We start from the raw sequence: 72,089 nt of genomic DNA on the forward strand, positions 1-72,089 counted from the left end.
ATACTGATTCAAGTTTTTCGAACCATCTGGTGAGACCAACTGGTCCCTCGGTGCCGCTAAAGTTATGCGGTTTGCAGCTCTGGAATTCCTTGTATGTACACCCATTTCGAACGGGTGGAATAACCGGTGGTGGTGGCGGTGGAGCTTCGAGATTTCTTTCTACTAGGGCTGCAGCGACCCGTTCGTTGATCATGTCCTCAATCTGGGCGGCAGTAGGTGTGGATCTTCCGTTAGCCATGATATTCTAAACAAAAATTTTGACTCAAGTCAAAATCCAGTATGCAAGTAGTAATAGTACAGTATATAGTGACCAACATGGAATCAAAACATCACATGTTATTAAATAATACATCTAGGTACAAATACCACAGAATCATCGTACATCAATGTAAATAGAACATCGTGCAAGAATTAAATAACGCAAAGTTCCATTCATTAATAATAATAAGTTTCATACATCTGAATAAGTTCGTACAATACATATGAAATACATGAAACTATATCTAGATTACATCATGAAATCTAAATACAAGGTCCTACGGTGAAGGCGGGTGAACTGCTCCTCGAGCCAACTGCTCCTCGAGCTCAGTGACTCGAGCTCGGAGAGTCTCAACCTCCCTCATCAGTTCATCATTAGAGGGAGCTGGTGGGGCAGGCGGTGCAGGTGGGGCGGGTGGTGCCGGTGGTGCCGGTAGTGCTGATGTAGATGGTTCGGCTCCGGATGTAGACAGTACGTCTCTAGATGTAAGTGGTCCGTATCTAAATCTAGGTGGTACGGTTCCAGGAATAGTCAATACGTAATGGGGAACCTTACATATCTGTGGGTCGGCAGGGTATGGCACAACTCGTTTACGAGCAGTAACCCTACGACGATGGCCAAATGCGTCAGTAAAAGAACGACCTCCATTCACCCCTGGAATGACGGTGCCGTCGGAACGGTACCGCTTCTTCGGCGGAGTGGAGGGTGCCTGAATAGGTCTATCAGAAGGATCCTCATCATCGCTGGAGTCGTCTGATGATGAAGAATCGGCGGATGATGAGTCATCCGAATCGTGTGGTGGTGACACTGGTGGCTGAGCTGGTAATCCGAAGCGGCCGAAGGCGGCCAACATCTGTCTATGTCTGCCTGGCGGAATCACGACTAAACGTCCGTCAGGAGTGCGTCGGCAAGGCGTGCGTATGTGGTTACGAAAAGACCCTTCCCCGAACTCTGCGGGGATCTCAATACCACCAATGCGGGGCTGTGACCTCGAGGGTCCGGGAGTAGAAACTGGGGCAGGTGCACTAGTACCATCTCCGGAAGTGGAAGCGCCGCGATCACTAGTGTGTGTCGGGGCCGGTGTATCGGCAGTAGCAGCAGCAGGTGTAGCAGTAGGTAGGGCGACGGGGTCTGAGTCTGTACTGCCCGAAATGCCAGCAGGTGGAACATCCGACATCTTAACAAGGAAAAATAAATTTTCCATGTCAGTATGTCATAAAGCAAGCAAATAATAGGCCAACAGTTTAAATCATGTATAACAATTTAGTAGCATGGCAATATCAGTAATCGTACGAAACTAGCATGCAATCGAAAGCAAGTAATAGCATGCAGCAGTGAAATCATGTAGTAGCATACGGCATATAGCAGTAACAGTAAGCATTAGCATGTAGTAAGCTCAGCGGAAACAAGTAAACTAGCAAGTTGTAGATTAGTCCTATTAGTGAATCCTACTCGGGTCGGTCTTAGACTCACTAATGCAACCTAATTACCTACAACCAATGCTCTGATACCAAATGTGATGCCCCGTACAAAACCATCGTGTACGGACCATCAACAACAGGATCATTACAAGGTTAAGTACTATATGCTGTAATTAAAGAAATTGCATTTGCGATAAAAAAGTGATGTCATAACCGACATCCAATGTTTTACATTTCAAAAGCATGCTTCACTAAGTAGAAGCAAATAATAAGTGTACGTGACCACAATGGTCGTTACAAGTCATAGTTCAAAAGTACGAATGTTTGAATGCAAAGTAAAGTAGTTCATGCGTGGACAACTCTAAGCAGCGGGTTCTACAGCACGACTAGTACACAGCGGAAGCAACCTCAAGCACCTAAGAAATACATGCTTAAAAACGTCAACACAAAGGTTGGTGAGCTATAGTTTAAGTAGGACAGTATGTAAGGTAGGCCACGAGATTTCAGTGCTACAAAGAGTGTTTCAAAACAGTATGATAAAGTATATGTTAACCGTGGGCACTTGGTAACTAACTTAACGTTTATACCCCCTGAAAGTACACTTGGCAAGTGCGTATGTCTACGAAGTATTAAACACTCGTTAAATGCTAGCGCGACTAGCCCGAGTGGGGATGTCAAACCCTATGGATCCATATCTAAGATTCGCGTTCACCGGTTCAAAAACCAATGACTAAACGTTACCGAGCTAAAGGGAATGTTTCTGCCGTTATATAACCCACACATATATAAGTTTAAGTAATCGTGCCTAGTATGTAAAACATAAAATCCGCATGTATTCTCAGTTCCCAAAATAAGTTAAAGTAAAAAGGGAATGCTATAACTCACAATGATATGTAGCGGTAAAGTAGTAGTCGGGAAAGGTGTGCAAGTAAATGGTCCGAAGTCCTCAACCTAAGCCAAATAGTACTAAGTCAGTAAATCATCTTAATAGGTTTAAAAGTATGTAATTAAGGTCTTAAGGGTCATCATCATTCATCATTAAACAAAAGGCGTAAAGTAGGTTTCGTTTATGAAAGTAGTTTAAAACAAAGTCTGACTTCAGTCAGTCACCACGGCCTCTACCCTTACTGAATTAAGGTGAGACCAGTGGCCATGGCTCCATCTATGAGTCCCTTAAGTGTGGTAAAATTTACAGAAGCAAACTTGTCTTGGTTTGACCGTGGCGACGGTCTAAGTGCGAGTAGGTCAGAAATTTCTGCACAACGTTAAAGGACATAGTAACAATCGGAGGGCAATAAATCCTAAACCGTAACTCGGATTAAGACGAGTCCTATATGAAAAGTTATCTACTCGAAAAGTTCTATCTAAAAATCAAGGTTAGAACAGCCCAGGTCTACTGGTCTGTTCCAGAAGAATCAGGTCAGTAGGTTTTGGACAGAACAGTGAGTTTAAAAGGGTTCCGGTGGTCTTGGTGCTTGATGTTCATCATGGTTCTCATCCTTGTTGCATATAGCTTCAAGTGTACAACTCATTGATGTATCTACATCATCTTAACCAAGTCTTGACCATCATAACCCTAGTACAAGTCTAAGACATGAAGCACAACTCACTTAAGAGTTGTATGAAGTTTGATGAACCAAAGTTACATCAAAGTCTTAGATCTAACACATACATGAACTATAAGACTAATAATAAGTTACAAACTTGAAAGTAAACTAACTAATCAAGATCATAAGTAGTAGAACATAGTTCTTAGTTTGATCTTGAAGATCCAAGACTCAAAAGTCTAGATCCAAAGTTATATTTAAAGAAAACTTATTTGTGTGTTCTTGAACTTCCAAGGTTAACTTAATTTGTTCAAGAGATATGAGATTAAGACTAACTTGTAGTACTTGACCATATAAACTAACTACATGAAATTAAAGTGCATAAATTGAAGAAGTAAACTTAAATAAACAAGAAAAGGTTCATGGTTGTTCATACTTTAAAGATTCAAACCAAAGTTTGATCTTTAGAAAGTAAACTTTAAGTTTACTTCAAGAACTACAAGTATGTCTTTCAACCATGAACTTTATAAACTTAGAACAAGTATTAAGTGAAGATCATAAACTAGAGAGTTTATGTCTTGTATGTTCTTGAAGGTTCAAGATAAAAGAAGAATTAAAACTAGAAAGTTAGATTCTTGAAAGTTAATAAAGAATAACAAGTAAGTAAGTAAACAACAATTAGTAAGTATCAAACAACAAATAATGAACAAAAGATGATGATGAATGTGTTCTTGAATTCGGTTTTATTCAAGAGAAAAGGAAGAGGATTAGTTCATAAAACTTACAAGGAAGTAGAGAAAAGTGAGAGAGAATGGTTGAGAGAAAATGAGAGATGAATGTGTGTTTGAATTGTGAAGTGAATACAAGTTAACTAGTAATGAATAATGAACACAAAAACACCCCTAAAGGGAGTCTTGGCTTCGGCATTCTGCAGCAGAAAAGGAAGGGGGAAGGCTAAGTTTAATGGTTATTAGCATGTAAAGTTCATAAAGGTGGTTAATGAATGGTCATGCATGGGGAAGGTGTGCAACTAGATTCTTCATGTCTTCCAAACTAACTAGTTAAGGTTCAAGTAATACTTACACTTTGAAAGAGTTGGCTAAAGGGTCCATTAACAATGTAGGGTGGGCTTGGAAGTCCACTAACATGAGTCCATTACACTAACAAAGCCCAAGTTCAAATAAATCACAAGTTAAACCAATTAAAGCCCAAGTAACTAACTAATAGCCTTAGTTAATTAAAATGATTAATAAATTTAATCATGAATGTAAATAATATCTAAAAATATTATTCGTGAAAGTTCCGGGTGTCACAAAGACGTTTCGGGCCCTTAAAAGTCAAGTACGGGCAATCATGGCAACATGTAAATGTAATAACGTACATTCGTTTAAACACGCGTATTAATAATAGTAATTATTAATAAATAAATGTTGGAAATTCCAGGGTCGTTACAATAAGTATATAAAGTGAAGCTTTATTGATGACTTATACATAGAAATTACTTGAATACATAAGTGTTTCTGCCGTCGGAGTGGGTGATCAGTCCTCACGGGTGCAGATAAGCTACACATGATATTTCTTTAAATAAAAGGCGTGCCAAGGGCGTTGTATCAAAACTCCATCCGGTGTTTCCAGGTGGTATGCACCATACTCAGCTATCCCGACAACCCTGTAGGGTCCTTCCCATCTGGGGCCTAACTTGCCGACATCTTGCTGTCGGCTGGCTTCGTTGTTGCGTAATACCAAATTGTTTAATTGAAAGTCCAATGGTTTGACTTTTTTGTCATAGTGGTTTGCGATTTGTTGTTTCTTTGCAGCTTGCCGGATGTACTCTATTGTTCGCCGCTCTTCCAGGGCATCCAAATTTTCTCACAATGCGTCGTCGTTTTGCTGTTCATCGAATTCTGTGATTCGATCAGTTGGAACTAGCACTTCAGCCGGTATGACCGCCTCGGTTCCTTATACCAGACTGAAGGGTGTTTCGTTCGTACTATCTTTCGGCGTTGTCCGATGTGCCCATAGTACATGTTGGAGTTCATCCACCCATCCTTGCCGATGTTTTCCTAATCTCGCTTTTATGCCGGCAACGATGTCTCTTAAGCCAATTAGTCAATTAGTGGTAGTAAAAACGGATTCCATGTATTAATACTAGTTACTAGAATTGAGTTACATCGGGTTTAAGAATTCAGTCTCATTTTGAGGGGTGACGTGGCACATGTCCCTTTCATGGTTGTAACAAACCTTGTCAATCCCGAGGGCTGACGTGGCACCTGTCCCTTTCGTGGGGAATAACATATTCTAACAAACTTCCCTAAATTTGCGGGCTGACTTGTCACGCGACTTGCCCGCGTGCTTGTTCCGTGATCAAGTGGTCATTCCGGGACGAGGTGCCTACTCCGTGGTGACGCACTCTTGTTTCGGGACAACGTGCTTGTCCCGGGAGTGTCCTTATGTCAGTTTAGTGGACCGAGACGATGGTGTCGGTGAGTTGGTTCCGGTTATAGCATTACGATGTTCTCAGTCCAGTCGGGTAGGTTTCGCCTAGACACGTTCTAAGTGTTTCTTGACTGTCACGATTATGATGACTGGTCTTGCGATGCCTAGTTACGATTATCTTGACCGGTTGTAAGGTGCCGGTTACGTCTTTGTCATCCAGGTTCTTAGCCTTGCCATTTGTCCGTCATGGAGGAGTATCCGGGAAGACGTCAGACGGATGACGAGAAAAGGAGTTGGAAACCCGGGACTCGTAGTGCCGGGTGTGATTTTTGCCGAGATGCTTGCCTATTTTGAGACGGATCATTATGCGTATCATCAGTTCGCGTCCAATGAATTTGCATGAACATTTGTACCTGACAAGTCGGAAAGCAGACATCGTCATTCTAAAACTCTTGTCTGAATTGTCGTCATATGATATAGATCTTCCGAATTAATACTAATTGGAGAAGATCACAAGCTAAAGTGAGGAACGCCCAAGATTAAGAATAAAGTGTTGGATCAAAATAGCAATAGAAGTAATTGTTGGGTAATCTTGAACCCGAGTCTGGTTAGGCCCAAAAGCTTGTGCGGCCCAATTGAAAGTCCAAGAAGGATAAAAAATTATTGCAAGTACTCCAAAATTGTTAGCAGTTGATTTAGAGTCATGCACGTGGGTCGTGGGTTTTAAGAAGTTGTTTTAAGTATGCATGTGCACGTTTACATTCAGAAAAGCACGTAGTAGTCTTGACCGAATATTTAGAGGGAGTAATTGTTTGCATCATGTGCAGAGCATGTGCCCATTAAGTAAAATCCATAACATCACAACCCAGACCTTCGATTGGTGCCGCCCACTGCAGTCAACATGTATACTTAATACTTGTAATGTCTATCATAATAACAATACTGAGAGGTGTGAAGTGAATAGAATCAGTTGCTTGCAAACGAATTTAATTGACTCGATTTTAGAGACGCTCCCCCTTCAAGATGCTGTGAGGACACACGTTTTATCAAAAAAATGGGCGTACAAATGGAAGAAAAGGATGTCCTGTCAAAGTTTTGTGCATTCTTAAAGCTAATCCGGTTGGCTTTTTATAAAGAAGCTAATGCAGTATGAGGTGGACTAGGGTTAGCTTCGATAAATTTTCTCCATCCTGCATAACTCCTATCCCTACTGCCTTTGTGCACGGCTTGAACAACTAAATTGCTACACCCATAAAAAATATAAAAAAGAAGTACAAATCAGGATTCCTCAAATAGAAAAATGCAGATAGTATCAACTGAATGTAATGTATTGAATTTACCTGATGAGTGATTGGCTTGAAACCAGTACTGTAAGCTCCATCCGGGCTTTTGCACCAATTATGATATTAGACAGGAAAGATGAATGATGTTACTAACAGGGATACATATAATGAGTAAACACAAACAGATTACCAGCAGGTAATAACCACTAAACAGAATATGTCCCTTTATAAACCAGAATATCAGGTGGTTAAAATGGGAAGGTTAGGTAGTTGGTGGGTTGCTGATCAAGTATGTACAAGGTTGCACTACCCTGGAACACTTTTTTGTCCAAACTTTTGTACAAATAAGTGAATAACTAGCTCATCAAATATGATTACGGAATATATAATTAGACATGCAGATTATCAGCAGGTGACAACTACTAAACAGGATATGCCCCTTACTCCCTTTATGAAACCACACTATTAGGTGGTAAAATGGGCAGGGTAGGTAAATGGTGGGTAACTTAGGTACGCGTACGTGTGAGGTTGCGTTGACCTGAAAGACTTTATGTCCAAATTTTCATGTAAATAACCAGGATATCATATCCAAAATATATGACTTTGATAATAAACTAGTAATATTTTTTGATTAAAGTGATTTAGGTGGTTTTTATGGACCGAATATATACGTTGGGTGTCTTTCAACTCATTTGACCCATTCTCTATTAAGATAGTACTTGCTATGTTACCTTCTGCCCCCGTTGAGAGATATAATGTAACCTAAATTGATTCAGTTACAAATAAATTGATCTAAACTGTCACATCTACAGAACGCAGAACGGAAAACATAACAATCATGAATACCTTCTATAATCGGGAATACCACATTCTGTGCTTATCCCAGCTCCAGTCAAAACCACGACCTTATTACTGCACAATGTAACGAACAAACCATTTCATACAATGTAGATCAGCATAAACATTTAATAACACCACCAAATATGACTGCATCAGGACATACCTTCTATCGAAAAATTGATACAAAAGATTGACATCTTTAGCGGTTGGTGGATCTGCATCGGGGATCACTTTTCTGTCTTTTAATGAATCTAATAATAAATCTTGTGGTGAAAAATTTGACAGTAGATACATTTCATTTAATATAGTGCAGTTGGACTAAACTATTATGTGGACTTATTCGAATGTTCAATTACAAAGACTACTTCAAAAGTCTTCTTCCATATTACAGTTGAACAATTTCTTGAATAGTTTAAATAATGTTAATGGTGATGTTAATGGTGTGTTTGAACTGATGTTGCTAGAGCCTTAAACCTATAAAATTACAATAAACATTTAAACTAGAAAGCAATATTTAATTAAAAACACATTAGTGATTGAACATAATTCTCTAAAAATCTTTAGTAGTGTTCCAGAATTTGAATCCTCAAAATCACATAATGACTCACATCACATGGATCTAAGATGACATAATAATACGTGTCTTGATATCCCCACAAGAACTCTCAGGTTCAAAACTCAAAACTCTAGCTGCGCATCTTGGTTGACCATGTAACATTTCTTACAAACGTTATGCATAGAGTAGTGATGAATTCGTCGCCCATAGGGTTGAAAACAAACCTTTCAATTACAAAGTTTTGTAAAAAGGATAGTAGTAACCACGTATTGATTAAAAATTTGACTTAATTACAACAAAGACCCTAACATAAAATCCGCACAAGGTAAAAAAAATCCATCACATTTGAGCATCTTGGTATGCGATCTTGATTTTTTTCAACTGAAGGAAAAAAATACTCCCTCCGTCTCATTCCAATAGTCCACAGACAGAAAACACACAGTTTTAGGAAATCCCACTAACTTTATTTCTCCACCAATGAAATATCTTCTCTCTCCAGATCCACCAATGAAATATCATTTTTCCTTTCTATTTATGGAAGTGGACTATCAGAATGGGACAGCCCAAAATGGAATAATGCCCTATTGGAATGAGACTGAGGTAGTATTAAATAAAATTTAAGTAGAGTATTTTAGTAATTTTTAAAATTTTAATTGAACAAGGGACCTATTCTGCAAAGAAAGTTGGTTTTGGAAAATACACATAAAACAAAAGTTGAGGGATGATTAACTTATTAAACTACCTTGACATAAACCCTTAAAACCTTGAACTCTGAAAAACTTACAACGAAAAGGCACTACAATTTGGACGATAAACTCCAATCGGTACTCCTATGGATTCATCTGTAATTCTTAATATCGGTAATATAATTTCTACCTCATAATTTGTTTGATTCTTTCATATAGACGTACTTATGTTTGAAAAAACTTGATTCCTGTTGTAATTTCTTATTCGACTTTTTACATTATTTAATTTAATTCTATAATAATACATACATTATTTATCCAGTTGAACTCGTAGATTCCGGTTTACAATTCGATTGATTATCAGTGTTATAACTTAGTTAGCGGTTTATTCGAAACATATTCAAGTGACCGGAATTTAACCTAGATATATGTTAGAAGCCCTAAAAATAAAGCAGCAAGTATGAATGGATTACTTTAAGTTTTCGCATAATTATACAATGTTTACAAGTTTTTTTTTTTTCTATACTGATTAAAAGATGCAAGATAGTGAAGGCAAAACCCTGATTTGTTGAAAATTTATAAAAGATTAAGAGAGGTAGAACCAGCCTTTTTAAAGGAAGAACTGATAATACCTTGAAAATTAAATGTTGGCCCTACTTATAACTCTGTAGGTATAAGTAAAATGTTCATTTTATTGATCAGCTTAAATTTCACATGTTCACTCTGACTACTCAACTTTTTTTAATTTTAAGATCTCGTATCTCTCATTCATACCCTTAATAACCTTTTGAACCTTCTTGTCTTACTACTCAGCTTTTTTTGATTTTGATGCCCACGTTGTTTATTTCTGCAGTCGCCTTGGTTTCTATCTTTGAGATGTGTGTTGCTATCTCTATTTTCCCTTTCAATATTTCATGCTTTTATTGTGACCATCAGATGGTTAAGTACACTTGTATTGGTAGCTACTAAGTTCTACCACTTAGTATGTCATTCGGCATCATTCCAATGTCTGTTGCATCACTATACAACCCTATATATAAGTTTTCCTAGTTTCATGTATTTTGTTTTCTATTAAATAACCTAGTCTTGGTTTTCTTAAATTAAATGACAGGTAATAATTTTAATACTAAGAGGAGGTTTGTAACTTGTACTGAACTGGATAGAATCAGTTACTTGCCAGAGAACTTGATAGACTCGATTTTAGAGAAGCTCCCCGTTCAAGATGATGTAAGGACACACGTTTTATCAAAAAGTTGGAGGTACAAATGGACCACACTGAGTTCGCTGGTTCTTGATAAACATTTCTCTGAAAAGTTTGCCAAAAATGAAGCTTTTGGTCATAATGGGTTTATTACGATCTCAAACCAAATCTTTAACTTTCTCAAGGGTCCTCTCTTAAAGTTACATCTCCACATACCAAACATGGCTCTTGATAGCTTCCAAGAAGTCGATCAGTGGATTTTATCCTTGTCAAAAGCCGGTGTTATTAGGGAACTCGTCCTTACTGTTTTAAACCAACGTTATCAACTTCCATGTTATTTTTGTTGTTGTCTAGAATTGAGAATGCTAGAACTTGAAAACTGTATCATTAAGCCACCACTCGATTTTCAAGGATTTCTCTATCTCAAAAATCTATGTCTTAGGAATATTGAATTTGGGACTAACTTGCATGGAGCTATCATGAACTTACCACAACTTAAGATGTTGAAACTGGTTGCATGCACCAATGTTTACAATTTCAAGATCAAGTCTACAAAGTTGTTTTGGTTAGTGGTCTTAAATTGCCCTGATGCAACTTTGCATCAGTTAGTGCATAGTAAATGTCTTGGTGCGCTTTGTATAGCTATAGGTAAACCCATTCAAGGAGTTGAAAGAGTTAATTTGGCTAGCTTGTTAAGTAATATGCCATGTCTTGGGGATTTAATTATCGACGGGTATTTTCTACAGGTATGATTTGAATTTTTAATTCTAATATTTAATTTTTGTTCTTCATCATATTGCCTTTGAGCAAGTGAACTTTACCATTCCACTCCGGCGTATAGTTAGTTCTCATATGTTTTTTCATATCGTCTTCCATATCTTCTTTGGTAACTTAAAATCTCACTTTCACCCTCATAGTTTTGTATTGCAGAAAACATTCCCAAGTGGCTTCCACACCCGGCTAATTGTTTAGAGTATCTCAGCTTACACAACTTTAAATTTGGTGATTTAAATCAACTTCAAGGTGTTTCATGTATGCTTCGCAACTCGCCTAACTAATAACGACTTGATTTCGATAATCAGGTAAAGAGTGCCAAACGTTTTCTCTTGTATTTTTGTGTTGTGTGTGCTTATATAGTAATTTAAGATAGGTGTTTTAATATACAATCTCACTTTTATTGTATTTCATAGGGTCTTCAAAACGAGCAACTGGATGTGAATCCAGCATCGACTTATTTGGAAGCTTCTGACTGTTTGGACCAGAATTTGAACCGATTGAAAACTATAAATATTATGCATGTAGAAAGATCAAGGCCTGTGTTGGTCTTTATAGAGCTTTTACTTCATCATTCGCCCATTCTTGAAAAAGTATCAATTCGACCCAGTGTAACCGTTGATGCTCTTGAAAAGTACAACTTCGCTAAGTATGTTATGCAGTTCCCACGAGCTTCCGCAAAAGGAGAGCTTTTCTACTTGGATCCTTAACCACAATCCGTTAAGTTTATATTACATTGCATTTTATATGCATACTAGTTATCGTTGACCATCGCTTATGTTATGTTCTCTGTATATACTATATAATGTTAAACCTGATTGGTTTATGCTTTAAGCGTTTGAACAGCTTGCTAGTCAGTTTGATTTGATACAAAATGAGCTCAAACACTCCTTGCATGATATAGTTCTTTAATAGCTTTTTCTTTTTTTATATTTTGAGAGCTGTGCGTAACTACTGGTTGATTTGAACTAATCAAACTACTTGCAAGAATGTTTGAAACACATACTTCATATGTTCTTATTATGGAGACAAGTCCTCAAAATAAATGGCTGGTGAATTTAAGATCAAGAGAATGATATCAAACAAACACTGCATGATACTTTAGTAACAAACATCCATGAAGGAAATATTTCATACACTGATTTGGTTGAATACAATATACATATTACAACAACAACAACAACAACAACAACAATACCCAATTCCACTAAAGTAGAGTATGGGGGAGGTTAGATGTAGGCAGTCCTTTCCTCTACCCTAAAGTAAAAGGGAAGTCATTCTTCTAACCAGGATACCTATCGGTCCCCAGGTAGAGAAAGTCGTCCCTCCCTATTCTGTAGAGCAGAGAGGCTGCTTCCTAGGGACCTCCAACTAGAAAGAACCATGAAATCCGATATGTGAAGTAAAAATATACAAGTAAAGTTGACAAAATAGAAGCTTTACCATGAATAATGTATACTCCAATACGATATATATAGGTAAATAAAGCATATAACAATATTGAGTAATATAACATATAAGTAAAATATGTGAGTGTCAAATATGCAAGTATAACAAGTCATGTAAGTACAATAAGTATACGTAAACATGTTGGTAAGAAGCATGTAGGTATAATATGCAGTATAAAATAGATGGTATACTATGTAGGCATAGACAAATAAGTATGCTATGTTAGCATAAAAACATGTGATATGTAAGTACGTATAAATTAATTGCTATATAATGTAATACAAACATGTAACCATATAGTCCAATAATGCATGTGAATATGCTACAATAAGTATAGATATATTATATATCCATAAAACATGTCCAGCCAATACGTAAAGTCCCACGAAAAAAAAAAATACATAATAAAGATATATATGAAGTGCACACAAGCAAGTAGGCAAGAAATATAATATAAATATATAAGATAAATAAACACCATGTAGAACCTAGTCATCTATTCTAATTCTACTCCTCCACAAATTCCTATCAGAAGTCATGTCCTCGGTCAATAAGAGCTCCTTCATGTCAAGCTTCAATCTATCCTCCAACCTACGTTTGGGTCTACCCCTTCTCCTTATGCCCCCAACAACGAGAGTCTTGACTCTCCTAACCGGGGCTAGAAGTGGGCGCCTCATAACATGCCCGAACCATCTAAGTCGTCCTTCCCTCAACTTGTTGGTTATGTTCCCAACTTCCAAGTTCTCCCTAAAAACTTCATTTGGTATCATATCTAGCATTGTCTTGCCACACGTCCACCTAAGCATCCTCATTTCTGCCACCTCCATCCTCCTCTCTTGGGCTTTCGTCATTGGCCAACACTCTGAGCCGTACAACATGGCCGGTCTGATTGCGACCTTGAAAAATTTCCCTTTCAATTTAGGGGGTACCTTCTTGTCGCACAACACCCCTTTCGCTGCCCTCCACTTCAACCATCCTACTAGTATACGATGCGTCACGTCCTCATCTATCCTTCCCGATTTGTGAAGCATCGAGCCTAAATATCTAAAGGACTCTTGTGGAGGTAAAATCTGATCCCCAATTCTGACATCCACTAAATCCTCTTGTCCACAATATACATATTACATTTCCATATAATGCTTATACAAACACAAATTTATTTTTGAATGCCAAATGACTTGACGACACACATATACCAGTATCAACAAAAAAGAGCAAAAACATGAACATGTGAACAAAAAGCTTGTACCATAACATCATGCCAACAGTAGGATCTCAATATTTGCGGTAACCCATTAAAAGAAGTTGGCGAAGTCAACATCACGCGAATCGATTAATTTTAGGCTCTAACCCCACAACAAACAGTTAGTCTTGTTTGAAGTCTTAAAAAAAAGGAACACCAAGTGATCCAGGATTCAGGTAATTGTTGAACTCGCATTCAAATGGTTTTCGGGTACAACAGACCTCTCCTAGTCTTGCGTTAATTTTCAAATCTGCCATATCATCATCAGCTCCAGTTTTGCCTATATTTATAATTGCTGTAGCAGCACCAGCCTCATCATAAGATGCTCTGTAAAATTCATGTCGATTTCTCAATTAATCAAAAACAAACCACAAAAAAATATCAAATGAACATTTGTACTTGACAAGCCGGAAAGCGGACATTGTCATAACCGGTGAACACGAACAAGGAAAGCGTCACACCCAACAGCAACTTCCATAGCTACAATCGCTCTTTCTTTAGGCACATTATTACCAAAAAACACAACCTTTAAACAGAGAGACGTTAAACCAATTAGTCAATTAGATCCGGTAATAACGGACTCCATGTATTGATAATTAAACCATTTGTAACTTTAGTTTACAAAATTGTAATAATTAAAAAGAAGATCGTACCTTTAGTTTACAATAATTATGTGTACCTAGCTTCATTGATGAATCCTAGCCAATTCAATCACATAGTTCATCTATACCTCACTATCACCGACCCAAAATACACGTTCTCCCTCCCTTTGTTCTACACATGTTGAAAGTCGAGAAAATAAACAGTATCCCATAAAATTATTAATTTCCAAATTACAAGTCATCCCGTTAAGAACACAATACGATATTTCTGTAACCATTCTATCGCTCCATGCAATTCCATCACTTTCACTCATCATTAGTTTATTGTTGCCCTCCTTTCTTTCTGTATCATCGCCATCATATTCTTCTTTGTATATAATGTTTATACCACATTCTTCTATAGCATTGAACAACACTCTAGAATCATCTACTAAAATGATACGTACAAAAACTTCATCTCCATGTTCTAATAGATTGCCACACCTTCAAAGGCTTACCCACCCTTTCTTTTTTGTCATACCATTTTCATCCGTTTTTTCACATGTGTAATTCAATAACAAATCCTTAGTCTTGTTATATACTTGAATCTTCAAATCTTATATGCCCGAATATACTAGACACAAGTTGAAGCTAGTTATTGGTGTTGAATCATTCTCTGGAACTCTAAATGATATTTGTGGTCCCTTTTTATGATACATTGCATGTAGCTGCTGCAACAAGGGATTAGGTTCCCTGTAACCCATGTGCCGAATATACCATATTCATACAATACCTGCATATACACCATCCTCTATCATTCATTTTCATTTTGATTCTCAGTAACATTTATTAATGATATATAAGCCAACGAAACTAAACTAGTTAAAAAGCATAGCACAAAACAGAACAAAGTCGAACATACCACCATTGGTTTAGAATAATCAAGACTACCCAGCTCTATTAATGATCCCAACCCCATTTTTTCTATTATTTTCTTCTCCACATTTTCTATTGAATTCCACTTGAAAAAACCCTCCACCTCCCATAAATTCGGGCATTCGTTTATTTCCAAAAGCATAGCTGGAGATCCTCGAATTGACTGGATCTTTGAAAAGTGGTTAGCGTTGAGATATATAAATGTAGGTAGAATTTGAATACATTTTGGTAAGCTTGTTATATTGTTTCCTTCTAGAATCAATCTCTCTGTTGAAACTAGATTACTCTACTGACAAGTCATTAGGGAAAGAATCGTTAAACAAATGGGAGTGTGAATTCAAGCATCATAAACTTCCAACAACTTCAAGGTTTCGGCAAGCACATATTTCAACATATACAAGGGACGCAAGTGTGGAAATTCTCGTACGTTTACACAATTGGTCATATCCAGCAAGACTAGTTCATTCAGGCGTGCAGTAGATTTTTCTAGCTTTCTTATGAACTCTATCTCATTTTGACCATCTTGCATGTGGAAATCTTCATCGATTTCAATCAAAGAAAATAACTAAAATTTTAATTTAAATAAAGAATATTTTATTAATTTTAACTGAACAAGGGACCCATTCTGCAAATAAAACTTTTGGTTCTGAAGCATACACATATAACAAAAGTTGAGGGATGTTTACTTTAACTTATTAAAAACTTCATCGACCTAAACCCAAAAAACCTTAAACTCTGAAAAACTAGGCACTCCAATTTGGTCGCTAAACTTGAATCGGTACTCCGATGGATTCATCTTTATTTCCGAATATCGGTAAGTTAATTTTTAATTTGGTTCGATTCTTTCATATAAACGAAATGTTTGACAAAAATTGATTCCTGTTGTTATTTCTATTTGACTTTTTACCTTCTTTAATTTAAATCTGTAATCTGTAATTCAAACATTCTGTATTCCAGTTGAATTCGTAGATCCTGGTTCAGTAATTTGATTATTTATTGTTGCTACACCTCAGTTAGAGATTTATTCGAAAAATATTCAAGTAACTGAAATTATTACTATCAATTTATTAGAAGCCCTAAACATAAAGCAGCAGGTTTGAATCGATTGCTTAAGGTTTGCGCATAATTATACATTGTTTACAAGTCATTTTGTCTATAATAATAGTTGCATCAATTGAATTGGTCTAGGATTAAAAGATGTGACACAGTGAAAGCGAAGCTGTAATTAGTTGAAAATTGATAAAAGGTAGAGGTAGAACCAGTTTTTCTAATTGAAGAACTGATTAACAATAAAAATTAATTATTGGCACTAGTTATAAGTCTGTAGGTATAAGTAAAAGGATCCTGTTATTGGTCAACATTAATTCCCCATTCTGTACTTGATTTCAAGTATCCTGGCCTGCAGCTTGCTTTTGGATGGTAATATTAATTTAGGATGGACATTATTACATCCATTTAAGATTCCATTACCCTCATTCTTACCCTTAGCAACCTTTTGAACCTTCTTGCTCGAATACTCACCTTTATAAGTTTTGATGACTACTTTTTTTATTTATGCAGTCGCCTCCTCGTTTTCTATCTTTGAGATGTGTGTTGATATCTCTACCTTTCTCTTTAATATTTCATTGCTTATATTTTGACTATCATTCCATTGTATGTTGCAAGGAGAATGTTCAATTCTGATGATTGATAGAAAATGTTACTCCGAACTATATAGTCAGGGCCATACTATTAAGAAAGTTAAGAAAAATGTTTTCAACCATCAAAAATTGCAGAAAAAATATTTATTTTTGTCAGGTGTCATGCTATTGACAAGTTCATTTACAATATGCAATAACAAAATTCAAGAGTATTAGCTATGTCAACTTGTTTTATCTATTATGATGAAGTTGTTTTTATTTTTGAATAAACCAGTCTCTGTTTTCTTGAATGTAATGACAGATAACAATACTGAGAGGAGTTTTGTAACTTCTACCATTGAAGTGGATAGAATCAGTTGCTTGCCAGAGAATTTGATTGACTTGATTTTAGAGAAGCTCCCCGTTCAAGATGCTGTGAGGACACACGCTTTATCAAAAAAAATGGGGGTACAAATGGATCACATTGAGTTCGGTGGTTCTTGATAAACATTTCTCAGAAAAGTTTGCCAAAAATGGAGCTTTGCATCATAATGGATTAATTAGGATCACAAACCAAATCTTTAACTTTCTCAAGGGTCCTCTGTTAAAGTTACATCTTCACATACCAAACATGGTTCTTGATAGCTTCCAAGAAGTAGATCAATGGATTTTATACTTGTCAAGAGATGGTGTTAGAAAACTCGTCCTTATTAATAAAAACTGATGTTATCAACTCCCATGTTATTTTTTCTGTTGTCAAGAATTGATAATGCTAGAACTTGAAAACTGTATCATTAAACCACCAATCGATTTTCAAGGATTTCTCTATCTTGAAAAACTATTGCTTAGGAATATTGAATTTGGGGCTAACTTGCATGGAACGATCATCAACTTACCACAGTTTAAGATGTTGAAACTGGTTGCATGCACCAATGTTGACAATTTCAAGATTAAGTCTACAAAGTTGTTTCGGTTATTGGTCTTAAATTGCCCTGATGCAACTTTGCTTCCGTTATTGCATACTAAATGTCTTAGTGTGGTTGCTATAGTTTTCAAAAACCCTATTCAAGGAGTTGAAAGAGTTAATTTGGCTAGCTTGTTAAGTAATATGCCATGTCTTGGGGATTTACTTGTCGACGGATATTTTCTCCAAGTATTATTCGAATCTCAATTTTTTATATTTAGTTTTTAATCTTCATCATATAGTGTTTGAGCAAGAGAACCTTACTATTCCTCTCCAGTGTATCGTTAGTTCTCATATATTCTTTTATATCGTCTTCCATATCTTTCTTTGATAGCTTAAAATCTTACTTTCACTCTCACAGTTTTGTATTACAGAAAATATGCCCAAGTGGCTTCCACACCCTGCTAATAGTTTAAAGTTTCTCAATTTACAAAACTTCAAATTTGGTGACTTGTTTCAACTTCAAGGTGTTTTATGCATTCTTCGGAACTCACCTTACTTAGAACGAATCAATGTGACTAGTCAGGTAAACTATCTTTTTCCTCTGTTTCTCTGTTGGGTGTGCTTCTATTTAAGGTAGGTACTTTCAATGCACGGTCTCCCTTTTAATGTATTTTCAGGGTCTTCGGAACGTGCATTTGGATGTCAACCCAGCTTTAACTTATTTGGAAACGTCTAACTATTTGGACCAGACATTGAACCGGTCAAAAACTATAAATATCTTTTATGTAGAAAGATCATGACCGTTGTTGCTCTTTATAAAGCTTTTACTTTATCATTCTCCCACTCTTGAAAACATATCAATCCGACCCCATGCAACTGCTGATGCTAATGAAAAGTACAACTTCGCTAAGGATGTTATGCGGTTCCCACGAGCTTCCATAAAAGCAGAGCTTCTTTTCTTGGATCCGTAACCATAATTCATTAATAATTTTAGTTGCATTGCACTTCATTTATTTATATCTAAATTATATTTATTTTATAATTATATGTCATTTTCATTTTCCATGTTTTGTATGTTGTGGGACATGTCAATTAATACATAAAATTGGAAAGTTGGTTGATGCAGAATTCTAGTTCTTTGTATATAATGTTTTGGTAAAGTCAATAATTGGTAAGAAATGAGATTTTGGTTTACCATGATCATAATTTGAATCATGCAGCTTCACATTGGTCACGAGATGACAAAGTTTTCCTCAACAACCAATGGTTGACACCAAATCAAGATCTTTAAAACTAATGAACAACAACAATTGAGCCACCAATCAAACAAGCTTCCGCACCAACTCTTTGAAGATCTTATCAAGACAATAACATTCAAAGAAACAAACCAAAGTCCAATCAAGGAGGAGCAAGAGAACGCAATAATAGAGGGGGAGCAAGAGAATTGATCAATATAGGGGGAGCCAAATTATCACACTACTCAAGCTTCGTCATAACAAAGCTCTTTCTCATTAACAAGACAAGTCAACAACAAGTCAACAACATCATTTCAAGGCAACACAATCAACAATCATACAAGATAATCAACAAATCTTCACTGGCTACCAAAATCAACTGCCTACAAAGAAGACAAGAGAAATCAATTTACATTCACCAAAGACAACTTGAAAGTGTTTGGAAGTTATTCCACATCGGTCATGGACAAAAACAAATGTATGCATATAAGTCAAATGGGAAGTCCCTCTATCACCAATTGATTTTAGAAAAGGGTGAACTCTAGAACTTATGTGTCGTACATGTTGTTAGACTATATGATTTATCAATTCTGTCATGGTATCAGAGCTTAGATGGACGGTTTGTTCTACAGCGAGTCCGAGTCAGGCTCCCATGAGTGTGGCGCCGTCGCTACAAAGAGATTGAGTCAGGCCTTCTTCTTACTGCCATCTCTACAAGCGTTCCACGCCTCGATGTGAGGGGGCGTGTTTGGAAGTTATCCCACATCGGTCATGGACAAAAACAAATGTATGCATATAAGTCAAATGGGAAGTCTCTCTATCACCAATTGATTTTTGAAAAGGGTGAACTTTAGGACTTTTGAAAAGGGTGAACTCTAGGACTTATGTGTCGTACATGTTGTTAGACTATATGATTTATCAATTCTGTCACAAAGCCTTCAATAAGTCTTCCTCAAAGAAGTTCAAAGACTAAAGATGGTCAACGACAAACTGCATCTAAGGGGGAGATTGTTAAGTCTAATTTTAGATGCAATTTGTATTTAGTCTTAGGAGTATAAATACCTCCACCTAGCTTAGTGATAAAGCTAACCTTTAGACAACTCTCATTTATACCAATTCCCTCACACACAAACACACACTTAGCCAATTCTCTCAACCCTCACTTTTGTAATCACTCTCTCAACTTGTAATCTTGACATATAGTTGTGTTTAATTATGTGTTTATCATCATCATCATTCATCATCATCTGAATCATACAACATCTATTATCATCTATATACATAGTGCATACATATACATATAGATACAACATATATATACATTCATTTCACTGTTTCATTCAAAATCGTATGCAAGCATGAATTAATCTGGTTTCTAGAAATATCAATCAATTTTGCCAGTAAGCTTCCTCCAGTGGAAAGAACGTATTATCAATCAAAGCTGGCCATACAGGTGACAAAAGGTAATCATCTGAAGATAGTTTAGCAGCAGATACATCTTGAGTGATGATATGATTCCATGACTTGTAATAAGCCAACGGATCTTCTTCTTTCTTGTTTTTCTCACCATACACTAGGCTAATCCCATACTCACTTAAATGTGCATAATCTTGTCCATTACCAAACTGATTCACATATGATGAAGAAGAGTACGAAGAAGCGTAATTAGTTTTTGCATTGAAATGAACACTAACTTCATCGCCAACTTCAAACTCATTGTTCTCAAACATCCAATGGCTTAACCACACTATAACTTCATTAGAATTTGATAAAATATACGCTATAGGTTGGTATATCCAGGAGAAGTTCTTTGTCAAATTCTTTATTGCAATTCTTGGAGGAAGATCCATAGATATGTTTGAGAGAAAACCCACAATGCATACATTTAGCCCACGAATCCGGCAATTCTTTTGATCTGATTGCAAGGTTATTGATGATGACCCATTGCTTCAATGAGTGAAGGACTTTGGAACCTCTTGGCCTTTAAGATATTTGCTGAATATTCGATGTTCATAAAGCATCTGTCATAACCAGCTTTTGTTAATTAGCTTCAATCACTTGAATTTACTTAACATAAGGAAAAATGGGAATATAGATGAAGAGACATTCACCTGTGCTGATTGAATTTTTTCTGGGTAGGAGTAGTCTCCGTAAGAACATGCTATACACAAGCGATGATAATTCACATATTCTAAATTAATCCATCCCAAACTAAGAAGTGTCACTTCGTCAATTTATGATATAGCTTGCATTTTGAACTTGTCTTGAATCTCAGTCAAAGAAATTATATCAGAATAAAAAATAAACCTATGTGATACTGACATTTCTGGATAAAAAGTTACTTTCTCCAATGTTTCACATCCATCGATATACAATCTCGTTATTGTGTTTGGAGCACACAAAATTGTCTTCAACATTTTGCAATTTTCTAAAGTGAGAACCTCCAACTTACATAGGCTTCTCACACAATCGGGAAGGGAATCAATAGGATTACCATCTAAATTCAACTCCTTCAATACCGATAGGCCAATAAAATCCACAAGAAACCATTCATTCGACAAGTTATTATCTATAAGTGACAAAGTTACTAATGATTTGGGTAAAGAATTCGAAAAGGATCGCACACTTCTCGGTATAGCCTCCACAATGGCAGAGGAAGACATTTGGGGTTCTTTGATAATATTGTTAGCCTCAAACACTTCTAGGGATTCCATATCCTTTATCTCAACAGGAAACTCGCCAAGATTTAAACACCCATTTATCAATAGTTGTTTAAGCTTTTTTAAATTTCTTATGCTCCGTGGAAGCTTTTTCAGCTGACGGCATTCACTCATATTTATGACTACAAGTCTATCACAATTCCCAATCGATTCACTAATCTCAACGAGATTTGTACACCCTGCGAGTGTCAACCGCTCAAGTACAGGGAATGCAGAGAAGCTACCCACTGTAAGAAGCTTATAACAACCACTGAGATTAAGAAGCTTAAGTGACTTGAGCACCTGAATAATTAAAGATGAGTTTTAGTGTTACAAAGATAGATAACCAAAAACTAGAAGAAGAAAAAAAGATGTTCAATTTAGTACCTTGGGCGTCTTCCAAAGTTGTTGTAGATTGCTATTCGACATGTTAAGAGAAACCATATTCCCCATTTGTAAATTTGAAGGTATTAAACTTAAAGGAAATCCATGCATACACAAATATCTTAAATCTTTAGGAAAGTTCTTGTACGATCCGATGATTTTTACATAGTTGAGTTGTAGTAGTCTTAAGTTACACATCTCACTAAATGCAAGTGTCTCAAAGACAACTTGTTCATTATCACTAGGAGAACATAAACTTAAAGCCCAACTGATGAAGGGAAATGATCTGAAGTTATCGTAGTCATCGACGGTACTTGAGTCGCGTGCAGTCTCATCCTCAAATGCTCGCATGTCAAGGACAAGATCTTGAATTTTTGATGTTCCCTACAAATAAAGGAATAGCAAGATATTAAATTAGAAGTTAATGTTATTGTTATATACATCAAACAAAATCGTTAATGAATGCACTCTTAACAGAATTGATTATTACCTTTTTCTGTTGCAACACTGTTGCAGACTCCTCATGATGCCATAACAGACTTCGTTTCCAAGGGGATTCTTGATGGACTACGTATCTCCCCAAATCTTGAAGAAGCTGACGCATATTTAACTGATTAGTTAACGGACAAGCTGTGAGAAGGCATCTGTTTGTGAGATTCTTGATCCCAGATGATCTGCATATACCACATGCTTTTAATATTTCTTCACAAAATTTTTTCCAACGAAAAAACAAGCAATGAACTTGAAGAGTTCCTTGTCCTTTTCATGTGGCAATGAGTCTAAACTTATTTGCAGCACCTTCTGAACATCATGATTAATCTTACCTAGCGATTCTAAGATATCATCCCATGTAGCGTCTTCATGACGAACAGAACTTCCCAAAACTTTAAGAGCTAGTGGATGCCCATTACAATACTCTGCAACCTTCTTTAGGTCTTTTATGTCGCCTTCTTTGCGTTCATTGTGCCCGAAGGCATGCCAACTTAAAAGCTGCATTGAATCTTTCTGACCCAACCCTTCAAGCAAGAGCCACATATACTTTGGTGGAACTTCAGTTTCAAACAACCTACATTTTTTTGTTATTGATCCATCTTTGGATGTTATTATTATTTTACTTCCAGGATGAAGACCTTTCGTCCCGATTAACGCTTGCAACTGCTCAATTTTACTGATACCGTCTAGAACAAGAAGAGTTCTTTTCCTATGAAGTATTTTTTCAATCTTATACGTGCCCGCATTAGTATCTTGTACGTCCATCCAACTTCTATCTTGAAAGTCTTTAAGGATCTGTTTTTGTAAATCAAGCAATCCATTTGATGATGTACCACATCTCCTTTCGATATCTTCAAGAAAGCAGCTTCTTTCAAATTCGAAATAATGCAACTTAAAGATATAGTCAGCTAAGTAAGTCTTTCCAATCCCGGCCATCCCCCATAGTGTGACAACTTGGGTGTTATCTAATGAATTATCTTTCAAGAAATCTTTAACAATATTAATGACAGACTCCATCCCAATCATGTGTGGAATATTACTCCGTTTGTGTAGATCTAATCTGTTGCTGATCTCTTTAACAATTTCTTCAATAAGTATCGTCTCCAACCTGGGATATTTTTAAATTAATATAATAAAAAAAAGTTTGGTTTCATCTAAAACTACATCTAATGTTAAGGCTATGTTAGGCAAAATTAACTTGTGTGTGGGGCTTTAGATACCTTTGATATAAGTATTTAGCTGGTGTTTTTACTTGGAGCTATAGTTGGCACTTACTTTTAGAAAAGTTTTGTGACCTTCAAATGAAATCTGTGAATGGATGTAATTTAAAGGAGAAATGGATAATATTTCATTGTTCTAAAAAAATAGCTTGTAAAAGCAACTAGTTTCAAACATAACTTAAGCCTACAGAAATCTAGCCTAAGGTTCAAGCACTGCAATGATCATTACTAAATCTATAGGGTTGACCAACTAATAATTGAAATTTTTTCGAAAGAGATTTATTTTGTAGCTCTTTACAAAAATATAAATTCAAATAAAATTTTTACAAAATAGGTAAAACGATGATTCAATTGCATGTTTGAATGTTTTGGGGCCAAACCGATGTTTCAAATGCCGGTTTGGCGATGTGTTTGATTCTCTGTCAAACCGGCAAATGAAATGCTGGTTTGACTCTTTGACTGGAACAGTTTTTGCACCAACCGCCTTATCATTTATTCCCTCAATCCATGACATAAATGTTGCGAACCAAAAGATGCCACGTGTACAAACCGGCAAATGAAAAGCCAGTTTGTATCATTATATAATCCGACCTTTGCTTCATCGGTTTGCATCACTCCTTCAATTTCATACACTTTTTTTAAAACACACACACGATTTTGCAATGGATCCCGCCCAACCTCGAGTAACTCCGCTCGATGAATCACTATTATTTTTGCAATCAGCATCATGCCATACATGGCACAACCCTACGGTCAAGAGAAAACGTGGATATAAGGCTAACGAACTCGCAAGTTGACTACATAAGCCAGTGGTACGAACGAGCTCAGAGGGTCTATATTCCTACGTCGGGGGTGGGCACGGGCACGACTGCTCGTTACTTTTCGTGGTACTACGCGCGTACAATAGTTACTATACGTGATGTTATGAGACCACTACTCGTCAACCAATATCGTGATTGGGCAACCGAAGAGAAACTTTATGTAAGTAAAATAATTATTTTATAGCATTTGTGTGAAATGAATTAGTTTTAATATTTGTTTACATTTACCTATTGTGCAGGAGGAGCGTTTAGCAAGGACAAGCGCAATGGCTACATCTCAAATGCAACCAAACAGTCAACCAAACCTGCAGGCTTTTGTTGACTTTTCGCGTCATTTGATGGGCGTCACGCATCAAACTCATCATGATCCAGGTTTCCAGTTCTATGGTACACAAAACTACCAATGACCGGATTATGGTTTCCCTCAATATACAAATCAGGGTCAATCATCCAGGGCCACCCAGAACCAGAACGTGTCTATAGGGGATTATGGTTATGGTAGTACCCCTCATCAAACACCAAGGACTCTGCGTTTGATATGGGAAGTCCACCATATGGACATCAAACTCCAAGGAACTCTGTTTGATTTGCGATCTCAACGAACTCAATCATGTGTTCGTCGAAACTCTCCCTTGGCATTCTCAGATATGGGAGATACATCACAAGTTCATCAGAATGTACACGATGCGGCGGATTTAGGAGATGATGAGCCTGACCCACAACCACAACAACTCCGGAGGAGTGACCGGGTTTCAAATCCACCACGATGTGGTACCGGTGGACACAAACATGGGCATAGACGTGGACATTGATTGAGCATATTATTAATGATTGTAATAGTTTGGTTTTTTTAATGAGAACTCGTCATTATCTTTTATTATAATGAATGTATTTTTATTATATTTTATTATAATGAATAATTTAATAATTGAAAACTCGTTTTACAATCAAATTAATAAACTAAAAATTATTATAATTAAATAATAAAAACATAACATAATATGAAAAACAGAAAAAAACTCATTATTAATAAACTAATAAATAATTTAATAAAAATCATAATAAATATTAAATAATACAAACATAACATAATATATCAAAAAATAAATTACAATCCGGCATTTTGAAAGCCGTTTTAATCTGTTAGGGCAAACGTGGCTTAAATATATTATAAAATGTAACTGGAGGGTAAACGTGATTTACCTATTTTTATAAAAATCTGTTTAAATTTCTATTTCTGTATTATAGTTAGAAAATAAATCTATTTTGGAAAAAATGTTAAAGAAATGTTTTATTACCTTTGCCCTTTGGGAATATAACCAAAATGCTCATTTCTTTAAAGCTTGTTGACTGACAGCCCTTAAAAAAGTTTGACAATTTGCCCTCGCAAGGCGCAAGATGCCTTGCGTCCTTGCGACCTTGCGTCCTTGCGACCTTGCGTACTTGCGACCTTGCGTCTTACCCAAAAAGAGCTGGTTAAATAATCACTTTGCGTTCACTGTTCACCTCACAAAACACAATCATACGCAAGCTTCTCTCTGGTGCCCATTCGCTCGTCACTCGCAAAATCTTCATCAAGCTTCCTTAGATTCTCGCAAACACTCGCAAATCACTCGCAAAATCTTCATCATCATCCTCACATCTTCATCGTGTTCATCCTTCCTTCTTCATCGTCACTAAGCCGCAACCTTAATCATTCAATCTTCGATCTTCGAAAGTACAAGCGAGCTAATACGCCACCTACATCATCGAATCACCATCATCGTTCATTATTTCTCAAGAACAGGTTAGATTTTCTTAGATCTATGTTATATTATTCGATCTATGTTAGTTTTCTTCGTTCTTTGTGCTTAAACAAAGTTTTTGCACGCCAACTGTTAGATAAAATGTGTCAATGAAATTTGTTTGTATTTTGTGATTTTGTTTGTATATTATTGAGATTGCGTACGATACCCAGGACTTTTTGCTAGTTTTAAGTTGTAAAACTCGGTTGATATTTAGACGCAAGGTTAACCTTGCATATTTGCGTAGGACATGTGGTTGTACGCAAGGTTTTGTTTGCGTCTTTGCGTATGGCATATGGTTATTCTTTCATGTGGACGCAAAGTTTTGTTTACGTACTTGCGTCTTTGTTCTAGGTTACGCAAGGTGTCTCTTGCGTCTTTGCGTCTAGATTGCATGATGCACCTAAGGTTAACCTTGCATCCTTGCATCCGTCATTATTGGCACGCAAACTTTGTTTTGCGTCTTGCGTATGGGTGATTTGTCTGCTGATGTTCTTCTCACTTTTACAGGGCTATGTTGAAGGTAAATTGACCATGAAGAATATGTTGACCGTGATACCTCAGGTCAAGAAAATTTTGACTGAAAATCAAGAAAAATTATTCCGAAGTACATGCTTTGGTCCCTGGTTAGATCTTTCATACACGGGTAATGATCCTGGACTAGTACATGCCATGCTCTAACAGAAATGTGAGCGTTCATCAAAATTAGATGCTACTAAGTACTCGGAAGAGCAACAAGATATTTGGTTTACTTTTTCTCCTAATTTTATGATTAGATTTGGTCGGCGTGAATTTTGTTTAGTCACCGGTTTTTTTTTGGATCCCGGACAGACATGGTTCATTACATCCATCGCAATTATGAATCTAAGACCGCACCCATTAGATGGCGTTGTTTTCCAAAGCATGCCGATGCCAGCAACATTTTGGTTAATGATATACAAAACATCCTTATCAAAAAATAAGGTGATGTAAAGGTTAGTGATGATGATATCGTTCGATTAGCTACATTTTTGTTAAGTAATATGCCATGTGTTGGGTATTTTGTTATCGACGGGTATTTTCTCCAGGTATGAGTTGAATTTTAAATTCTAGGGTTAAGGCTACTCAAGGGCCATATACTTTTTGTTTTGTTCCGATGTAGTCCATATACCCAAAAAAATACTATTATAGGCCATAAACTTTGAAAAAGTGTATCGATGTAAACAAAAGGTAACTTGTTACCGGCTAAACAGGTCACCTTTTGTTTACATCGATACGGAAAATATGTGACCTACATCGATACACTTTTTGAAAGTATGTGAACTACATTAGTACTTTTTTTTGTATAAAGCTTACATTGGAACAAAAAAAATTATACTTTTTTGAAAATCAATCTACAAAATCGATCAACCTTATTTATCAGGTCAACGGTTTACATTAACACATTTTTTTAAAGTTTATGGCCTATAATAGTATTTTTTTTTTTTGGGTATATGGACTACATCGGGACAAAATAAAAAGTATATGGCCCTTGAATAGCCTTAACCCTAAATTCTAATATTTATATTTTGCTCTTCATCATTTTGCGTTTGAGCAAGTGAACTTTACCATTCAACTCTTGTGTATAGTTAGTTCTCATATATTATTTCGTATCATCTTCCAACCATATCTTCTTTGTTAACTTATAATCTTACTTTCACCCTCACAGTTTTCCATTGCGGAAAATATTCCCAAGTGGCTTCCACACCCAACTAATAGTTTAAAGCTTCTCTACTTACGAGACTTCAAATTTGGTGATTTGTACCAACTTCAAGGTGTTTTATGTATCCTTCGGAACTCACCTAACTTGAGACGACTCGATGTGTACAATCAGGTAAAGAGTGCTAAACGTTTCTCTTGTGTTTTTGTGTTGTGTGTGCATATATAGTAATTTAATGTGGGTTCCTTTTATACACAGTCAGTCTCACTTTTAATGTATTTCCAGGATCTTCCAAACGTGTATTTGGATGTGAAACCAACAATAGCTTATTTGGAAGCTTCTGACTGTTTGGACCAGACATTGAACTGCTTGAAAATTATAAATATAATGGATGTAGAAAGATCAAGATCCTTGTTGCTATTTATAAAGCTTTTACTTGAACATTCTCCCACTCTTGAAAAAATATCAATCCGACCACGTGCAACTGTTGATGTTCAGGAAAGGTACAACTTCTCTAAGGATGTTATGCGGTTCCCACGAGCTTCCTCGAAAGCAGAGCTTCACTACTTGGATCCGTAACTACAATCCACTAATAACTTTAAGTTACTTTATAATTTAGTTGTATTCTGATTGTATGCATCATATATGTTATGGGTTTTCATTAACTCGCAGAGTGGTACTATAAAACTGGTAACCCTCCTGGTATTTATTTATACTTTGCGAGCAGCTAGAATAAAAACTAGATCAAGTGTTCCTTACAATAGTTGTGTAACAAGCATCTTTGGAAAAAGAAAATTCACAGATTGATTTGTTTGGATAAAATATACATATCACATCTATAGTGTAATGTTTGGATATTCTTGTTATTGTAACTATAGTGTTATAAGACCTTTACCAACCCTCCGTTAGTTTCCCCCTAGTCAGATGATGTGTTAAAAATTGACGAAAACTGACGGCCCCTAATGGAGCGTCAGTTAGTTTTGTATCCATCCGTCACCAAGTGGCACAAATGTGAAGGTGCGTTTGTTTTCTCCCAACCAATCAAAAATTTTCATTAATTATATTTTTAATATTAATTAATTTTTTCCCACCCATTTTCAATCTGATTTTACCACATCACTCTATCCAATATTTGAAAAAAAAACTGACATATGGGGTTAAAAAATGTCAGAAATTGACATTGCCAAATCAGATTGCACTTTTTGGCTTAAAAGTGCACAACTGACCGTGATATCACTACCAAGGGTTAGAAATGGTCCAAAAACAATTTTACGGTTGGGTATTGATTGATTGAATACAATATACCCATTTCCCAATAGTGCTTATACAAACATTAATTTATCTTTGCATATTTATTGTGAATGGAAAATAACTTTACTACACGCACATATATCAGTTTTAACAAACAAGAACATGTGGCACAGATACCTTGTCCCATAACAGCATGCCAACAGTAGGATCTCAATATTTGCACTAACCCATTAGGAGAAGTCGATGAAGGCAGCATCACGGATTAATTAATTTTAGGTTCCAACCACACAACAAACAATTAGTACGTATTGTCTTGTTTATAGTCTTAAAAAACAGGAACACTGAGCGATGTGGTGTTTAGAACCCGTGGTAATATCTGCAGTAACACCCAACTGGAATCATGATTCAGGTAAATCTAAACTTACATTCAAATGGTTTTCCGGCACAACGGATCTCTCCCAGTCTCGCGTTAGTTTTAAAATCTTCAATATCATCAGCTCGAGTTTTGCCAATATTTATAATTGTTGTAACAGCACCAGCATCATGAGCAGCTCTGTATAATTGCTCCAACCACATTTGTACCCGACAAGTCGGAAAGCGGACATTGTCATAACGGATGAACCAAGAACGAGGAAAGCATCACACCCTGCAGCAGCTTCCATAGCTACAATCGCTCTATCTTTTGGTACGTACATTATCACCAAAAAACGCAACCTTCAAAAAGAGACACCTTAAGCCAATTAGTCAATTAGTGGTAGTAAAAACGGATTCCATGTATTAATACTAGTTACTAGAATTGAGTTACATCGGGTTTAAGAATTCAGTCACATTTTGAGCATGTCGGTATGTGGAAATCACCTTCCCATAATATTTCATGGATTTCAATATCACCATCGGGTCTTTGCTTCATCCCAAAACTCTTATCTAAATTGCTGCTGTCATAACCCAGACTTTCTATTGCTGCTGCCAACTGCAGTCAACGTATACACCCTTATTAATTTGTAACGTCCATAATAGTTATTCTCATGCAGGCACTGTTGTAAAGCTCCCCAATTAATCCTTTTTAAGAACAGGTCGATCCTAGTCTTGCGTTAATCGTCCACTCGTGTTTTGCCAATATCTATAATTTCCGTAGCAGCACCAGCATCATGAGCTGCTCTGTGCAATTCATGTACATTTCTCAATTAAACAAAAAAAAAACTATAAAAATACCAAAACATAGTAACGTTCGTGATCAAACCAAAATCGTAATGGGTGATGAGATTTCGGGTTTGAGTGCTTAATTTGGAAAAAGGAGTAAGTTGATTGTTTTAACTCCAATAATTGTGCGAACCCCGATTTGAAATCTGGATTCTAAGGGCGTAAAACAATCAAGTAGATTAACCTTATTCGATCGGAATCGAATAAGTTAATATCTTAGTGTGGGTTAACTCGGATGGTGATCGGAGCACCTATCGGAATTAAGCTAACGACTGGAGTGACGTTATCGTAATTGATTTTGGCAGAGTAACGTTTATGCATCCAGTGTCTTTTTTAAATGAATGATTTCACTTGTGTATTTATAGATGTTGTGGAGGGAATGATGACGTGGCACATGTCCCTTTCATGGTTGTAACAAACTTTATCAATCCCGAGGGGTGACGTGGCACCTGTCCCTTTCGTGGGGAATAACAGATTCTAACGAACTTCCCTAAATTTGCAGGCTGACGTGGCACGCGACTTGCCCGCGTGCTTGTTCCGTGATCAAGTGGTCATTCCGGGACGAGGTGCCTGCTCTGTGGTGACGCACTCTTGTTTCGGGACAACGTGCTTGTCCCGGGAGTGTCTTTATGTCTGTTTAGTGGACCGAGACGATGCTGTCGGTGAGTTGGTTCCGGTTATAGCATTACGATGTTCTCGGTCCAGCCGGGTAGGTTTCGCCTAGACACGTTCTAAGTATTTCTTAACGGTCACGATTATGATGACTTGTCTTGCGATGCCTAGTTACGATCATCTTGATCGGTTGTAAGGTGCCGGTTACGTGTTTGTCATCCAGGTTCTTAGCCTTGCCATTTGTCCGTCATGGAGGAGTATCCTGGAAGACGTCAGACGGATGACGAGAAAAGGAGTTGGCAACCCGGGACTCGTAGTGCTGGGTGTGATTTTTGCCGAGATGGTTGCCTATTTTGAGACGGATCATTATGCGTATCATCAAGTCCCCCCAGTTTGGTAAGGTCAGCTGGGACAGTTGTGTTGCCAAACTTTAAATTATTGTGACCCGCTCACGTGATTTGACGTGCAATAAATGCGTGTTGCGTGCTGTCTTAATCATAGTACTTCTCGTGTTCCAACGCACCTTTTTTGAGTTGGATGGGTCCCACGCGGGACTTTTTCCTATAAAAAGGAGCGTTTCTCTTCATTTTATTCTTCCCACCTTCGAGAGTACTTGCTTTGTAAATGATAATGCTAAAAACGAACATATATTTCATAGCATTATTCCTCAAGAAAGACAAGCTTTTAGTTGCAATTGTTCTATTTACAAGTGATATTCGTTTAAATAATAAAAGGTGAAGACAAAAGACAGATTCGACGAATTGAAGACGCAAACGACCAAAAAGCTCAAAAGTACAAAAGACAATCAAAGAGGTTCCAATTATTGATAAGAAACGTCTCGAAATTACAAGAGTACAAGATTCAAAACGCAAAGTACAAAATATAAAATTGTACGCAAGGACGTTCGAAAATCCGGAACCGGGACCGGAGTCAACTCTCAATGCTCGACGCAACGGACTAAAAATTACAAGTCAACTATGCACATAAATATAATATAATATTTAAATAATTCTTATAATTATTTAATATATTATATTATTTATAAAACGTCGGCACAAGGAAACAAGCAACATGTGAGCTCTCCCAGCTGGCCATGCGATCGCATGGCCAGGAAGAAGAAAGTCCATGCGATCGCATGGCATGAAAAGTCAGGCCACATCTCCTATAAAATCGAGCTTTGGTGAACCAAAAAAATATCCATCAATCTCTCTCTCTCAATTCATACGATATATATATATATATAATTTATATTTTAATTTGAATTTTAATTATAATTCTAATAATAAGGGTATGTTAGCGAATGTTGTAAGGGTGTAAGTCGAAATTCAGTCCGTGTAACACTACGCTATTTTTAATCATTGTAAGTTATGTTCAACCTTTTTACATTAATGTCTCGTAGCTAAGTTATTATTATGCTTATTTAAAACGAAGTAATCATGATGTTGGGCTAATTACTAAAATTGGGTAATTGGGCTTTGTACCATAATTGGGGTTTGGACAAAAGAACGACACTTGTGGAAATTAGACTATGGGCTATTAATGGGCTTTATATTTGTTTAACTAAATGAAAGTTTGTTAATGTTAATATAAAGATTTACAATTGGGCGTCCCTATAAATTACCATATACACTCGATCGGACACGATGGGCGGGGTATTTATATGTACGAATAATCGTTCATTTAACCGGACACGGGAATGGATTAATAGCCACTAGAATAATTAAAACAGGGGTGAAATTACATTCAAGGGTAATTGGTGTAATTGTTAACAAAGTAGTAAAACCTTGGTTTACACGCAGTCGATAACCTGGTGTATTCATTAAACAAAGTATTAAAAACTTGTTACAATTCGAATCCCCAATTAGTTGGAATATTTAACTTCGGGTATAAGAATAATTTGATGAGGACACTCGCACTTTATATTTATGACTGATGGACTGTTATGGACAAAAACCATACGGACATATTAAATAATCCAGGACAAAGGACAATTAACCCATGGGCATAAAACTAAAATCAACACGTCAAACATCATGATTACGGAAGTTTAAATAAGCATAATTCTTTTATTTCATATTTAATTTCCTTTATTTTATATTTAATTGCACTTCTAATTATCGCATTTTTATTGTTAATTTATTTTATCGCACTTTTAATTATCGTACTCTTTAATTATCGCACTTTTATTTATTGTTATTTAATCGCACTTTTATTATTCGCAATTTCATTATCGTTATTTACTTTAAGTTTTAATTTAAGTCTTTTATTTATTTAATATTTTACATTAGGTTTTAACTGCGACTAAAGTTTTAAAATCGACAAACCGGTCATTAAACGGTAAAAACCCCCCTTTATAATAATAATATTACTTATATATATGTTTGTATTTTTATAAAAGTAAATTAATATAGCGTTGAGCTTTGTTTAAAGATTTCCCTGTGGAACGAACCGGACTTACTAAAAACTACACTACTGTACGATTAGGTACACTGCCTATAAGTGTTGTAGCAAGGTTTAAGTATATCCATTCTATAAATAAATAAATATCTTGTGTAAAATTGTATCGTATTTAATAGTTTTTCCTAGTAAAATATAAACTATTTCGTATACACCTCGCATAACATCAAGTAATTTTTGGCGCCGCTGCCAGGGAAGTCTTAAACGCCGGAAGCGCAACGCTAATATAAAAAAAAAGAAGATTTTTAGTTTACTTTTATTAAAATTCGTTTTTATAAAAATACGTTTTAAATATTCGAAAATATAAAAAGAAAAACAAAAATATAAATATTTTTAGGAGTTTGATAAATATTTAAGTTTTATAAAGTTTCTTTATTTCCAATTTTTTTTGTTTGTAAAAATATAAGTTTTATTTAATTAATAAATATATTTTATATTTTACAGCAAAAACAAAAAAAAAAAAAAATTTAATTCGGCCTGTACTGTAGCAGTCCAGCTTTTGGCCCGAAACCCTAGCCCATGCGATCGCATGGCTGGGAAACTGAGGACTCATGCGATCGCATGAGCCCTGCTGACACGCCAACTGTAGCCCTGATTCAGCATTAATTACGGGTATTATTTATTATTATTATTATAAAACCCTATTTAGTTTTATATTTAATATTAATTAAGTTTAGTTTTATTATTTAATTTATATATTTAGTTTATTTAGTTTAATTAAATTTTAAAATTAATATTTTAATAAAATAAATAATATAAAAATAATATTTTTATAAAAATTGTACTTTTTACAATTTTTTGTATATTTTTATATTTTGTACTCTTTTAGCGTAACTTTTGTATTTTTAGCTCATATTTAGTTTTAAACTTAGTTTTTGCCATAGTCATTTTTACTCCTAGATTTTTAGGCTTTGCCGTAGAATTCCTTAAGTGCTTTTTCTTTAGACTAAGATTTAGGTACTTTAGAATTTTGCGACGCCTTTTTAAGTTTTAGTTTTTTTTTATTTGGGATTTAGTTTTTCTTGTAAGCTTTAATATTTTTAGACGACCTTTTACTATGTATCAATTATCATTCCAATTAGTAATCTCAATTTGCGATTATAATTTTAAGTTAGTTGTAGTAATAAGGTTAGGTTAGTAAAGTATTTTTAAGTTTTATAAGTTTCTTTTATTTTTTTTTCGTCACCTTTTATTTTTCAACCATTTTTCTTTTTCGACCTTTTTCGACGAACTCTTTCTCTTTCTTATTTCTCGCTATTCTAGTTTTAGGACATAGATTTTTATTCTACTTCTTATCTAAATTTCTTAAAATTACGAAAATTTATTTTGAGTGGTTAAATTGATAGACATCAAAATTTTCTGGTTCGTAGTGATAGTTGGATTTGTACGTGGACCGGGTTATTGGAGCCAAACAGTCCTCAATTATATTGAGACCAAACGAATCCTGCCCCTCTGCTGCATCTTTTGGCTATTCGAAACGTGGGCAAAATCAGAAAAGTCTATTGATTGGATAACTTATTATAATTTTTCTTTCCTTTTAAAAACTAATAGGATATTCAGTGAATGCACCGAGCAAGACGTTCATCACCTTTTGTACGTTCACCACCTGTAACTAGATCAAGACATTTAGCAAATATAACCGCCGTTGATTTTTCTTTAGAATCGTCATCCAGTCGACCAAGTACTTCAGTTCAAATTTCCGATAATCCATTTTTTGAACCCGACCTCACAATTGAGAATCCAGAGAATATTCAGGAACGGTTCGTAGATCCTGAACCATTAAACTTTCCTCCGGAACCACCAATCATTCAAACAGAGATTGTTGAGGAACGAACCATTAAATCAGAATCATCTAGTGATACCGATTCAACAAATTCAATTATGGAGAATCTGGAACCTTTAAGTATGGAAGACCGAATGAGAGCTAAACGCACTGGCCAAGGTCACGCAATTACTCATCCAGACATTAATGCGCCAGATTATGAAATCAAAGGACAAATTCTACACATGGTGACTAATCAATGCCAATTTAGTGGTGCGCCGAAGGAAGATCCAAATGAACATCTACGTACCTTTAATAGGATCTGCACACTATTTAAAATACGAGAAGTAGAGGATGAACAGATATATCTCATGTTATTTCCCTGGACTTTAAAGGGAGAAGCCAAAGATTGGTTGGAATCGTTACCTGAAGGGGCGATCGATACATGGGACGTTTTAGTTGACAAATTTCTTAAACAATTCTTTCCTGCATCTAAAGCCGTAAGACTTCAAGCAGAAATTGTTACGTTTACACAGAAGCCAAATGAAACTCTATATGAGGCATGGACAAGATATGGAAAGTTGTTAAGAGGATGTCCGCAACATGGTTTAGACACCTGTCAAATAGTACAAATATTCTACCAAGGATGCGACATCACTACAAGGAAAGACATAGATATAGCAGCTGGTGGTTCTATTATGAAGAAAACCAAAACTGATGCTTACAAAATTATTGATAACACTGCTTCCCACTCACATGAGTGGCACCAAGAAAAAGATATCATTAGATCATCTAAAGCAGCTAGAGCCGATTCTAGCCATGACTTAGATTCCATTTCCGCAAAGATAGATGCTGTGGAGAGACGAATGGAAAAGATGACTAAGGATATTCACTCAATACGAATTAGTTGTGAGCAGTGTGGAGGACCACATTTGACAAAAGATTGTCTCAGTATTGAATTAACAATGGAACAAAGAGAGAATATTTCATACATAAACCAAAGGCCTGGAAATAATTATCAGAATAATTATCAACCGCCAAGACCGATTTACAATCAAAACCAGAATTATAACCGAAATATTCCATACAACAACCAACAAGGTCCTAGCAATCAACAAGTATCCAATAATACTTATAACCAGCAAAGACCGAATTTTCAAAACAAACCACCACAACAAACCGATGATAAAAAGCCGAATTTAGAAGATATGATGACGAAGCTAGTTGAAACTCAAACGCAGTTTTTCACATCTCAAAAACAAACGAATGAACAAAATGCTCAAGCATTTAGAAATCAACAAGCTTCTATTCAAAATCTGGAACAAGAAGTAAGTAACCTAGCAAGATTAATAGGTGAAAGAAAACCGGGAAGTTTACCGAGCGATACAAATGCTAACCCCCGGAATGAAACAGCTAAAGCCATTACCACAAGAAGTGGTACAACACTTAAACCACCTGAAATACCTGTAACTTCTGATGAAACTATTCCTACTCCACAAGAACCACAACCTGATCAAGATAAGGAAAAAGAACCGGTAGTTGAGAAGGTTAATGAAGATAACAAAGTTAAGGATAAACCTTATGTTAAACCATATCAACCACCACTTCCTTATCCGAGTAAAATGAAGAAAGAGAAACTTGAAGCCGAGCAATCCAAATTTTTGGATATGTTTAAACAGATAAATGTAAATCTTCCTTTCATTGATGTGATTTCAGGAATGCCTAGATATGCTAAATTCTTGAAAGATCTAATCTCAAATAGAAAGAAAATGGAAGAACTCTCGGCTTTTACTATGAATGCTAATTGTTCAGCAGTGCTGTTGAATAAGATACCAGAAAAACTATCTGATCCAGGAAGTTTCACAATTCCATGTTTTCTGGGTAGTCTTAGTTCAATAGAAGCATTGGCAGACTTAGGTGCTAGTATAAATCTAATGCCGTATTCACTATACACTAAACTAGACCTTGGAGAATTGAAACCAACAAGAATAAGCATACAACTAGCAGATAGATCAATAAAATATCCTAGAGGGATAATGGAGAACATGCTAGTTAAAGTTGGTACTTTAGTATTTCCAGTAGATTTTGTTGTTCTGGACATGGAAGAAGATTCTCAAGTTCCTCTCATATTAGGAAGACCATTCTTAAACACGGCTAAAGCAATGATAGACGTGTTCGGTAAGAAACTGACCCTAAGTATAGAGGATGAGAGTGTTACCTTTTCAGTTGATAGAGCAATGCAACAACCACAATCTGCAGATGATACATGTTATTATATTCAAACTATAGATGCACATGCAGAATTATTAGAAGAATTTCCAGAATTACAAGGAACAGGAGAATGTTCTTTAGGAGAAGGTAATGAACCAATTGATGAAGCTGAAATGTTAGCTACACTTATAGCTAATGGATATGAACCAACAACAGAAGAAATTCAAATGCTAAAAGAAGAAGACAGATATCGATATAAATCATCGATAGAAGAACCTCCGAAATTAGAGTTAAAGCCACTTCCAAACCATTTGGAATACGCTTATTTACATGGTGAATCTGAATTACCTGTAATAATATCGTCTTCTCTTACTGAAAATGAGAAATCACAACTCATTTCTGTGTTAAAAGCTCATAAACCAGCCATTGCATGGAAGATTCATGATATTAAAGGAATAAGTCCTTCGTATTGCACACATAAAATCCTTATGGAAGAAGGTCATAAAACGTATGTGCAACGCCAACGAAGACTAAATCCTAATATGCAAGTTGTAGTTAAGAAAGAGATTATTAAACTGCTAGATGCAGGTTTGATATATCCAATTTCTGATAGTCCATGGGTAAGCCCAGTTCAATGTGTACCTAAGAAGGGTGGCATGACTGTCATTACAAATGAGAAAAATGAGCTTATTCCTACTAGGACTGTAACAGGATGGCGTGTATGTATTGATTATAGAAAATTAAATGACGCCACCAGAAAAGATCACTTTCCCTTACCTTTCATAGATCAAATGTTGGAAACATTAGCCGGAAATAGTTACTATTGTTTTCTAGATGGATTTTCCGGATATTTTCAAATTCCAATAGCACCCGAGGACCAAGAGAAAACCACATTCACGTGCCCTTATGGTACTTTTGCTTACAAACGCATGCCATTTGGACTTTGTAACGCCCTTGCAACCTTTTAAAGGTGTATGATGGCGATTTTTCACGACATGATAGAAGAATGCATGGAAGTATTCATGGATGACTTTTCAGTCTTCGGTGATACATTTAAATCATGTCTAGTTAATCTGGAACGAATGCTAATTAGATGCGAAAAATCAAATCTAGTACTTAATTGGGAGAAATGCCATTTCATGGTTAAAGAAGGCATCGTTCTTGGACATAAAATTTCAAAAGAAGGAATTGAAGTGGATAGAGCTAAAGTAGATGTAATTGCTAAACTTCCACATCCCACCAATGTTAGAGGAGTTAGGAGTTTTCTAGGGCATGCCGGTTTTTACCGACGTTTCATAAAAGATTTTTCTAAAATTGCCACTCCTATGAATAAACTCCTAGAAAAGGATGCTCCATTCATCTTTTCAGATGAGTGTATCAAATCTTTTAATATTCTTAAAGAGAAACTCACTAATGCGCCGATCATGATAACACCAAATTGGAATCTACCATTTGAACTAATGTGCGATGCAAGTGATTTTGCAATGGGAGCCGTTTTAGGACAAAGGATTGAAAAACGATTTCAACCTATATATTATGCTAGTAAGACATTACAAGGAGCACAAACGAACTATACAACTACTGAAAAAGAACTCCTTGCTATTGTCTTTGCTTTTGACAAATTTCGATCATATCTCGTTCTAGCAAAAACGGTGGTCTATACCGACCATTCTGCTCTTAGATACCTATTTTCGAAAAAAGATGCCAAACCACGATTAATTCGTTGGATCTTGTTATTACAAGAGTTTGATATTGAAATCCGAGACAAAAAGGGAGCAGAAAATCTCGCCGCTGATCATCTTTCTCGTCTTGAAAATCCTGAGTTAGAAGTTCTAAATGAATCGGCCATACAAGACAACTTTCCTGATGAATATCTATTGAAGATAGATTATAATGAAATCCCATGGTTTGCAGACTATGCAAACTACTTAGTTTGTGGATTCCTTGAAAAAGGATTATCGTACCAAAGACGAAAGAAATTCTTCAGTGATATAAAACACTATTTCTGGGAAGATCCACATCTGTTTAAAAGTTGTCCCGATGGAATAATACGCCGATGTGTATTTGGAGATGAAGCTAGTAAAATATTAAACCATTGTCACACAGGACCAACAGGAGGGCATTATGGGCCTCAACTAACAGCAAGAAAAGTTTATGATCCTGGATTCTATTGGCCTACAATTTATAAAGACGCATACCTTCTTTGCAAATCCTGTGATGCATGTCAAAGGGCCGGAAAAATAAGTCAACGTGATGAAATGCCACAAAATGTCATCCAAGTATGTGAAGTATTTGACATTTGGGGTATTGACTTTATGGGTCCATTTCCAAAATCTCATAATAATCTATATATACTCGTAGCCATTGATTATGTATCTAAATGGGCGGAAGCACAAGCTCTCCCAACTAACGATGCACGAGTTGTAGTCAACTTTTTAAAACGTCTTTTTGCAAGGTTTGGAACACCGAAAGCTTTAATAAGTGATCGGGGTACTCATTTCTGTAATAATCAACTTGAGAAAGTTCTTAAAAGATATGGAGTAACTCATAAAATCTCCACCGCATATCATCCACAAACAAGTGGACAAGTTGAAAATACCAACCGAGCTTTAAAACGTATTCTAGAGAAAACTGTAGGATCAAATCCGAAGGAATGGTCGATTAAATTGGAGGATGCACTCTGGGCTTTTAGAACAGCCTACAAAACTCCAATTGGAACCACACCTTTTAGACTTGTTTATGGAAAAGCATGTCATCTTCCAGTAAAAATTGAACACAAAGCATTTTGGGCTTTGAAAACATGTAATCTTGATTTACATGAAGCCGGACATCTACGATTAAGTCAACTAAACGAATTAGAAGAATTAAGACATGAAGCATACGAAAATTCGTTAATCTATAAAGAAAGAACGAAGAAATGGCATGATAAAAGAATCAGAAGTTCAAAAGAATTTAAAGAAGGAGACAGAGTTCTTCTTTTCAATTCACGATTCAAGCTATTTCCTGGAAAATTGAAATCAAGATGGTCTGGACCATTCATAGTCAAAAGAGTTTTCCCATACAGAACGATAGAATTAATAAATTCAAATGGGATTGAATTTAAAGTTAATGGTCACAGAGTTAAACATTACATACATGGTCCGATGGAAGTCGACAACGAAGTTAATCACAATTTCTACACCACAGCTAACTAAGTATGGGGAGAATCAAGTCTTTAAAGGATAATATGTATTTCTGTTAGAGTTAGATTGTCTGTTTTCGTGTAGTTCTCGAAAATGGAACCCGAATGGTCTTTCCCTAGCAGACCCTAAAGAACTAGTCTTCTCCCCCCATTCTGAATTTTTATTTTTTTTAGGTTTTTAAAAAATGAAGACTGCCTGTGAACTAAACCATTGTCTAATGCTACACGCTTTGATCACTAAAAGAAATAATGACATACTACCTAGTGAAATAGTATCAGTAATCAGAGAAAGAATGGACGGAGTTAGAAAAGAATCTAGATGCGAAGATAATAAGTTACAATTTGGTAAAGGAAAATCAAAATCCGCAGCGAAAAGAAGAGCACGACACCTAGAAAGATGTCACAAATGCGGAAAATGGTCACATGGAGGTAAATGTTCCAATAATCAAACCTATTCAAATACCGAATTTGTTACTTTATGCAGAGACGGACCGTTCATATGTTTAGAAGAAAAGATATTGAATGCTCGAGGTTACGCCTATGTAGCCATGGAAAACCAATTAAACCGACTATCTTATGAATGGGATAGATCATATAACTAAGAAATCTATTTCACAGGTATGTCTGTACAGTTTTTATTTTTATTTTTATTTTTAACCTTTTGATAATAAACGCTAATTTGTTCGCTAAAAAGTATTAAATTGGTATTGAATAAAATTAGGTTTGGCGACCGAAATTATTGATATCATTCAAAAATTTATTACATCACTGCGAAATTTAACGTTTATTCTTAAGGTATAAATATCTTTAATCAATCAACCCAAAATATTTCAAAAAATTCGTCATGAGTTAAATTAGGTCTTGGAACCGAAATTACTTTACCGAAAAGAGGGGCGCATATTTTTGATAATATTTGATTGATTAAAGTGGGATAAAAAGCCAAAAAGATTTTTAATTTTACTTTTACCATGTTTTTAAAATAAATATTTAAATCTTAAATTAATATTGTAAACTTTGTAAAAATAATATTTTTAAAATTGTAAATATTTGAATTTTTAAATTAAGTCTGGTGTGAATTTTTAATTTTTAAAATATGAATTTTTAATTTTATGCATTTCAAATTTTAAGTTGGTGTGATTTTTTTAATATTAATTTTGAATTTTATATTTATGTTGTGTGAATTTAAAAACAAAAATTTACTTTATCTCATTAAGTTAAAAATATGATTTTTAAAATTCGTCGTAAGTTGAAGACTAGGTCTTTGAACCGAAATTGCTTTACCCAAGGGAGGGACGAGAACTTTTATTTTTAATCTTATTGAATTAAAGTATGCCAAAAACATTAAAAAACCCAAAAATCTTTACTTTTAAAAACAGCGCTTTGATTTGACAAATTTTAAAATTTTGTCGAGGGACAGACTAGGACAACGATCCGAAATGCCCTCGCTCCTAAAGGAAACCAAATTTTTAAAATTTAAATAATTATAAGTTTTATAAAGTATAAGGTTTTATAAAAAAAAAAAAAAAAAAAAAAAGCTGAAAACACTGTAGCCGGCACCCCATGCGATCGCATGGGGTTTGCACTTGGAACCCATGCGATCGCATGGGGACCAAATGCTGGTCAGGAACAAAAACAGCAGAGAGTCTGCTTCTACACCACAACACACACACATACCCGAAAATACTCCCAAATATTCACCAAATTTCACCAAAATTCACCGTAATTCGTCATTTTTCTTGCTCTAATCATGCCTAGATTCTCATTCCTCAGCAAATTGGTAAAAATTACACCCCTAAACTCTATAAATTCCTAGTTTTTGTGATAATTACCAATTTTTTACCTAATGCAATTTTGTTAATTTCTAGTGTAATTAGTGATAAATTGTTAGTATTTTATGCATGTATAACCTAGATTGATGCTATTTAACATGATTTGAAGCCAAAAACTTCAAAATTTTTAGAAATCTAGGGTTTGTGTTCTTGAGCAATTTGGGCCTTTTTGATATAAACAGGTTATGGCCGATTTTTGTCATGAATTATTGCCAAATTGAGTAGTGTAACATGTTTAGATAGTTAAATGATCAAAACAATGATCCTAAACATGATTTTTGGAGATTAAAGTGGACTTTTTAAATCCAAAATTCATGAACTTGATTAATTTGATATATTTGCCATTTGAGACTTGTTAAATTATTAGTAATGAATATTTTGACATGTTATTTGAGTTAAATGCTTATGAATTTTGTATACATTTTCATATGTGCTTATTTGAAAAGTGTAGAATTGTGAAAAATTGTGAAAATGTGTATAAGTTTAATTTTGATTTAACATGTTATAGTGATTGTTTTAAGTTGTTATTTTGCTAACACTAATGCATATTTGGATGCACAATTTTTGTGTTTAATGTGTTTTACAGAGAGCCGATACTGGAGGTTCAGGAGCATCATCATCTAGACGACCAGCACCAGCACCAGAACCAGAACCAGAAATGCAACACGAACAAGAACCACAACAGGAACAACAACAGCCTGATCAGCACATACCTTATTATGATCCGGTACAGTTTGTTGATGAATTCATAGTATTCCCAATGAGGCCGCCAGTAGAATTCCCAACGATTCCGGAGCACACTCTACATCCTAATCTGAGATTTGATAGAAGATGGAGAGATTACGAGACATATCAAAGGAACAAATTCAAATTGGTAACAAAAAATGTAGAGGTGTCAAGGGTAATTGATTGGGCCCCTTTGGAAACGGTCCATCTAGCTGACCGTGTTAGACAGCTTTTAGTTCAAAGGTATGGCAGTTCTTCTTTTACAGATTGGGAACGTCTTTTCACCATTCGTAGACCTGTATATAAGGAATGGTGTGTTGAGTTGATGAGTACTGTATCACTTGATACAAATATAGTTAGGATAGATGATAGAAGATTTCTTAGGTTTATCCTTGGCGGTAGGATGTACAGAATGTCCATGCTGGACATGGCCAGGGCCTTACAGATATATACTCCTGGTGAGTTGCTATTACCCGATTGTACAAACTTGATTCATTATGGTGAACGGGTAGATAGTAACTTTGACGCTGACGCCATTTGGAGGCGTATGTCACATTTTGATGTTTTTACACGAGCAGGAGGACACTCCTATACACATATTGACAGAGCCGAGCTTCGTATTATTCATAGATTTTTGGCCAACTCGATTACACAAAGAGGTCATAATAAAGAAAAAATTACCTTATATGATTTATTCTACCTAAAGTGTATTCGGGATCCTAGAAGCTTTGTCAATATCCCTTACTGTGTTGCTTTTTATTTATCTAAAATGGTAGAGGGAATGCAGGACGGGAGTATAATAGGAGGAGGTATTTTTGTTACTCTCATTGGAGAGTATTTAGGTGTTGATAGGAACCAAGGGGGTCCATTACAGATTTGTAGAGAACAGGTTGAGCCCCTAGGATTGAAAGTTTATGTGGGTGCTAAGGTATTGAAAAGTAGACGTAACCAGGCAGTACCCTATGAGGGATCTCATCCTCAGGTAGAGAGAGGCTCAGATGAGGAAATGGAGGAGGCGGAAGACATTAGGGATGTCTTTCGAGATGCTATTCTTGACGTTCACGTTCGTATAGATGAGGAAGCAATGACGAACGCGGCAAGACATAGTATGTATGAGCAGTGGAACTCCGAGCGAGTATACGAGGATTATAGGTGACGCCAACACGATAGCTGGTTAGTTCATCAGCACCAAATCATGAGCCAGCTATCATATCAGGTACCAAATAACTATGTACCTACTCGACCTGCTCATTTTCCGCCACATAGCCCCGATATCCGACCACCCTTTAACCGGTATGACTATAACCAAGCCTATCAGAACACCTATAACCAACAATGGAACCCACCCGATGAGATGAACTGGAACCCCTATCCAGACTGATTTAGTTCCAATTGGTTATTTTTATGATTTTTATGTTTTTATCTTTTGACTTTTTCATGTTTAAACTTATGTTATTGGATAAATTTGTTTAATTTTTATTATTTTATTATTATTGTGTACTAATATTTCATATTTAGAATTTGAAAGTGGGATATTAAGTCCCATTTCAAATTGCCATGCATGATTATACTTGTATGTATGTATATTGTCGATTGTTCAAAACAGGGTAAAACAGCGCATTTTCAAAGACTGGCATTAAGTTCAGCAAAAGCTACTAATTTTGACGACAAGATGACAAATAAATATGATGTTACAACAGACGGAATGAACAAATGATGTGCACCATTTATCATTCAGCAAACAAACGCCAATATATTTGGAAATTTTGGTAAAATTTAATCATTTTCACACAAATCACCCTCAATAATTTAAATTGTTACTGATTTCTTGCAAATGAGGGCATTGCAAGATCTTAAGTGTGGGAAGGGGTTAAATTCTTTCGGATTTTAAAAATTTTTACTTTATACACTTGGTAACCATTAAAAATACTAGTAACATAGTAGTTGTATTAGAATCTAGTGCTCTCTGATAAAAAAGAACAGCCCTAGTAGACTACCCAATTCTAGTAAAAATTTTCAAAATTTTCAATTAAATGAACTCAAAATCATGTTTATACATATTTATGAACGATAAAACTAGGTGTTAACACCGAAATTATTGTTACCTCGGAAAGGACATAAATTGAGAAACAAACCAAAATGTTGAAATTCATTTAAAATGGAATAGAGGACGATAAAAAAGGAAAATAAAAGCCAAGTGTGGGAAAATTTACCAAGTTATCTTAAACATATGTCACATATATCTGTAACAAATAACTGAAAATACTTTTGCTTTGGACTAAACTAAACTGTTTTACCCAATGAAAGAAAAGAAGAGATGGATCTACACGATGAATCAATTCCATCATTAAAAGGAAGTAAAGTCTTCCAAAAAAGAAACGCGCTTCTTGATCTAGGTCATGAAGTTGTCGTCCAGACCAGCTGTAGGTTGACGAAAAATCTAGAAAAGTCATCACTAAAATCAGCAGGAAATCCACGGACCTCAGCATTAAACAGGGTCGCCATGTGGTCAGATTTATCCTAACCATGAGAAGGATTTATCTCGTACAATGGGGGGGCACCGTGCAAATTAGCTTGATAAGACTAATGAATCAGATCCCCAGAAAGGATAATCTCCTTAAAGATTAAAAATCAGCTTTTAAGACTGATATTACTCAATCCTAGAGATTGACCTTAAAGATTGAGAATTCAAACTCATGGAATTCAATGATATCTAAACTCGAGCTTGAACGAGAAAATATTTTGATCAAAAATTACAAACCGATTTGTTTTCTGAAAACCCTACTTTTAATGCGTTCATTACCATTGAACGTAAAATCCTAGGAATTCACCTGGAATTCATTAGGTCACCTGAATCAAATCGGGTGTCAACCGTAAGAACGGTGGTTGCGTAGTGGTCAAAGACAGGACCTTGTGCCATACCGAAAAATCATAAGGATGAACTTTACTATTGCTCCTACCAAGGATAGTAATTGCGTCCGACACGTTATAGACCATAATTAAAAGCATGTCAGGGGACATTGCCTTAACAGTTGCTTGTTCAACGCTTTCCTTTACAACTGGACGGTAGTTTACCGAAAGGTAATATACGGGACAAGTGAACTGGATGTGTTGCTTTCCAAATACAAGGTTAGCAAGTGGGTGACACAAAACCATAAGTTTTGAGCTAAAATTTTCAAATCTAAAACCTACCAAACCCACAAAAATATTTTGCAAACACCGGTAAAGGGTTATTCCGGAAAACTTATCTAGGGTAAAAACTAGATTTAATTTTCAAAAGATCAAATGTTTTTATAAAGATCCAATTTCCTTAATGGATCTAAATTTTTATAGTCATGTGGGACTGTAAACCATATCGTTACTACCATTGTTTATACTGCCGTATAGAAATCACTGATGTACAAAGTGTGAAGAATAAAGAAGTGATTCTAGTATTTCAAGACGATATTGCTTGAGGACAAGCAACGCTCAAGTGTGGGAATATTTGATAATGCTAAAAACGAACATATATTTCATAGCATTATTCCTCAAGAAAGACAAGCTTTTAGTTGCAATTGTTCTATTTACAAGTGATATTCGTTTAAATAATAAAAGGTGAAGACAAAAGACAGATTCGACGAATTGAAGACGCAAACGACCAAAAAGCTCAAAAGTACAAAAGACAATCAAAGAGGTTCCAATTATTGATAAGAAACGTCTCGAAATTACAAGAGTACAAGATTCAAAACGCAAAGTACAAAATATAAAATTGTACGCAAGGACGTTCGAAAATCCGGAACCGGGACCGGAGTCAACTCTCAATGCTCGACGCAACGGACTAAAAATTACAAGTCAACTATGCACATAAATATAATATAATATTTAAATAATTCTTATAATTATTTAATATATTATATTATTTATAAAACGTCGGCACAAGGAAACAAGCAACATGTGAGCTCTCCCAGCTGGCCATGCGATCGCATGCGATCACATCTCCTATAAAATCGAGCTTTGGTGAACCAAAAAAATATCCATCAATCTCTCTCTCTCAATTCATACGATATATATATATATATATATAATTTATATTTTAATTTTAATTTTAATTATAATTCTAATAATAAGGGTATGTTAGCGAATGTTGTAAGGGTGTAAGTCGAAATTCTGTACGTGTAACGCTACGCTATTTTTAATCATTGTAAGTTATGTTCAACCTTTTTACATTAATGTCTCGTAGCTAAGTTATTATTATGCTTATTTAAAACGAAGTAATCATGATGTTGGGCTAATTACTAAAATTGGGTAATTGGGCTTTGTACCATAATTGGGGTTTGGACAAAAGAACGACACTTGTGAAAATTAGACTATGGGCTATTAATGGGCTTTATATTTGTTTAACTAAATGAAAGTTTGTTAATGTTAATATAAAGATTTACAATTGGGCGTCCCTATAAATTACCATATACACTCGATCGGACACGATGGGCGGGGTATTTATATGTACGAATAATCGTTCATTTAACCGGATACGGGAATGGATTAATAGCCACTAGAATAATTAAAACAGGGGTGAAATTACATTCAAGGGTAATTGGTGTAATTGTTAACAAAGTAGTAAAACCTTGGTTTACACGCAGTCGATAACCTGGTGTATTCATTAAAAAAAGTATTAAAACCTTGTTACAATTCGAATCCCCAATTAGTTGGAATATTTAACTTCGGGTATAAGAATAATTTGATGAGGACACTCGCACTTTATATTTATGACTGATGGACTGTTATGGACAAAAACCAGACGGACATATTAAATAATCCAGGACAAAGGACAATTAACCCATGGGCATAAAACTAAAATCAACACGTCAAACATCATGATTACGGAAGTTTAAATAAGCATAATTCTTTTATTTCATATTTAATTTCCTTTATTTTATATTTAATTGCACTTCTAATTATCGCATTTTTATTGTTAATTTATTTTATCGCACTTTTAATTATCGTACTCTTTAATTATCGCACTTTTATTTATTGTTATTTAATCGCACTTTTATTATTCGCAATTTCATTATCGTTATTTACTTTAAGTTTTAATTTAAGTCTTTTATTTATTTAATATTTTACATTAGGTTTTAACTGCGACTAAAGTTTTAAAATCGACAAACCGGTCATTAAACGGTAAAAACCCCCCTTTATAATAATAATATTACTTATATATATATGTTTGTATTTTTATAAAAGTAAATTAATATAGCGTTGAGCTTTGTTTAAAGATTTTCCTGTGGAACGAACCGGACTTACTAAAAACTACACTACTGTACGATTAGGTACACTGCCTATAAGTGTTGTATCAAGGTTTAAGTATATCCATTCTATAAATAAATAAATATCTTGTGTAAAATTGTATCGTATTTAATAGTTTTTCCTAGTAAAATATAAACTATTTCGTATACACCTCGCATAACATCAGTAAACTACAGAGAAGCGATTTTCTTATCTTCTGTGATTTGCATTTTCATCCTTTTTTCTTCAGTATGGGCCCCAGACCTAACATTCTTCATGATGTGTTACGCGCACCTAGTAGTGTTGACGAGGCGTATCTCGATAGGATTTGCCACATATGCCCTCAGTTGTGAGGTTTGGAGTTGATCATTCCAAGGTCACAGCAACGTACTTTAAATTGTGCCATCTATTTGAGGCTGTTCGAGGTTTCAAATTTGAGGTACCCCTTCACCCGCTTTTTCACGAAGGTTTTAAATTTCTATAACCTTAGTGTTGCTCGTTTACATCCAAATGGCGTTCGTGCGATCGTGTTGTTCGAGATGTATTTCAATGGTTTAGGCATGCGCCTAAGCTTGAATATTTTTAGAAGCACTTTTCGGCTATCGTCCTATCGTAAAGGTTGATATTCGTTTACTGACGAAATTGATTTTCTTGAGGAGGCACCAGCGATTGCAGACAATTGGGTGCATTCATTTGTTTTTGCCAAATGTTCTGACCTCCCATTAAAGAACGAACAGTTCTATCTGTTTAGGTCTGTGACTATTCAGCCGTCGAGGCAGCTTTCTGAGCTAGGTGAATCGATGGTAGATCAATTGAGGGGCCTGAGGATTCCTCAACGGTCTTATGAGGAGCAGGTGCTGGTAATGGCTAATGTTAGCAACAATTGGACTCATGCTGATAGAATTCCTGTTGCCCGAAGAGGTGGGAGAGGTATCTTACCGTTTGACTCTTCCCGTCTTTTTAGGGTTACCTTGATTTATATGATGATAATTTATATTTTGTTCAGAGTTGACCGTGTCAGAAGTTCTGAAGGCGACGAGCCTGGATGGCATGGTCTTTACGGATAAACTGGTCGAAGGGACCACACCTCCAGCCGTCGCAGGATGTCGACTCCTGAAGATTTGGAATCTTTGAATGGTGGCTCTTCGAAGGGCGGACTGATCCGTCGTACCAGGCGTCGGATTGAGCCAGCAGCCGAAGGTATGCGTTGTTTTTTTTTTCTTTCTTTGATTTAACTGTATCTTGCGCTCAAGGGCATCGTCCCGGTAAAGAGCACGTGGTAGAGATCTCGGATGCTCGTCCTCGGTTGACGACTAGTGTCGGGCAGAATGTTTACGTGCTGCCCGACTGTAATATTGGGCCGTTCCGTGATCTGTTCCGCTGTGAAGCTTCAGACTATCCGGTTTATAAGGAGTATCTTGACTTTATCACTTTTTCGGCTTTGAAAGAGGCGCTGGCCGCGCTTTCCGCTACCCAGGCACGCACAGCATTTGCGTTCCCAATTCTCCGTATTTGCTCAGCATCTTTCGACAGATGAACTGAACCGAAGCGAGGCTGATGCTCGTCGTATTCACGAGCATTGTGTGCTGTTTGAGAATGATAACCGTCGGGTGGCGGAATTGTCAGGGACGATCGTCCGTCTTGAAGGGGAGTTGTTGTCGGCCAAGGAGGCGTTGGGGCCTATTCAGAATGAGCTGCGTGTTTCCCGGGAAGCACAGGAGTCGTTGAGGGCTGCTCTTGCCCAAGAACAGGAGAAAGTTGCCTTGCTCTCTGATGACAACAAAAAGTTATCGGAGAAGGTGTCGGCCACGCTAGGCGAACTCACCCGTCCCCAGCATGGTATTCCTGTGCTTTTTACCCGGCTTCTCAGGTCGTCTATTGTTCGTCAACTATTTGGTGCCTTTATTGAGGCCATTAAGAAGTTGACTACTTTTGCGGTTTTGAAGGCGGTGTAGTGTTTTCTGCCACCTGGAAGCGCGTCTCAGAAGAAGAAAACTCTTTTGAGTGCTACCTGTGTGGAGGACTGCCATCGGGCACATGAAGCTCTCGGCCGGATTAGTTTTGAGGAGCTAGATAGAATTTGTAGGGATGAGAACTCATCCGTTGAGGATATTGTAAATTACCAATCGTAGAGATATGCACTCGGTTGGGTTTTTGTATATTTGATGTAATTTCGACAATTTTTTGTATGCCGTGTTATAAACTAGTTTACTTTTTCGTTGAGTTGTACTTGTTTGTCATGACAAAAACGTAGATATCTAGACTACGCGTGAGTGTGGTCGAGTTGTTTATACGGTAAAACAGGGCCACCAATGATATGGTCGGACGTCCTTGTTATCCGTTAAGGTTCTTCAAGGAGTGTCCTCCTACCAACGAAAGCTAGAAAGCATTTCTTCTGGCGGTAGGTCCGAAATATGCCAAAGGATATTTGGTGTTACTTGTGTCATATTCAGAGTCACTACAGTGCATAAGTATATAAAGTGAAGCTTTATTGATGACTTATACATAGAAATTACTTGAATACATAAGTGTTTCTGCCGTCCGAGTGGGTGATCAGTCCTCACGGGTGCAGATAAGCTACACATGATATTTATTTAAATAAAAGGCGTGCCAAGGGCGCTGTATCGGAACTCCATCCGGTGTTTCCAGGTGGTATGCACCATACTCAGTTATCCCGACAACCCTGTAGGGTCCTTCCCATCTGGGGCCTAACTTGCCGACATCTTGCTGTCGGCTGGCTTCGTTGCTGCGTAATACCAAATCGTTTAATTGAAATTCCAATGGTTTGACTTTTTTGTCATAGTGGTTTGTGATTTGTTGTTTCTTTGCAGCTTGCCGGATGTACGCTATTGTTCGCCGCTCTTCCAGGGCATCCAAATTTTCTCACAATGCGTCGTCGTTTTGCTGTTCATCGAATTCTGTGATTCGATCAGTTGGAACTAGCACTTCAGCCGGTATGACCACCTCGGTTCCTTATACCAGACTGAAGGGTGTTTTGTTCGTACTATCTTTCGGCGTTGTCCGATGTGCCCATAGTACATGTTGGAGTTCATCCACCCATCCTTGTCGATGTTTTCCTAATCTAGCTTTTATGCCGGCAACGATGTCTCTTAAGCCAATTAGTCAATTAGTGGTAGTAAAAACGGATTCCATGTAAATTTTTGTTAAGTAGAAGTATTTTGATAAGTGTATTGAAGTCTTTCAAAAGTGTATAAATACATATTAAAACACTACATGTATATACATTTTAACTGAGTCGTTAAGTCATGATATAAATTTCGAAGTACTAAAGCATCCGGTACTTTGGATGGGGTTTGTTAGGCCCAAGCATCCGGTACTTTGGATGGGGTTTGTTAGGCCCAATATATCTATTTTTAGGATTCGCGTCAATCCGTGATTACTAGATAAAATGGGGGTGGGTTCGCGACATACTCACCCTAGTTACTAGAATTGAGTTACATTGGGTTTAAGAATTCAGTCACATTTTGAGGGGTGACGTGGCACATGTCCCTTTCATGGTTGTAACAAACTTTGTCAATCCCGAGGGGTGACGTGGCACCTGTCCCTTTCGTGGGGAATAACATATTCTAATGAACTTCCCTAAATTTGGGGGCTGACGTGGCACGCGACTTGCCCACGTGCTTGTTCCGTGATCAAGTGGTCATTCCGGGACGAGGTGCCTACTCCGTGGTGACGCACTCTTGTTTCGGGACAACGTGCTTGTCCCGGCAGTGTCCTTATGTCGGTTTAGTGGACCGAGACGATGGTGTCGGTGAGTTGGTTCCGGTTATAGCATTACGATGTTCTCGGTCCAGCCGGGTAGGTTTCGCCTAGACACGTGCTAAGTGTTTCTTGACTGTCACGATTATGATGACTGGTCTTGCGATGCCTAGTTACGATTATCTTGACCAGTTGTAAGGTGCCGGTTACGTGTTTGTCATCCAGGTTCTTAGCCTTGCCATTTGTCCGTCATGGAGGAGTATCCGGGAAGACGTCAGACGGATGACGAGAAAAGGAGTTGGAAACCCGGGACTCGTAGTGCCGGGTGTGATTTTTACCGAGATGCTTGCCTATTTTGAGACGGATCATTATGCGTATCATCAGTTCGCGTCAAATGAATTTGCATGAACATTTGTACCTGACAAGTCGGAAAGCAGACATCGTCATTCTAAAACTCTTGTCTGAATTGTCGTCATATGATATAGATCTTCCGAATTAATACTAATTGGAGAAGATCACAAGCTAAAGTGAGGAACGCCCAAGATTAAGAATAAAGTGTTGGATCAAAATAGCAATAGAAGTAATTGTTGGGTAATCTTGAACCCGAGTCTGGTTAGGCCCAAAAGCTTGTGCGGCCTAATTGAAAGTCCAAGAAGGATAAAAAATTATTGCAAGTACTCCAAAATTGGTAGCAGTTGATTTAGAGTCATGCACGTGGGTCGTAGGTTTTAAGAAGTTTTAAGTATGCATGTGCACGTTTACATTCAGAAAAGCACGTAGTAGTCTTGACCGAATATTTAGAGGGAGTAATTGTTTGCATCATGTGCAGAGCATGTGCCCATTAAGTAAAATCCATAACATCACAACCCAGACCTTCGATTGGTGCCGCCCACTGCAGTCAACATGTATACTTAATACTTGTAATGTCTATCATAATAACAATACTGAGAGGTGTGAAGTGGATAGAATCAGTTGCTTGCAAACGAATTTAATTGACTCGATTTTAGAGACGCTCCCCCTTCAAGATGCTGTGAGGACACACGTTTTATCAAAAAAACGGGCGTACAAATGGAAGAAAAGGATGTCCTGTCAAAGTTTTGTGCATTCATAAAGCTAATCCGGTTGGCTTTTTATAAAGAAGCTAATGCAGTATGAGGTGGACTAGGGTTAGCTTCGATAAATTTTCTCCATCCTGCATAACTCCTATCCCTACTGCCTTTGTCCACGGCTTGAACAACTAAATTGCTACACCCATAAAAAATATAAAAAAGAAGTACAAATCAGGATTCCTCAAATAGAAAAATGCAGATAGTATCAACTGAATGTAATGTATTGAATTTACCTGATGAGTGATTGGCTTGAAACCAGTACTGTAAGCTCCATCCGGGCTTTTGCACCAATTATGATATTAGACAGGAAAGATGAATGATGTTACTAACAGGGATACATATAATGAGTAAACACAAACAGATTACCAGCAGGTAACAACCACTAAACAGAATATGTCCCTTTATAAACCAGAATATCAGGTGGTTAAAATGGGAAGGTTAGGTAGTTGGTGGGTTGCTGATCAAGTATGTACAAGGTTGCACTACCCTGGAACACTTTTTTGTCCAAACTTTTGTACAAATAAGTGAATAACTAGCTCATCAAATATGATTACGGAATATATAATTAGACATGCAGATTATCAGCAGGTGACAACTACTAAACAGGATATGCCCCTTACTCCCTTTATGAAACCAGACTATTTGGTGGTAAAATGGGCAGGGTAGGTAAATGGTGGGTAACTTAGGTACGCGTACGTGTGAGGTTGCGTTGACCTGAAAGACTTTATGTCCAAATTTTCATGTAAATAACCAGGATATCATATCCAAAATATATGACTTTGATAATAAACTAGTAATATTTTTTTATTAAAGTGATTTAGGTGGTTTTTATGGACCGAATATATAGTCTTTGGTAACTTAAAATCTCACTTTCACCGTCACAGTTTTCTATTGCTGAAAATATTCCTAAGTGGCTTCCCCACCCGGCTAATAGTTTAAAGACTCTCAGCTTACGTAACTTCAAATTTGGTGATTTGTATCAACTTCAAGGTGTTTTATGTATGCTTCGGAACTCACCTAACTTGGGACAACTCAATGTGAATAATCAGGTAAAGAGTGTAAAATGTTTTCTCTTGTGTTTTCTGTGTTGTGTGTGCTTATATAGTAACTTAAGGTAGTTTTTTTTAATGCACCGCTAGTCTCACTTTTAATGTATTTCTAGGGTCTTTGGAACGTGCATTTGGATTTGGATGTGAAACCAGCATTAACTTATTTGGAAGCGTCTGATTGTTTGGACCAGACAATGAACCGATTGAAAACTATAGAAATAATCCATGTAGAAAGTTCAAGTCCCTTGTTACTCTTTATAAAGCTTTTACTTGAACATTCTCCCACTCTTGAAAAGATATCAATTCAACCCCGTGTAACTGCTGATGCTCAGGAAAAGTACAACTTCGCTAAGGATGTTATGCGGCTTCCACGAGCTTCCTCGAAAGCAGAGCTTCACTACTTGGATCCGTAACTACAATCTATCTATTAATGACTTTAAATTACATTGCAATTTATATGCATACTAGTTACCGTTAGCTATCTTCCATGCTATGTATGCTGTGGGACCTATGCACAACTCTACTGATCTGTAAATAATGTTTGATGAAACCAGTAACATGATTGGTTTATGCTCTAAGCGTTCGAACATCTTGGTACTCAGTTTGATTTGATACAAAATGAGATCAAAAGCTCCTTGCATGATAGCTCATCAATAGCTCTTTCTCTTTTTATATTTTGAAAGCTGTATGTAACTAATCAACCTACTTGCAAATACTTATGGAGACAGGTCCTCAAAAATAAATGGATGGCGAATTTAAGATCACGAGAATGATATGAAACAAACATTGCATGATATGATACTTTAGTGAATAGTATCTATGAAACTACTATTTCATACATTGATTTGTTTGAATACAATATACATATTACATTTCCAGATAGTGCTGAGACAAACACAAATCTATCTCTGCATATTTACCGTTAATGGAAAATAACTTCACCACGTTCATATATCAGTTTCAACAAACAAGAACCAAAACGATAGGTTTCGGATCACAAAATGACTAAAGGTCAAACACAAGAGCATGTGAATTAAGTACCATAACGTCATGCAGTAACCCATTAAAAGAAGTTGATGAAGTCAGGCAGTACAGATTGATAAATTTTAGGTTCCAACTGCACAATAACCAATTAGCACGTATAGTCTTGTTTTTTGACGTCTTAAAATACAGGAATACTGAGCGATCCAGTGTTGAGCAGCCGTGGTAATATCTGCAATAATAGCGAACAGACCTCTCTTAGTCTAGATAGTGTTTGAGCTCTGTAGGTGATTCGGGTACAACATACCTCTCTTAGTATCAGTTTATCCAGCTTTTTTACTAAATTTAAGTAAACTAAGTAAATAATTATTTAAACAATGGGCATGAAGGGAATTAAAAACTATAACTGCTGTTGGTTTCCCTAAATGATGTCATAAGCATTTTTAATGGCTTGGATTAAAAGATAATATTCCCATCTAAAGGCTAGTATTTTGACAAGTGGGTTTTTTTGAAAAAAGATAGCATCATAAAAGATTTCTTATTAAGTATAAGAGATATACGTGTTATCCACATTAAGATATAAAAAAACGTAAAATGGAAAATAAATTAAATAGTGAGATCAGTGGTGGATTCAGGAAAAATTTTCACCGGAGGCAAATTTTTTTTAAAACGTAGGGAATTTTTTTTGGCAAAAATATAGAGTTTTTTGAGCAAAATTTGAAGGTTTTTGGGCAAAATACGAAAGTTTTGGGGCAAAATATGGAGGTTTTGGAGCAAAATATGAAGGGTTTGGGGCAAAAAAAATTTTCACCGGGGCAAAATCGAAAAACTGAAAAAATTTGCACTAAAATTTCGAAATCCATCGGGGGAGGCCGCCCCCCTCCTTAACACTTTAGATCCGCCTCTGAGTGAGATGGAGGTGGAGTAGGTAAATTTTAGTGAAATACCACGGAAGCTTCATAAATATTTAGAAGACTATTCGGTAATTTTTACTCGAGATAAGAATCATGTTTTTGGTGCAGTACCTCCCATGTCACTATTTCAATATCGCGTTTTTAACCCATTAAATCGCAATTAATCAATTTTCAAATGTTAACTGCCAAACACTGAAAATAAATTATTTGCGTTTTGTAATCGTGATAATCAAAAAATCACTAACAAAATGTAACCCCAAACACCCTCTAAGATATACTAGGGACACATGTAAGTGTGAAAATTCTCCTACGTTTACACAAATGGTCATATCCAGCAATACTAGTTCATTCAGGCATGCAATAGATTTATCAAGCTTCCTGAACTTTATTACATTTTAACTTTTTGAGCATCTTTCATCGATTTCAATAGAAGGAATACCTAAAACTCAAATTTAAATAAAGAATATTTTATTAATCTAATTGAAATTGAACAAGGGACCGCCGTTCAAAAAAAAATCTAATTGAAATTGAACAAGGGACTTATTCTGCAATAAAAACTTTTGGTTTTGAAGCATACAAAAGAAAAAAAAAAGTTGAGAAGTTGAGGGGTGTTTACTTTAACTTATCAGAAACTACAGCGACCTAAACCCTAAAAACTCTGAACAACTTAAACTCGAAGGCACTGCAATTTGGGCGCTAAACTATAATTGGTACTCCGATGGATTCATCTGTAATTCCGAATACCTGTGAGTTAATTTCTACCTCATAATTTGGTATGATTCTTTCATATAAACGTAGTTATGTTTGAAATGAATTGATTCATGTTGTAATTTTTTAATCGACTTTTTATCTTCTTTAATTTTATTATGTAATTCACACATTCTTTATTCCAGTTGAATTCGTAAATCCTGGTTTAACAATTCGATTAATTATTTTTGCTATACCTTAGCTAGAGATTTATTCAAAAAATATTCAAGTAACCGAAATTATTACAAGCCTTAAAGTAAAGTAGCAGGTTTGTATATAATGATATTTGCATCAATTAAACTGGTCCAGGAATAAAAGATGTGAAATAGTGAAAGCGAAAATGTAATGCGTTGAAAAATGATAAAAGATAGAGATAGAACCAGTTTTTTTTTTCTTATTTTTTTATTGAAGAACTGATAAGACAGTAAAAATTAATCGTTGGCGCTAGTTATAAGTTATAACTCGGTAGGTCTAAGTAGATGTTGTTGTTATTAATTCCCCATTTTCACTCTCTACTTAGTTTTAAGTTTGTTTGGCCCGCAGCTTGCTTTTCGATAGTAATGTTGCTTTACGATGGACATTATTACAACCATTTAAGATGTGCACTTTGTTTATTTCTTACCCTTAACAACCTTAGAAACCTTCTTGCTCAAATACTCAACTTTATAAGTCTTGATGCCCTCTGTTTATTTCTGCAGTTGCCACGTTTTCTATCTTTGAGATGTGTGTTGATATCTCTACATTTTCCTTCCATAATTTTGATTGCTTATATTTTGACTAACATTCCATTGTATGTTGCAAGGAGAATGTTCAATTTTGATGATTGATGCAAAATGGGCCATACTAATAAGAAAGTTAAGAAAAATGCTTTTAACCATCAATAATAATTATAGCAGAAAAAATATTGTTTTTGTCAGGTGTCGTGTTATTGAAAAGTTCATTTACAATAACACATAAATTAAGAGTATTAGCTATATGTCAACTTGTTTTCCTTTTGAATAACACATTCTGCGTTTTCTTGAATGTAATGACAGGTAACAATATTGAGGACACACGTTATAACAATACTGAAGTGGATAAAATCAGTTGCTTGCCAGAGAATTTGATTGACTTGATTTTCGAGAAGCTCCCGGTTCAAGATGCTGTGAGGACACACGTTTTATCAAAAAGTTGGAGGTACAAATGGACCAAAATGAGCTCGGTGGTTCTTGATAAACATTTCTCAGAAAAGTTTGCCAAAAATGAAGCTTTTGGTCATTATGGGTTTTTTACCATCTCAAACCAAATCTTTAACTTTATCAAGGGTCCTATCTTAAAGTTACATCTCCACATAACAAACATGGCTCTTGATAGCTTCCAAGAAGTCGATCAGTGGATTTTATCCTTGTCAAAAGCCGGTGTTATTAGGGAACTCGTCCTTACTGTTTTAAACCAACGTTATCAACTTCCATGTTATTTTTGTTGTTGTCTAGAATTGAGAATGCTAGAACTTGAAAACTGTATCATTAAGCCACCACTCGATTTTCAAGGATTTCTCTATCTCGAAAATCTATGTCTCAGGAATATTGAATTTGGGACTAACTTGCATGGAGCTATCATGAACTTACCACAACTTAAGATGTTGAAACTGGTTGCATGCACCAATGTTTACAATTTCAAGATCAAGTCTACAAAGTTGTTTTGCATAGTAAATGCCTTGGTGCGCTTTGTGTAGCTATAGGTAAACCCATTCAAGGAGTTGAAAGAGTTAATTTGGCTAGCTTGTTAAGTAATATGCCATGTCTTGGGGATTTAATTATCGACGGGTATTTTCTACAGGTATGATTTGAATTTTTAATTCTAATATTTAATTTTTGTTCTTCATCATATTGCCTTTGAGCAAGTGAACTTTACCATTCCACTTCTGCGTATAGTTAGTTCTCATATGTTTTTTCATATCGTCTTCCATATCTTCTTTGGTAACTTAAAATCTCACTTTCACCCTCACAGTTTTGTATTGCAGAAAACATTCCCAAGTGGCTTCCACACCCGGCTAATTGTTTAGAGTATCTCAGCTTACACAACTTTAAATTTGGTGATTTAAATCAACTTCAAGGTGTTTCATGTATGCTTCGTAACTCGCCTAACTTAGAACGACTTGATTTCGATAATCAGGTAAAGAGTGCCAAACGTTTTCTCTTGTATTTTTGTGTTGTGTGTGCTTATATAGTAATTTAAGATAGGTGTTTTAATATACAATCTCACTTTTATTGTATTTCATAGGGTCTTCAAAACGAGCAACTGGATGTGAATCCAGCATCGACTTATTTGGAAGCTTCTGACTGTTTGGACCAGAATTTGAACCGATTGAAAACTATAAATATTATGCATGTAGAAAGATCAAGGCCTGTGTTGGTCTTTATAAAGCTTTTACTTCATCATTCGCCCATTCTTGAAAAAGTATCAATTCGACCCAGTGTAACCGTTGATGCTCTTGAAAAGTACAACTTCGCTAAGGATGTTATGTAGTTCCCACGAGCTTCCGCAAAAGCAGAGCTTTTCTACTTGGATCCTTAACCACAATCCGTTAAGTTTATATTACATTGCATTTTATATGCATACTAGTTATCGTTGACCATCGCTTATGTTATGTTCTCTGTATATACTATATAATGTTAAACCTGATTGGTTTATGCTTTAAGCGTTTGAACAGCTTGCTAGTCAGTTTGATTTGATACAAAATGAGCTCAAACACTCCTTGCATGATATAGTTCTTTAATAGCTTTTTCTTTTTTATATTTTGAGAGCTGTGTGTAACTACTGGTTGATTCGAACTAATCAAACTACTTGCAAGAATGTTTGAAACACAAACTTCATATGTTCTTATTATGGAGACAAGTCCTCAAAATAAATGGCTGGTGAATTTAAGATCAAGAGAATGATATCAAACAAACACTGCATGATACTTTAGTAACAAACATCCATGAAGGAAATATTTCATACACTGATTTGGTTGAATACAATATACATATTACAACAACAACAACAATACACAATTCCACTAAAGTAGAGTATGGGGGAGGTTAGATGTAGGCAGTCCTTTCCTCTACCCTAAAGTAAAAGGGAAGTCATTCTTCTACCCAGGATACCTATCGGTCCCCAGGTAGAGAAAGTCGTCCCTCCCTATTTTGTAGAGCAGAGAGGCTGCTTCCTAGGGACCTCAGACCAGAAAGAAATATGAAATCCGATATGTGAAGTAAAAATATACAAGTAAAGTTGACAAAATAGAAGCTTTACCATGAATAATGTATACTCCAATACGATATATATAGGTAAATAAAGCGTATAACAATATTGAGTAATATAACATATAAGTAAAATATGTGAGTGTCAAATATGCAAGTATAACAAGTCATGTAAGTACAATAAGTATACGTAAACATGTTGGTAAGAAGCATGTAGGTATAATATGCAGTATAAAATAGATGGTATACTATGTAGGCATAGACAAATAAGTAGGCTATGTTAGCATAAAAACATGTGATATGTAAGTACGTATAAATTAATTGCTATATAATGTAATACAAACATGTAACCATATAGTGCAATAAAGCATGTGAATATGCTACAATAAGTATAGATATATTATATATCCATAAAACATGTCCAGCCAATACGTAAAGTCCCACGAAAAAAAAATACATAATAAAGATATATATGAAGTGCACACAAGCAAGTAGGCAAGAAATATAATATAAATATATAAGATAAATAAACATCATGTAGAACCTAGTCATCTATTCTAATTCTACTCCTCCACAAATTCCTATCAGAAGTCATGTCCTCGGTCAATAAGAGCTCCTTCATGTCAAGCTTCAATCTATCCTCCAACCTACGTTTGGGTCTACCCCTTCTCCTTATGCCCCCAACAACGAGAGTCTCGACTCTCCTAACCAGGGCTAGAAGTGGGCGCCTCATAACATGCCCGAACCATCTAAGTCGTCCTTCCCTCAACTTGTTGGTTATGTTCCCAACTTCCAAGTTCTCCCTAAAAACTTCATTTGGTATCATATCTAGCATGGTCTTGCCACACGTCCACCTAAGCATCCTCATTTCTGCCACCTCCATCCTCCTCTCTTGGGCTTTCGTCATTGGCCAACACTCTGAGCCGTACAACATGGCCGGTCTGATTGCGACCTTGAAAAATTTCCCTTTCAATTTAGGAGGTACCTTCTTGTCGCACAACACCCCTTTCGCTGCCCTCCACTTCAACCATCCTACTAGTATACGATGCGTCACATCCTCAACTATCCTTCCCGATTTGTGAAGCATCGAGCCTAAATATCTAAAGGACTCTTGTGGAGGTAAAATCTGATCCCCAATTCTGACATCCACTAAATTCTCTTGTCCACAATATACATATTACATTTCCATATAATGCTTATACAAACACAAATTTATTTTTGAATGCCAAATGACTTGACGACACACATATACCAGTATCAACAAAAAAGAGCAAAAACATGAACATGTGAACAAAAAGCTTGTACCATAACATCATGCCAACAGTAGGATCTCAATATTTGCGGTAACCCATTAAAAGAAGTTGGCGAAGTCAACATCACGCGAATCGATTAATTTTAGGCTCTAACCCCACAACAAACAGTTAGTCTTGTTTGAAGTCTTAAAAAACAGGAACACCAAGTGATCCAGGATTCAGGTAATTGTTGAACTCGCATTCAAATGGTTTTCGGGTACAACAGACCTCTCCTAGTCTTGCGTTAATTTTCAAATCTGCCATATCATCATCAGCTCCAGTTTTGCCTATATTTATAATTGCTGTAGCAGCACCAGCCTCATCATAAGATGCTCTGTAAAATTCATGTCGATTTCTCAATTAATCAAAAACAAACCACAAAAAAATATCAAATGAACATTTGTACTTGACAAGCCGGAAAGCGGACATTGTCATAACCGGTGAACACGAACAAGGAAAGCGTCACACCCAACAGCAACTTCCATAGCTACAATCGCTCTTTCTTTAGGCACATTAATACCAAAAAACACAACCTTTAAACAGAGAGACGTTAAACCAATTAGTCAATTAGATCCGGTAATAACGGACTCCATGTATTGATAATTAAACCATTTGTAACTTTAGTTTACAAAATTGTAATAATTAAAAAGAAGATCGTACCTTTAGTTTACAATAATTATGTGTACCTAGCTTCATTGATGAATCCTAGCCAATTCAAACACATAGTTCATCTATACCTCACTATCACCGACCCAAAATACACGTTCTCCCTCCCTTTGTTCTACACATGTTGAAAGTCGAGAAAATAAACAGTATCCCATAAAATTATTAATTTCCAAATTACAAGTCATCCCGTTAAGAACACAATACGATATTTTTGTAACCATTCTATCGCTCCATGCAATTCCATCACTTTCACTCATCATTAGTTTATTGTTGCCCTCCTTTCTTTCTGTATCATCGCCATCATATTCTTCTTTGTATATAATGTTTATACCACATTCTTCTATATCATTGAACAACACTCTAGAATCATCTACTAAAATGATACGTACAAAAACTTCATCTCCATGTTCTAATAGATTGCCACATCTTCAAAGGCTTACCCACCCTTTCTTTTTTGTCATACCATTTTCATCCGTTTTTTCACATGTGTAATTCAATAACAAATCCTTAGTCTTGTTATATACTTGAATCTTCAAATCTTATATGGCCGAATATACTAGACACAAGTTGAAGCTAGTTATTGGTGTTGAATCATTCTCTGGAACTCTAAATGATATTTGTGGTCCCTTTTTATGATACATTGCATGTAGCTGCTGAAACAAGGGATTAGGTTCCCTGTAACCCATGTGCCGAATATACCATATTCATACAATACCTGCATATACACCATCCTCTATCATTCATTTTCATTTTGATTCTCAGTAACATTTATTAATGATATATAAGCCAACGAAACTAAACTAGTTAAAAAGCATAGCACAAAACAGAACAAAGTCGAACATACCACCATTGGTTTAGAATAATCAAGACTACCCAGCTCTATTAATGATCCCAATCCCATTTTTTCTATTATTTTCTTCTCCACATTTTCTATTGAATTCCACTTGAAAAAAACCCTCCACCTCCCATAAATCCGGGCATTCGTTTATTTCCAAAAGCATAGCTGGAGATCCTCGAATTGACTGGATCTTTGAAAAGTGGTTAGCGTTGAGATATATAAGTGTAGGTATAATTTGAATACATTTTGGTAAGCTTGTTATATTGTTTCCTTCTAGAATCAATCTCTCTGTTGAAACTAGATTACTCTACTGACAAGTCATTAGGGAAAGAATCGTTAAACAAATGGGAGTGTGAATTCAAGCATCATAAACTTCCAACAACTTCAAGGTTTCGGCAAGCACATATTTCAACATATACAAGGGACGCAAGTGTGGAAATTCTCGTACGTTTACACAATTGGTCATATCCAGCAAGACTAGTTCATTCAGGCGTGCAGTAGATTTTTCTAGCTTTCTTATGAACTCTATCTCATTTTGACCATCTTGCATGTGGAAATCTTCATCGATTTCAATCAAAGAAAATAAAACTTTTGGTTCTGAAGCATACACATATAACAAAAGTTGAGGGATGTTTACTTTAACTTATTAAAAACTTCATCGACCTAAACCCAAAAAAACTTAAACTCTGAAAAACTAGGCACTCCAATTTGGTTGCTAAACTTGAATCGGTACTCCGATGGATTCATCTTTATTTCCGAATATCGGTAAGTTAATTTTTAATTTGGTTCGATTCTTTCATATAAACGAAATGTTTGACAAAAATTGATTCATGTTGTTATTTCTATTCGACTTTTTACCTTCTTTAATTTAAATCTTTAATCTGTAATTCAAACATTCTGTATTCCAGTTGAATTCGTAGATCCTGGTTCAGTAATTTGATTATTTATTGTTGCTACACCTCAGTTAGAGATTTATTCGAAAAATATTCAAGTAACTGAAATTATTACTATCAATTTATTAGAAGCCCTAAACATAAAGCAGCAGGTTTGAATCGATTGCTTAAGGTTTGCGCATAATTATACATTGTTTACAAGTCATTTTGTCTATAATAATAGTTTCATCAATTGAATTGGTCTAGGATTAAAAGATGTGACACAGTGAAAGCGAAGCTGTAATTAGTTGAAAATTGATAAAAGGTAGAGGTAGAACCAGTTTTTCTAATTGAAGAACTGATTAACAATAAAAATTAATTGTTGGCACTAGTTATAAGTCTGTAGGTATAAGTAAAAGGATCTTGTTATTGGTCAACATTAATTCCCCATTCTGTACTTGGTTTCAAGTATCCTGGCCTGCAGCTTGCTTTTGGATGGTAATATTAATTTAGGATGGACATTATTACATCCATTTAAGATTCCATTACCCTCATTATTACCCTTAGCAACCTTTTGAACCTTCTTGCTCGAATACTCACCTTTATAAGTTTTGATGACTACTTTTTTTATTTATGCAGTCGCCTCCTCGTTTTCTATCTTTGAGATGTGTGTTGATATCTCTACCTTTCTCTTTAATATTTCATTGCTTATATTTTGACTATCATTCCATTGTATGTTGCAAGGAGAATGTTCAATTCTGATGATTGATAGAAAATGTTACTCCGAACTATATAGTCAGGGCCATACTATTAAGAAAGTTAAGAAAAATGCTTTCAACCATCAAAAATTGCAGAAAAAATATTTATTTTTGTCAGGTGTCATGCTATTGACAAGTTCATTTACAATATACAATAACAAAATTCAAGAGTATTAGCTATGTCAACTTGTTTTATCTATTATGATGAAGTTGTTTTTATTTTTGAATAAACCAGTCTCTGTTTTCTTGAATGTAATGACAGATAACAATACTGAGAGGAGTTTTGTAACTTCTACCATTGAAGTGGATAGAATCAGTTGTTTGCCAAAGAATTTGATTGACTTGATTTTAGAGAAGCTCCCCGTTCAAGATGTAACTTCTACAATTGATTCATGTTGTAATTTTTTAATCGACTTTTTTTCTTCTTTAATTTTATTATGTAATTCACACATTCTTTATTCCAGCTGAATTCGTAAATCCTGGTTTAACAATTCGATTAATTATTTTTGCTATACCTTAGCTAGAGATTTATTCAAAAAATATTCAAGTAACCGAAATTGTTACAAGCCTTAAAGTAAAGCAGCAGGTTTGTATATAATGATATTTGCATCAATTAAACTGGTCCAGGAATAAAAGATGTGACATAGTGAAAGCGAAAATGTAATGCGTTGAAAAATGATAAAAGATAGAGATAGAACCAGTTTTTTTTTCTTATTTTTTTTATTGAAGAACTGATAAGACAGTAAAAATTAATCGTTGGCGCTAGTTATAAGTTATAACTCTGTAGGTATAAGTAGATGTTGTTGTTATTAATTCCCCATTTTCACTCTCTACTTGGTTTTAAGTTTGTTTGGCCCGCAGCTTGCTTTTCGATAGTAATGTTGCTTTACGATGGACATTATTACAACCATTTAAAATGTGCACTTTGTTTATTTCTTACCCTTAACAACCTTAGAAACCTTCTTGCTCAAATACTCAACTTTATAAGTCTTGATGCCCTCTGTTTATTTCTGCAGTTGCCACGTTTTCTATCTTTGAGATGTGTGTTGATATCTCTACATTTTCCTTCCATATTTTTGATTGCTTATATTTTGACTAACATTCCATTGTATGTTGCAAGGAGAACGTTCAATTTTGATGATTGATGCAAAATGGGCCATACTAATAAGAAAGTTAAGAAAAATGCTTTTAACCATCAATAATAATTATAGCAGAAAAAATATTGTTTTTGTCAGGTGTCGTGTTATTGAAAAGTTCATTTACAATAACACATAAATTAAGAGTATTAGCTATATGTCAACTTGTTTTCCTTTTGAATAAATCATTCTGCGTTTTCTTGAATGTAATGACAGGTAACAATATTGAGGACACACGTTATAACAATACTGAAGTGGATAAAATCAGTTGCTTGCTAGAGAATTTGATTGACTTGATTTTTGAGAAGCTCCCGGTTCAAGATGCTGTGAGGACACACGTTTTATCAAAAAGTTGGAGGTACAAATGGACCAAAATGAGCTCGGTGGTTCTTGATAAACATTTCTCAGAAAAGTTTGCCAAAAATGAAGCTTTTGGTCATTATGGGTTTTTTACCATCTCAAACCAAATCTTTAACTTTATCAAGGGTCCTATCTTAAAGTTACATCTCCACATACCAAACATGGCTCTTGATAGCTTCCAAGAAGTCGATAAGTGGATTTTATCCTTGTCAAAAGCCGGTGTTATTAGGGAACTCGTCCTTACTATTTTAAACCAACGTTATCAACTTCCATGTTATTTTTTTAGTTGTCTAGAATTGAGAATGCTAGAACTTGAAAACTGTATGATTAAGCCACCACTCGATTTTCAAGGATTTCTCTATCTCGAAAATCTATGTCTCAGGAATATTGAATTTGGGACTAACTTGCATGGAGCTATCATGAACTTACCACAACTTAAGATGTTGAAACTGGTTGCATGCACCAATGTTTACAATTTCAAGATCAAGTCTACAAAGTTGTTTTGCATAGTAAATGCCTTGGTGCGCTTTGTGTAGCTATAGGTAAACCCATTCAAGGAGTGGAAAGAGTTAATTTGGCTAGCTTGTTAAGTAATATGCCATGTCTTAGGGATTTAATTATCGACGGGAATTTTCTCCAGGTATGATTTGAATTTTTAATTCTAATATTTAATTTTTGTTCTTCATCATATTGCCTTTGAGCAAGTGAACTTTACCATTCCACTCTGGCGTAATGTTTGTTCTCATATATTTTTTCATATGGTCTTCCATATCTTCTTTGGTAACTTAAAATCTCACTTTCACCCTCATAGTTTTGTATTGCAGAAAAGATTCTCAAGTGGCTTCCACACCCGGCTAATTGTTTAGAGTATCTCAGCTTACACAACTTTAAATTTGGTGATTTAAATCAACTTCCAGGTGTTTTATGTATGCTTCGTAACTCGCCTAACTTAGAACGGCGGTATGCAATTTAAGGTGGAGCCATTTGAGATGGCGGATGACTATTGGTATATAATTGAACACTTGGATGTGTTTAATGGTCTGGTTATTCAACTTGAATAAGTTGAGGTTTAAAGGAGGAAGAAGATAAGACCCTTATTCTTCTTGCCTCTCTTCGCATGATAAGAGACGAAGATCCGATGATCGTTTTGAGCATGGGTTTGCTATGGTTGGTCATGGAAGGGGAAGGTTTTCCGAGAAAAGATCTAGCGATAACAGTAGGTCTAGATCAGAAGATGGCGTGAAGGGTATACAGTGCTTCAAATGTCATGAGTGGGGTGACTATGGATGGACTGTCCACTCTGGAGGAATGATGAAGGTAAATCTGGGGGTTCATCGGCTGCGGTAGCAGTTATTGTACCGGTTGGAGATGTTCTCACAATCTCCAAAAGTTCTACTTCTGCTCAAAATGAATGGATTTTAGATTCTGGTTGTACGATGCATGTGTTCCAAGGAAGCTTATTTTGATAAGCTAATGTTAAAGAAAGCGGGGTGCTGACTTTATGTGATGGTTCAACATATGATGTTGAGGGTGGTTGCATGGTGAAAATAAAATTGTTTCACGGAGCTGCTTACGCTCTTGGTGGTATGGCGTACATACCAAGGATGTGCAAGAATCTAATTTCCTTATACGTGTTGGATTCTCAAGGATACGGATATTAGGCCATAGGTGGAGTTATGAAAATCACACGTGGCGTGAAAGTCCTGATGAAGGGAGAGAAGTATGAAGATTTATATCATCTGGTGGCGAGTACAAAATGTACTCGTGTCTCGAAGGTTTTGAAAGAGTGCACGCGGGAAATAGGTCGGGAACATGTTGGGACATGTTTGACCAAGGTAGACGATGGTGAGAAGAAAAATCCTACTGTGGTGGGAGAGGTGATTCGAGACTCCTTTCCGGTGTCAACTAGGTAAGTTGACAGGGTTAGCTGCACATAATTATTGGCCATGTTATTTGAATCGGGGTTCAGGATCGAGGTGATTCATGGTGTGTGCAGCGGGGATAAAGGAGGTCATTGGTGAAAATACTTGGCGTTAGTATTTTCGGTGACAAAGATAAGATAAATGTTTGTCAAGGTGGAGATTGTTGGACGGTAGTCTAATATTTGACAAACATTAGTGGACAAAGTTGAATTGTCTTTTGCATATGAAATAGGAGAACTATTATTTGCCATTATTGTGAGGACTTTTTTGGTTCTCATAAACGTGCAAGGTTTTGCATTCCTACAAGTCAAAAGAAGGGTGCTAGTTTCTTTTCACATGGGATTTATTTATGTATATAAAAGTATACATGTGTAAATTGTGAAGCCGTAGGAAGAATAGTGTGGGTATTTTTATGGAGTTGTTTTCATATGTTGGTTTCACATGTCAAAGGAACATCTATATATAGATGGCCATGGAGGGAAGTAAATGTATCCAAGAGTGGGATCAAGTGATTTAATAGAGGATCAAAGTATCACGAATGTAGTAAACATAGTTGATCGATAATATCAATGGAGTGTGTTTCTTTGTGAGGTCGAGAGTTTTATTCTTGTAAGAAGTGTAGTACGGGAAACTTAGATTTTATGCTAAAATCTAAGGGGCTTGGGTTTGGGTTTAACTCATAGTGTACTTTTTCTTGTACCGGGTTTTTTTATATTATAAGAATAAAGGAGACTCTTGGGGTGGACATAGGCAGGGTTTTGCCGAACCACGTTAAATCGTCGTGTTATCAGTTACTTTATTTGCTTTCTATTATTTCTCGCAAGTTTGTCTCAAACAAATTATATCCTCTCTTCCGCTGGTGTGGGTGCGCTAGGTTAATTGTCATAGCATATACAAAATGAGAACAAACACTCCTTGCATGATATATTCATTAACAGCTTTTTCTCTTTTTATATTTTGAGAGCTGTGTATGTAACTATTGGTTGATTCGAACCAATCAAACTACTTGCAAGAATGTTTGAAACATATACTTCATATGTTCTTATTATGGAGACAAGTCCTCAAAATAAATGGCTGGCGAATTTAAGATCAAGATAATGATATCAAACAAACACTGCATGATACTTTAGCAACAAACATCCACGAAAGAAATATTTCATACATTGATTTGGTTGAATACAATATACATATTACATTTCCATCATACATTGATTTGGTTGAATACAATATACATATTACATTTCCATATAGTGCTTAAACAAACACAAATTTATCTTTACATATTTACTGTGAATGCCAAATAACTTTACTACAAACATATATCGGTATCAACAAAAAAGAGCAAAAACATGAACATGCATGTGAACAAATAGCTTGTACCATAACATCATGCCAACAGTAGGATATCAATATTTGCAGTAACCCATTAAAAGAAGTTGGCGAAGTCAACATCACGTGAATCGGTTAATTTTAGGTTCTAACCACACAACAAACTGTTAGTTTTGTTTGAAGTCTTAAAAAACAGGAACACTGAGTGATCCAGTGTTGAGCAACCATGGTAATATTTGCAGCAACAACAACAACAACAATAGGAAATTGAAATCAGGATTCAGGTAATTGTTAAACTCACATTCAAATGGTTTTCGGGTACAACAGACCTCTCCTAGTCTTGCATTAATTTTCAAATCTGCTATATCATCATCAGCTCCAGTTTTGCCTATATTTATAATTGTTGTAGCAGCACCAGCCTCATCATGAGATGCTCTGTAAAATTCATGCCGATTTCTCAATTTATCTAAAATAAACCACACAAAAAAATATCAAATGAACATTTGTACTTGACAAGTCGGAAAGCGGACATTGTCATAATCGGTGAACAAGAACAAGTGTCACACCCAACAGCAACTTCCATAACTACAATCGCTCTTTCTTTCGGCACATTATCACCAAAAAACACAACCTTCAAACAGAGACACGTCAAGCCAATTAGTCAATTAGATCCGGTAACAACGGATTCCATGTATTGATAATTAAACCATTTGTACCTTTAGTTTACAAAATTATAATAATTAAAAAGAAGATCGTACCTTCAGTTTACAATAATTATGTGTACCCAGCTTCTTTGATGATCCTAGCCAATTCAATCACTTAGTCCATCTATACCTCACTATCACCAGCCCAAAATACACCTTCACCCTCCCTTTGTTCTACACATGTTGAAAGTCGAGAAAATAAATAGTATCCCGGAAAATAATTAATTTCCAAATTGCATGTCATCCCCTTAAGAACACAATCCGATATTTATATAAACATTCTATCGCACCATGCAATTCCATCAGTTTCACTCATCATTAGTTTATTGTTGCCCTACTTTCTTTCCATATCATCGTCATCACATTCTTCTTTGTATATAATGTTTACAAGCTTTAATAGCCCGTGCGTTGCACGGTGGCTTAAAATTTTGACATAGTAATACGTTAATATTCGTACATATTGTATGTGTTATACGATACTTGCTGCTTGCTGATCAATCCTATATTAAAGATACTTAATTAAAGATTGAGTGCAATGAGATTAAGGTGGTGGAATGAGATGTTGATGATTGTTTTGGGCCCTGATGATCGTCTTTCACTTTAACAATCAAGTGATCAACCACCCCGACCCGGTCTTGATTATTGTTTAGCATAATTCACCTTAACACGATGTAAAAATTCCTTGGGCAAAGTCACAAGTGAAAATTACAAAGGCTAGAGCAAATGGCTGAGAATCAACAACCTATAAATGAGAGGCCAAGCTCCTTATTTATAGTTTTTAGAATATTCGTGGTGTTCGGATTAACTTATTATCCGCATTGACTTAGCGGAAAGAATCCGCAATCTTAATTAATGCGCAATCTGATCCACTAACTTAACTTTCAGCGGATCTTCCAAATCCTTTAAGCATACTTCGCGTAACTTCTGTTTTTAGCCTTTAGCACTTAAAATATGCATATACAATGCTATGTATATGATCAAGTCCCCCCTCCCCCCCAGCATGATAAACTCTAAAAAATAAAGTTTGCTGTTAAAAAATATCTTTACAGCAAGTCGCAATGATTTTTTCACCTTTAATTTATTACCGTTTAATTGTGTTAAATAATATATCCTTTGAATAACTTTTTCAATGATAACGCGTAATGCAGCTGTAATTCTGAAAGCCTGTCAAATCGAACAATGCTGTAACGGCAATTTAATTACCGTTGATGCGTTGCAGTAATTCTGACCATTAAAAATTAATCATTACCCTTACGAGTTCTTCGTCTCAATTTTAATTATAAATATCAAAGTGATTCGCCTTACAAATTTTACGCTTTCATAATCAATTTCTTTACAATCAAGCTTTATCGAATTCAATATCCATTATCTTCAATTTAGCGTTTCATACTTTGCGTAATTCAAATTTGTTACCACACCTACTCAAAAATCAAAACGGCATCATCATCTGCAAACACACCAAATGCGTTCATTTCATACATGACGGCTGAAAAAATTTAAACCTTAAAGCAACACTACCCATTGTTAACTCAATTTTTCCCCCACTGCACCATCTGCAGAAGATAGGGCCAATGCCCCGCCCAAAGATATGATTACCATTTACGAAGCCGCTATCTTTCATGGAAACCTACGACTTCCATTAACCGCTTTTTTTCTTAGCGTGTGCGAATATTATAAGGTTGCAATTGCACAATTGCATCCAAACGCTGTTTATAAAATCATTCTTTTCGAGATGTACTGCAACGCGCTTAACAAACAGCCACTGCTCAAAGTTTTTCGTTCTTTCAACAGAATCACTCCACACGATTCGGGGTGGTTTTCGTTTCGCGGCCGCCATGGCGTGATGACCACTCCCAAAGAATCAATTGGGAACTGGCGTAGTTCTTTTTTCTTTATCAATAACACTGCTCATCATACTAGCAACAT

At 35.8% G+C, this 72,089-nt stretch overlaps 4 protein-coding genes and 1 pseudogene across 4 annotated transcripts; 4 read left to right on the forward strand and 1 right to left on the reverse strand.

Moving 5' to 3' along the window:
- Positions 1–10,132: 10,132 nt before the first annotated feature.
- LOC139875126 (F-box/FBD/LRR-repeat protein At1g13570-like) lies at positions 10,133–11,713 on the forward strand. The gene is made up of 2 exons (XM_071862490.1): positions 10,133–10,975; positions 11,420–11,713. Exons 1-2 carry the CDS (start codon positions 10,133–10,135, stop codon positions 11,711–11,713), a joined length of 1,137 nt encoding a protein of 378 aa, XP_071718591.1.
- Positions 11,714–17,600: 5,887 nt separating this feature from the next.
- On the forward strand, positions 17,601–18,709 carry LOC139875127 (uncharacterized). Its single transcript, XM_071862491.1, has 3 exons — positions 17,601–17,984; positions 18,130–18,321; positions 18,560–18,709. The coding sequence occupies exons 1-3, from the start codon at positions 17,601–17,603 to the stop codon at positions 18,707–18,709; spliced, it is 726 nt and encodes a 241-aa protein (XP_071718592.1).
- A 1,652-nt stretch (positions 18,710–20,361) lies between these two features.
- On the reverse strand, positions 20,362–24,282 carry LOC139875128 (disease resistance protein RPV1-like; annotated as a pseudogene).
- A 2,386-nt stretch (positions 24,283–26,668) lies between these two features.
- On the forward strand, positions 26,669–28,630 carry LOC139875129 (uncharacterized). Its single transcript, XM_071862493.1, has 4 exons — positions 26,669–26,781; positions 26,884–26,896; positions 28,061–28,225; positions 28,337–28,630. The coding sequence occupies exons 1-4, from the start codon at positions 26,669–26,671 to the stop codon at positions 28,628–28,630; spliced, it is 585 nt and encodes a 194-aa protein (XP_071718594.1).
- A 29,459-nt stretch (positions 28,631–58,089) lies between these two features.
- LOC139875130 (putative F-box/FBD/LRR-repeat protein At4g13965) lies at positions 58,090–59,570 on the forward strand. The gene is made up of 4 exons (XM_071862494.1): positions 58,090–58,513; positions 58,777–58,880; positions 59,052–59,216; positions 59,325–59,570. Exons 1-4 carry the CDS (start codon positions 58,090–58,092, stop codon positions 59,568–59,570), a joined length of 939 nt encoding a protein of 312 aa, XP_071718595.1.
- Positions 59,571–72,089: the final 12,519 nt, after the last annotated feature.

Source organism: Rutidosis leptorrhynchoides, chromosome 11 (genome assembly GCF_046630445.1).
Source record: "Rutidosis leptorrhynchoides isolate AG116_Rl617_1_P2 chromosome 11, CSIRO_AGI_Rlap_v1, whole genome shotgun sequence".
In the NCBI taxonomy this organism is placed as follows: Eukaryota; Viridiplantae; Streptophyta; class Magnoliopsida; order Asterales; family Asteraceae; genus Rutidosis; species Rutidosis leptorrhynchoides.

Excerpts from the sequence above, each read along its gene's own strand:
- LOC139875126 (XM_071862490.1), top strand. The coding sequence starts at position 10,133 with ATGACAGGTAATAATTTTAATACTAAGAGGAGGTTTGTAACTTGTACT. Across the intron at positions 10,976-11,419 it reads TCGACGGGTATTTTCTACAG|GGTCTTCAAAACGAGCAACT; the intron begins GTATGATTTGAA and ends TGTATTTCATAG.
- LOC139875127 (XM_071862491.1), top strand. The coding sequence starts at position 17,601 with ATGCTAGAACTTGAAAACTGTATCATTAAACCACCAATCGATTTTCAA. Across the intron at positions 17,985-18,129 it reads TCGACGGATATTTTCTCCAA|CTTAAAATCTTACTTTCACT; the intron begins GTATTATTCGAA and ends TTTCTTTGATAG. Across the intron at positions 18,322-18,559 it reads GAATCAATGTGACTAGTCAG|CTTTTACTTTATCATTCTCC; the intron begins GTAAACTATCTT and ends CTCTTTATAAAG.
- LOC139875129 (XM_071862493.1), top strand. The coding sequence starts at position 26,669 with ATGGTTATTCTTTCATGTGGACGCAAAGTTTTGTTTACGTACTTGCGT. Across the intron at positions 28,226-28,336 it reads GACTCGATGTGTACAATCAG|GATCTTCCAAACGTGTATTT; the intron begins GTAAAGAGTGCT and ends ATGTATTTCCAG.
- LOC139875130 (XM_071862494.1), top strand. The coding sequence starts at position 58,090 with ATGACAGGTAACAATATTGAGGACACACGTTATAACAATACTGAAGTG. Across the intron at positions 58,881-59,051 it reads TCGACGGGTATTTTCTACAG|TTTTGTATTGCAGAAAACAT; the intron begins GTATGATTTGAA and ends TCACCCTCACAG. Across the intron at positions 59,217-59,324 it reads GACTTGATTTCGATAATCAG|GGTCTTCAAAACGAGCAACT; the intron begins GTAAAGAGTGCC and ends TGTATTTCATAG.